Source organism: Heterodontus francisci, chromosome 8 (genome assembly GCF_036365525.1).
Source record: "Heterodontus francisci isolate sHetFra1 chromosome 8, sHetFra1.hap1, whole genome shotgun sequence".
In the NCBI taxonomy this organism is placed as follows: Eukaryota; Metazoa; Chordata; class Chondrichthyes; order Heterodontiformes; family Heterodontidae; genus Heterodontus; species Heterodontus francisci.
In genome coordinates, this window is record NC_090378.1 from 17,477,440 (window position 1) to 17,549,528 (window position 72,089).

At 44.2% G+C, this 72,089-nt stretch overlaps 1 protein-coding gene across 1 annotated transcript; it reads left to right on the plus strand.

Annotated features, from left to right (window-relative positions):
• Positions 1-1,318: 1,318 nt before the first annotated feature.
• On the plus strand, positions 1,319-60,455 carry LOC137373183 (calcium-activated chloride channel regulator 1-like). Its single transcript, XM_068038039.1, is given in 17 exon segments — positions 1,319-1,413; positions 1,415-1,472; positions 1,674-1,817; positions 12,601-12,751; positions 26,743-26,848; positions 33,135-33,300; positions 35,063-35,284; positions 35,936-36,160; positions 36,253-36,430; positions 42,638-42,744; positions 42,841-43,062; positions 45,524-45,785; positions 50,277-50,444; positions 54,349-54,576; positions 57,054-57,422; positions 57,676-57,759; positions 60,112-60,455. Coding segments are annotated over 17 exon segments (3,129 nt in total).
• The last annotated feature ends 11,634 nt before the right edge of the window (positions 60,456-72,089 follow it).

The following is a 72,089-nucleotide window of genomic DNA, read 5'->3' on the forward strand; positions in this document are numbered from 1 at the left end:
TTGGGTTTGGATTATAGTTGTAATTGTTTAGTTGTTACGGCCACTGCTCGAAATGGGCAAGGCAAGGGAATTGCGTTTACTTTTAAGTCAGTCAGAGGGCAGCTGGAGCTACACAAAAATTTAAGGTGCGACAGCACTTTGATTTGATCCATTGGTTGTGGGATCGCTTAGCTAGCTCTGTCTGTCGCATGCTGCTTCTGCTGTTTGGTATGCAATTAGCCCTGTGTTGTAGCTTCACCAGGTTCACCAGTACATTTTTAGGTATGCTTGGTGCTGCTCTTGGCATGCCCTCCTGCACTCTTTAATGAATCAGGACTTGGCTTGCTGGTAATGGTAGAATGAGGGATTATGCTAGGTCATGAAGTCCAGAGCCAATATTGAAGACTCCCAGGCCAACCCCTCCCAACTGTATACTGCTGTGCCACCACCTTCTGGTGAGTGTCTTCTACCAATGAGACAGGACATACCCAGAATGGTGATGTCTGGGACTTTGGATGTCAGGTATGTTTCTGTGAATATGACTACGTCAGGCTGTTGCTTTACTGCTCTATGGGACAGCTCTCCCCCAATTTTGACACAAGCCCCCAAGATGTTAGTAAGGAGGACTTTGCAGGGTTGACAGGACTGGGTGTTCTGTTGTCATTTCCAGTGCCTAGGTCGATGCCGGGTGGTACGCCTGGTTTTATTCGTTTTCAACTTTTGTGTAGCTGTACAACTGAATAGCTAGCTGGGCCATTTCAGAGGGCTGTTAACCCACATTGCTGTGGGTCTGGAGTCACGCGTAGGCCAGACCAGCAGAATTAGTGAACCAGATGGATTTTCACAGCAATCATCATTTCTGAGACCAGCTTTCAATTCATGATTTTTATGAATTCATTGAGTTCAAATTCTACCAGTTGCCATGATGTGTCCCCAGAGGCTCAGTCTCTAGCTTACTTGCTGGGAACATAACCACTACGCTAGCATCACACCTTAATTTTGATGGGACTGAAGTCACAAATCAAGTTGACCGCATTTGACTCAATCTGTTCCCAAAAGTAGGGTGTCTCATTGGATTAATTCCAGGAATGTTTTCTTGTAAGTTCTGGCAGTTTCAGTTCAGTTTCTGATCCAACTCATTGTCATGTTAAGACTGGTAAACTCTGAGCACTTGGAATAGGCTGGCACCTTCTGGTCCAATTTCACAACCTTTTCTGAGTCCAAGTACCACTCTCAGTTAATTTTAAAAAAATCAATTTTGGGATGTGGGCGTTGCTCGCAAATGTGTTATTTGACATGCAGACAACATTTTTGAACAGACCAAGGTCTGAATGCAATGATGCTGTTCCAAAACCCCTTTGGCTTCGTGTTCAGCTGTCTCCTCTCTGCTTGTATTATAAACTGTTCTGAAGTAAAATTGGAGAATAATGGATATAGTTATCGCTATTAATCCTGGAATCCAATATAACGACAAGCTTATTGAAAATATTCAGGTGAGATATTGACCTGCTGTCTGAAAAGATCTAATATCTGTTGCTTTGAGACATTGTATGTTCTTCAAGTTGCATTTTATTGTTTAGAATTCAGGATTTGGTGAGAGGAGGGAGAGTTAAAGGAATATGTTATATCCTCTTCCCCCTCACATCTGATTAATATAATGAGATATTGATATTAAACCTGTGTTTGCCTTACAGGAAATGGTGACTGAAGCCTCCTCCTACCTGTACCGAGCTACCAAACAGCAAGTTTATTTTTCAGATGTAAAAATCCTGCTGCCTGTTACATGGCCGGTTAGTTCCAGCTCAGTTCAGAGACCCACTACTCAATCCTATGAGAAGGTAAGAATTGAACGGTGAAGACTGACAATCTTCTCGAGTCTGCTCCTGTTCAGCCGCTGTAACTCCTCCCGAAAACCCCGTTCTCACATGGGTTCTTGTAGGTTCTTGCACCGAACTTATATCAAAGTTTCAGTGGTGGAACAGGAGCAGCTCGGAGGAAATTCCGAGTGGAATCTGACACTTTCAAAAGATTTTCTTTAATACCTACTTGACCTGAAGATAATTTATTACTTAACAGCTCTCCCACAGTGAGGCTGGGAATAGCCTATTTGACAACAAAAGAGGGAGTTATACTTTGCAATGAACAATTAAATTGTCAGTCACTGGTGTCAGAATAAGTTCAGGTTGTTTCTATTGGTGTTCTAGAATTTGTGCTGTTGCTTTGGGGATTGAATTCCACAGTGCTGTCTATTTTATCATGAAGACAGTACATTAGTTGTTCAGAATATTATAACTTTCTTTACCTCTGTGTTAGTTTTTTCTCTCTTACTGGTTTGTAAGCCTAACAGACATAGGCTCAACAGTGCTGGTGACTGGGTTGTGGGATCCTGGAGGACTTATTGGTTTTAGTAATATTGGGAAGTATCTCTGGGGTCTGGCAGTAATAGTGGGAGGAGGGAGTACACAGCTTGGAATCAGTGAGGGCAGGGAGTGGCTCCAAGATCTGGCAGTGCTAGGGGAAATGGCAGAAGACTGCACTGGTAGCTGAGGTAGCAGATATACGAACATACGAACTAGGAGCAGGAGAAGGCCCCTCGACTCTGCTCCGCCATTCAAAATGATCATGGCTTCTTGGCTGATATGATTGTAAACTTGACTCCACATTCCGGCCTACCCCCTTGCTTAACAAGAATCTATCTACCTCTGCCTTAAAAATATTTAAAGACTCTGCTTCCACTGCCTTTTGAGGCCGAGAGGTCCAAAGACTCACGACCCACTGAGAGAAAAAAATTCTCCTCATTTCTGTCTTAAATGGGCGACCCCTTATTTTTAAACAGTGACCCCCTCGTTCTAGATTCTCCCTCAAGGGGAAACATCCTTTCCACATCCACCCTGTCAAGACCCCTCAGGATCTTATATGTTTCAATCAAGTCACTTCTTACTCTTCTCAACTCCAGCGGACACAAGCCTAGCCTGTCCAACCTTTCCTTATAAGACAACCTGCCCATTCCAGGTATTAATCTAATAAACCCCCTCTGAACTGCTTCCAACACATTTACACCTTTCCTTAAATAAGGAGACCAGTACTGTACACAGTACTCCAGATGTGGTCTCATTAATGCCCTGTATATCTGTTTTAGTTTAGTTTAGAGATACAGCACTGAAACAGGCCCTTCGGCCCACCGAGTCTGTGCCGACCATCAACTACCCATTTATACTAATCCTACACTAATCCCATATTCCTACCACATCCCCACCTGTCCCTATATTTCCCTACCACCTACCTATACCAGGAGCAATTTATAATGGCCAATTAACCTATCAACCTGCAAGTCTTTGGCATGTGGGAGGAAACCGGAACACCCGGAGGAAACCCACGCAGACACAGGGAGAACTTGCAAACTCTGAAGCATATCTTCCCTACTTTTGTATTCAAATCCCCTCGCGAAAAGCAATAACATTCTATTAGCTTTCCTAATTACTTGCTGTACCTGCATACTAACCTTTTGCGATTCATGCACTAGGACACCCAGATCCCTCTGCATCTCAGAGATCTGCAATCTCTCACCATTTAGATAAAATGTTTCGTTTTTATTTTTCCTGCCAAAATAGGCAATTTCACATTTTCCCACATTATACTCCATTTGCCAGATCTTTGCCCACTCACTTAAGCTATTTATATCCCTTTGTAGCCTCCTTATGTTCACAAGTTACTTTCCTACATTTTAATGTCTGTCAAATTAGCATATAAAACATTGGGGAGGGAGGGGGTGTGAAAGGGCCTCCTGCCTTTCCTTTTTAATTAAAAAATTTAAAAGGTAATTTCCCTTTAAAGATTCAAATCTCTCATGAAGGGCCTGAGGTCCTTTAAAAATGGCGCCAGCCCCTGTGCGGTGGCACCGGACACCGTTGTCGGGGACGTGGAGGCCGCCTCCTCTACGTCATTGGGGGCAGCCGTTCCACCCCTTCCATTTAAATGAGCCCCCGTGTGTAATATCGCTGGGTCTCAGCGACGGCACTTCCATATCAGCGGTGCGCTGATAAAGTTCAACTCTATGATTCTGTGACCAAAAGTGCTAGGCTGATCCTGGACTGTTCCAGGTCACCATGCACTCCTGTACGAATCTCTCATAGCATACAAGGAACTTTAACACAGTCGTGGCTGACTGTGTATTTAGAGTTCCCTGATGATTGTTTCGAAAACCTTACCCACCACTGATGTTAAACCGACCAACCTGTAGTTACTAGGAATGTCTTTACAACCTTTCTTGAAGAACCTCCCAGAACCGTGACAGGGTTCCCCTTGTCCTCACTTTTCATCCCACCAGCCTCCATATCCAAAGGATCATCCTCCACCATTTTCGCCACCTCCAGCGTGATGCCACTACCAGTCGCATCTTCCCCTCCCTTCCCCTGTCAGCATTCCGAAGGGATCGTTCCCTCCGCGACACCCTGGTCCACTCCTCCATTACCCCCACCACCTCGTCCCCGTCCCAGGGCACCTTCCCTTGCAATCGCAGGAGGTGTAATACCTGCCCATTTACCTCCTCTCTCCTCATTATCCCAGGCCCCAAACACTCCTTTCAGGTGAAGCAGCGATTTACTTGTACTTCTTTCAATGTAGTATACTGTATTCGCTGCTCACAGTGTGGTCTCCTCTACATTGGGGAGACCAAGCGCAGACTGGGTGACCGCTTTGCGGAACATCTCCGCTCAGTCCGCAAGCAGGACCCTGAGCTTCCGGTTGCTTGCCATTTCAACACTCCCCCCTGCTCTCATGCTCACATCTCTGTCCTGGGATTGCTGCCGTGTTCCAATGAACATCAACGCAAGCTCGAGGAACAGCATCTCATCTACCGATTAAGCACACTACAGCCTGCCGGACTGAACATTGAGTTCAATAATTTCAGAGCATGACAGCCCCCCACTTTACTTTCATTTTTAGTCATTTTTAGTTATTTTTTCTTCCTTTTTTTTTGCATTCCTTTTTACATTTTTTACAATCTTTTTTTGCATTTATTTCATTTCATCTTAGTTTGTTCAGTTTGCTTACCCACTGTTTTTTTCAGGTTGTTTTTCTTCAGGTTTGCACTTGCTGATGTTCTATATTCAGTATATTCACACCTAATCTGTACTAATGCTTTGTCTTTCAAAACACCATTAACATATTGTTTGCCTTTGCTCCGTGACCTTTTGGTCAGCTATGTGGCCTGGTCCAATCTGCACCTTCTCCTTTGTTATCTCTTGCCCAACCCCCACCTCACTTGTTTATAATCTGTGACTTTTCTAATATTTGTCAGTTCCGAAGAAGGGTTACTGACCCGAAACGTTAACTCTGCTTCTCTTTCCACAGATGCTGCCAGACCTGCTGAGTGAATCCAGCATTTCTTGTTTTTGATTAAGTATTCTAACCTTGCCCTGAATCTAAGCATATATCACCTTCTATGTCCTGAACAGGCCCCATCCCACTTCATATTACCTGCTTCCTATTTATGTGCTGGTTGAAGATTTTTGGGTTACCTTTCATGTTGACAGCCATTCTATTCTCATATCCTGTTCTGTTGAAAGGTCACAGATTGAAAGGGTTAACTCTGTTTCTCTCTCCACAGATGCTGCCAGACCTGCTGAGTATTTCCAGCACTTTCTGTTTTTATTCTCATGTTCTCTCTAGTTTTCTCTAATCTTCTCTTTAATTTTTGGGTAATTTAAGGGGATAAATTAAGAGTAAGTCAGGGCAGGGCAGCTCGGCAATGTGGAGTGCTCCTCCTGTGAAATGTGGGAAGTCAGGGACACTTCCAGTGTCCAGGGCGAACATGTGTGCAGGATGTGTCTCCAGCTGCAGCTACTCGAAATCAGCGTTTCGGATCTGGAGTGGCGGCTGGAGACACTGTGGAGCATCTGCGAGGCTGAGATCATCGTGGATAGCACGTACAGGGAGGTGGTCACACTACAGGTAAAGACTGCTCAGGCAGAAAGGGAATGGGTGACCGCCAGGCAGAGGAGAAGAACTAGGCAGGTAGTGCAGGAGTCCCCTGGGCCCATCTCCCTCTCCAACAGATTTCCCGCTTTGGATATTTTTGGGGGAGATAGCTTCTCAGGGGAATACAGCAAGAGCCAAGTCGGTGGCACCACGGGTGCCTCAGCTGCACAGGAGGGGAAGAAAAGGAGTGGGAGAGCTATAGTGATAAGGGATTCTATCATAAGGGGTATAGATAGGCATTTCTGTGGCCGTAAATGTGACTCCAGGATATGTTGCCACCCTGGTGCTAGGGTCAAGGATGTCACAGAGCGGCTGCAGGACATTCTGAAGGGGGAGGGTGAACAGTCAGAGGTTGTGGTACACATTGGTACCAACGACATAGGCAGAAAGAGGAATGAGGTCCGGCAACAAGAATTTAGGGAGCTAGGTAGCAGATTAAAAAGCAGGGCCACAAAGGTTGTAATCTCTGGTTTACTCCCAGTGCCACGTGCTAGTGAGTATAGGAATAGGAGGATAGAGCAGATGAATGCGTGGCTGAGGTGATGGTGCAGGAGGGAGGGCTTTAGTTTCCTGGATCACTGGGTCTGTTTCTGGAGAAGGTGGGACCTGTACAAGTGGGACGGGTTGCACCTGAACCGGAACGGGATCAACATCCTTGCTGGGAAGTTTGCTAGTGCTGTTAGGGGAGGGGTTGAACTAATTTGACGGGGATGGGATATAGAGTGGAGGTACAGTAGGGGGTGATGCACAGTCAAATATAGAAGAGAAACTGAGTCAGTCTGGAAGGCAGAGCAAATATAGACCTGTTAAGGCACAAGTGAATAATACAAGACAGGAGTTTTACTAGTAAGGCAGATGAATTGAGGCTGTTGATTAACACATGGGAATATGATGTTATTGCTATCACAGAGACATGGTTGTGGGAGGGACAGGACTGGCAGCTCAATATTCCAGGGTATAGAATCTTCAGGCATGACAGGGGAGGGGGTAAAAGAGGAGGTGGCATTGCACTGTTGATCAAAGAGCCAATTAATGCAGTAAGGAGGGATGATATCTTACAAAGTTCCTCAAATGAGGCCATTTGGGTAGAACTTAAAAACAAAAAGGGGGCAATCACTTGGCTGGGAATGTACTATGGGCCTCCAAACAGTCAGGGTGATATAGAGGAGCAGATGTGTAGGCAAATCTTAGAGAGGTGTAAAAATAATCGGGTAATAGTAAGAGATTTCAACTTCCCCAATATCAACTGGGATAGGCTTAGTGCAAAAGGCTTAAAGGGGACAGAATTCTTAAAATGCATACAGGAGAGCTTTTTGAGTGAGCACATAGAAAGTCCGACAAGAGAAGGGGCAGTACTGGACCTAATCTTAGGGAATGAAGCCAGGCAAGTGATAGAAGTGTCAGTGGGGGAGCTTTTCGTGGATAGTGACCATAACTCTGTAAGATTTAAGGTCGTTGTGGAAAAGGACAAGATGGAACGGAAATAAAGGTACTGAATTGGGGGAAGGCAGATTTCAATATGATAAAACAGGATCTGGCCAAAGTGGACTAGGAGCAGCTACTTGTAGGAGAGTCTACATCAGACCAGTGGGAGTCATTCATAGAGGAAATAGTGAGAGTTCAGAGCCAATATGTTCCTGTTAAGGTGAAGGATAGGACCAACAAGTCCAGTGAACCATGGATGTCAAGGGATTTAGAGGATTGGAGAAAGAAAAAAAAGAGCCTCAGGCAGATTCAGAGTGCTGAATCTCCAGTTAGGTGGTAGAGGTCACGGGTTTGCAAGGTGCTGTCAAAGGAGCCTTGGTGCATTGCATCCTGCAGATGGTACACACTGCTGCCACTGTGCGTCGGTGGCGAAGAAAGTGAATGTTGAAGATGGTGGATGGGGTGCCAATCAAGCAGGCTGCTTTGTCCTGGATGGTGTCGAGCTTCTTGAGTGTTGTTGGAGCTGCACCCATCCAGGCAAGTGGAGAGTATTCCATCACACTCCTGACTTGTGCCTTGTAGATGGTGGACAGGCTTTGGGGAGTCAGGAGGTGAGTTACTTGCCTCAGGATTCCTAGCCTCTGACCTGCTCTTGTAGCCACGGTATTTATATGGCTACTCCAGTTCAGTTTCTGGTTAATGGTGGTCCCTACCATTGGGATGTTGACAGTGGGGGATTCAGCGATGATAATGCCATTGAATGTCAAGGGGAGATGGTTAGATTCTCTCTTGTTGGAGATGGTCATTGCCTGGCATTTGTGTGGCGCGAATGTTACTTGCCACTTATCAGCCCAAGCGTGGATATTGTCCAGGTCTTGCTGCATTTCTACACAGACTGCTTCAGTATCTGAGCAGTCGCGAATGGTGCTGAACATTGTGCAATCATTAGTGAACATCCCCACTTCTGACCTTATGATTGAAGGAAGGTCATTTATGAAGCAGCTGAAGATGGTTGAGCCCAGGACACTACCCTGAGGAACTCCTGCAGTGATGTCCTGGAGCTCAGATGATTTATCTCCAACAATCACAACCATCTTCCTTTGTGCTAGGTATGACTCCAACCAGCAGAGTGTTTTCCCCGATTTCCATTGACCTCAGTTTTGCTAGGGCTCCTTGATGCCATACTCGGTCAAATGCTGCCTTGATGTCAAGGGCAGTCACTCTCACCTCACCTCTTGAGTTCAGGCCTTTTGTCTATGTTTGATCCAAGGCTGTAATGAGGTCAGGAGCTGAGTGGCCCTGGCTGAACCCAAACTGAGTGTCACTGAGCAGGTTATTGCTAAGCAAGTGCTGCTTGATGGCACTGTTAATGACACCTTCCATCACTTTACCGATGATAGAGAGTAGGCTGATGGGGCGGTAATTGGCCGGGTTGGATTTGTCCTGCTTTTTGTGTACAGGACATACCTGGGCAATTTTCTACATTACAGGGTAGATGCCAGTGTTGTAGCTGTACTGGAACAGCTTGGCTAAATGCGCGGCAAGTTCTGGAGCACAGATCTTCAGTACTATTGCCGGAATATTGTCAGAGCCCATTGCTTTTGCAGTATCCAGTGCCTTCAGTCGTTTCTTGATATCACGCGGAGTGAAACAATTGGCTCAAGTCTGGCATCTGTGATGCTGGGGACTTCAGGAGGAGGCCGAGATGGATCATCAACTCGGCACTTCTGGCTGAAGATTGTGGAAAATGCTTCCGCCTTATATTTCGCACTGATGTGCTGGGCTCCCTCATCATTGAGGATGGGGATATTTGTGGAGCCACCTCCTCCAGTTAGTTGTTTAATTGTCCACCACGATTCACGGCTGGATGGGGCAAGACTGCAGAACTTCGATCTGATCCGTTGGTTATGGGATCGCTTAGCTCTGTGTATGACATGCGTCTTACGCAGTTTGGCACGCAGATAGTCCTGTGTTATAGCTTCACCAGGTTGACATCTCATTTTGAGGTATGCCCGGTGCTGCTCCTGGCATGCCCTCCTGCACGCTTCATTGAACCAGGGTTGGTCTCCTGGCTTGATAGTAATGGTAGAGTGGGGGATATGTTGGGCCATGAGGTTACAGATTGTGGTTGAGTACAATTCTGCTGCTGCTGATGGCCCACAGTGCCTCATTGATGCCCAGTTTTGCATTGCTAGATCTGTTCGAAACCTATCCCATTTAGCATGGTGATAGGGCCACACAACACGATGGACGGTATCCTCAATGTGAAGGCGGGACTTCGTCTCCACAAGGACTGTGCGGTGGTCACTCCTAACAATACAGTCATGGACAGAAGCATCTGCAGCAGGCAGATTGGTGAGGACAAGGTCAAGTATGATTTTCCCTTTTGTTGGTTCCACCAACACCTGCCGCAGACCCAGTCTAGCAGCCATGTCCTTTAGGCCTCGGCCAGCTCGGTCAGTAGTGGTGCTACCGAGCCACTCATGGTGATGGACATTGAAGTCCCCCACCCAGAGTACATTTTGAGCCCTTGCCACCCTCAGTGCTTCCTCCAAGTATGTTCAACATGGTGGAGTACTGAGTCATCAGCTGAGGGAGGGCGGTAGGTGGTAATCAGTAGGAGGTTACCTTGCCCATGTTTGACCTGATGCCATGAGACTTCATGGGGTCCGGAGTCGATGTTGAGGACTCCCAGGGCAATTCCCTCCCTACTGTTTACCACTGTTCCGCCACCTCTGGTGGGTCTGTCCTGCCGGTGGGACAGGACATACCCAGGGATAGTGATTGCAGTGTCTGGGACATTGTCTGTAAGGTATGATTCCGTGAGTATGGCTATGTCAGGCTGTTGCTTGACTAGTCTGTGGGACAGCTCTCCCAACTTTAGCACAAGCCCCCAGATGTTGGTAAGGACTTTGCAGGGTCGACAGGGCTGGGTTTTCCGTTGTCGTTTCCGGTGCCTAGGTCGATGCTGGGTGGTCTGTCCAGTTTCATTCCTTTTTATTAACTTCGTAGCAATTAGGTACAACTGAGTGGCTTGCTAGGCCATTTCAGAGGGCATGTAAGAGTTAACCACATTGCTGTGGGTCTGGCGTCACATGTAGGCCAGACCAGGTAAGGACAGCAGATTTCCTTCCCTAAAGGACATTAGTGAACCAGGTGGGTTTTTACAACAATCGCCAATGGTTTCATGGCCATTATTAGACTAGCTTTTTAATTCTAGATTTATTAATTAAATTCAAATTCCACTTTCTGCTGTGGTGGGATTCGAACCCATGCCCCCAGAGAAATACCCTGGGTCTCTGGGTTACTAGTCCAGTGATAATACCACTACGCCACCGCCTACCCAGACTCCAGACTTCATGACATCAGATCAAACATGGGCAAGGAAGCCTCCTGCTGATACCCACCCACTAGCCAGAAGCTTCCCTTCACCCCCTCCTTCAGCTCATGAACCAGTGCTCCTCCATGTTGAACAGCACTTGGAGGAAACACTGAGGGTGGCAAGTGTGCAGAATGTCCTCTGGATTGGAGACTTCGATGTCCATCACCAAGGGTGGCTCAGTAGCACCATTACTGACATCGCTGCTCGACTGGGTCTGGTGAGGGGAAAACCTACTTGACCTCATCCTCACCAATCTGCCTGTCACAGATACATCTGTCTATGACAGTATTGGTAGCAGTGACCACAGTCATTTTGGAGACAAAGTCCTGTCTTCACATTGCGGATACTCTCCATCATGTTGTGTGGCACTACCACTAGGCTAAATGTGATAGATTTTGAACAGATCTAACAATGCAAAACTGAGCATCCATGAGATGCTGTGGGGCAGCAGCAGAATTGTACTCAACCACAATCTGTAACCTCATGGCCCGGCATATCCCCCACTCTACCATTACCATCAAGGCAGGGACCAACCCTGGTTCAATAAAGACTGCAGGAGTGAGGTGCCAACCTGGTGAAGCTAAAACACAGGACTACTTTCATGCCAAACTGCGTAAACTGCATGCAATAGACAGAGCTAAATGAACTCACCGCCAACGGATCAGATTTAAACTCTGCAGTCCTGCCACATCCAGTCGTGAATGGTCGTAGAGAACAAAAAAGTAACAGGAGGAGGTGGCTCCACAAATATCCCATCCGCAATGATGGGGCAGCCCAGCACATCAGTGCACAAAATAAGGCTGAAGCATTTGCAACAATCTTCAGCCAGAAGTGTTGAGCGGATGATCCATCTTGGCCTCATCCTGAGGTCCCCAGCATCACAGATGCCAGACTTCAGCCAATTCAATTCACTCCACGTGATATCAAGAAATAAACAAAGGCACTGGATACTGCACAGGCTATGGGCCCTGACAACACTCTGGCAATAGTAGTGAAGACGTGTGCTCCAGAACTTGCCGCGCATTTAGCCAAGCTGTTCCAGTATAGCTATAACACTGGCATCTGCCTGGCAATGTGGAAAATTGTCCAGGTATGTCTGGTACAGAAAACGCAGGACAAGCCCAACCCGGCCAATTACCGGCCTGTGAGTCTACTCTTGATCATCAGTAAAGTGATGGAAGGTGTCATCGACAGTGCTATCAAGCGGCACTGCTTAGCAATAACCTGCTCAGTGACGCTCAGTTTAGGTTCTGCCAGGGCCACTCCGATCCTGACCTCATTACAGCCTTGGTCCAAACATGGACAAAAGAGCTGAACTCCAGAGGTGAGGTGAGAGTGACTGCCCTTGCCCCTGACATCAAGGCAGCATTTGACCAAGCATGGCATCAAGGAGCCCGAGCAAAATTGGAGTCAATGGGAATCAGGGTGAAAACTCTCCGCTGGTTGGAGTCATACCTAGCGCAAAGGAAGATAGTTATGGTTGTTGGAGGTCAATCCAGGATAACACTGCAGGAGTTCCTCAGCCTAGTGTCCTAGGCCCAACCATCTTCAGCTGCTTCAAGAATGGCCAGCAACGCCCACATCCCATGAATGAATAAAACACAAATCTGTGATTTCCCTGCATTTCTATAACTTATAATTTATAACCTATTACTTATTCTATAACTAACACAAATATAATTCGTTAGAATATTTACACTTGCACATGACTGGCCAAAGTATGGCAACAGATTGGGAGAATCCCCATTGCTGCTGTAGGCAGTGAACTCCTTTGTTGTGTATGTGTGTTTATTGCTGAGATTCTCACATGGAAACATCCAATTGTCTTTTCCTAGGCTGATGTGATCATTGCTGACCCATACCGTAGATATGGAGATGACCCGTACACTCTGCAGTATGGTGGATGTGGTGAGAAGGGGCGGTATATTCATTTCACCCCTAACTTTATACTAAACAACAGTCTGACCGCTGTTTATGGCTCAAAAGGTAAATTAATTTCAGCAAATTAACACCATTGTCGCATGTGCTTTAAGCACTGACTTATGCCTGCTTATTTAGTGAACATGATTCCAGTTGATAATCCTGAAGGTGATGAAAACATGCACAGACATGCAACAACAGGGAAGGTGCGATGAAGGCAAAATTGAAAGTAAGCAGCCTTAGTGAAAAAAGTAAAAGCAATGTTACAAACAAAACATTTCTCAGCTCTTCTCCTATCAGGTCAATAGAGCACTAAAGTTCTCAGCAAATCCTTTGACACACCAATTCTACTCCATACTCAGAAACCTTGCAACAGTACTGTCACTAACGTGGGAAAACAGAGTATTTTTTATGATACCACTGTTACAGCCCTTTTCACCTCGCGACAGTGTCATGCAAACAAGAAAGGTGATGATAGAAAAACTAAAGACTAAAACTGAAGAGATATAAAAATTGACTTTACCTTTTTAAAAAAATGCATAATGCTGCTAAAAATGGCCACCAAAGGTAAATGATCTGGCCTTTGGATCTTCAACCTGTCTGACAGGGACAAAGTAATACCATTTGAGCTGGGAGGGGTCAATTACACCCATCCTGAAACATTCCTGAATTTAATGCGTTCTTCTGAAACAAAGAAGTGGAAACATCATAACCGGATTATTCTGATTGACACTTTTGAACTGAAAGGTTTCTTCTGAAACAAAGAAGGTGTGAAGTAGCAACATCCGATTTCATTTTTGGCCACCACAGGGAGGGACAACCACATCTCCCACAGAGAGTATAGGTTTGAAACCATTTTTGACCTTAAAAGTAGCTCCCTGAAGACAGCAAGAGAGACACCCAGAACGAAGCATCCAGGAATTTTGTTTCCCGATAAGGGGCTGGGAGAAATCCAGCAAACCTGAATGGAAGCGTCCTGCTGTAGAATTCTACATCTTTACTTATGCAGCAGTGAATTAGAAGTGATCCGCTGTCTTCAACTGAATTTTAAACCAAAAGAGAAACCTTCAAACACCTGAGGCCTGCAACCGACGAGAACTTGACTTCCAAGAGACTTCAACAGGTTAACGTAACTCACCAAAACCTACCCCACTTACAACCACTTACTCCTTTTTCCTCTATATCTGTCTCTTCTTGTGTGTGTGTGCGTGTGTGTGTGTGAGTGCGAGTGAATGCATGATTAGAAATGATTGTGCCAATTTCAAGATAAGGAGTTTTGATCAATAAATAATTGATTTTATGCTTTAAACTAGAAGAAAACCTGTCGCTGTCTGTTTATTTGACAAATAAAACACAAAGGGGTTAAACCCTCATAACAAAAAAACACTTGCTGTGGTCAGGTGGGAGTTGATCAGTGGGAACCACCGAAACCCCTCACCACGTGGACCTAACAACTGACTGAAGGCAGCGTGTTTAACAAAAAAGTGTTTTAGCTCATGAGTGATTTAATTGTCTAGAACAGACAAATGACAGGTTTGCTCGTAAGTTTTCAAAGAAAGATCAATGTTTATTGTTCCACACCTGAATCTATGCAACTACACCCTCTTTCACACTCATACAGATGCACATGCACAAGATTACAATTATAAAAGTCTTCTTTGGCCTCTTTGTCTCGAGAGATAATGGGTAAATGGCTAGAGGTGGTCAGTGGTTTGTGAAGCAGCGCCTGGAGTGGCTATAAAGGCCAATTCTAGAGCGACAGACTCTTCCACAGGTGCTGCAGATAAAATTGGTTGTCGGGGCTGTTACACAGTTGGCTCTCTCCTTGCACTTCTGTCTTTTTTCCTGCCAACTGCTAAGTGTCTTCGCTTCACCACTGTTTAGCCCCGCCTTTATGGCTGTCTGCCAACTCTGGCGATCACTGGCAACTGACTCCCATGACTTGTGGTCAATGTCACAGGACTTCATGTCACGTTTGCAGACGTCTTTCAAGCGGATATATGGACGGCCGGTGGGTCTGATACCAGTGATGAGCTCGCTGTACAATGTGTCCTTGGGGATCCTGCCATCTTCCATGCGGCTCACATGGCCAAGCCATCTCAAGTGCCGCTGACTCAGTAGGGTATATATGCTGGGGATGTTGGTTGCCTCGAGGACTTCTGCATTGGAGATGCGGTCCTGCCACTTGATGCCAAGGATTCTCCGGAGGCAGAGAAGATGGAATGAATTGAGACGTCGCTCTTGGCTGACATAAGTTGTCCAGGCCTCGCTGACGTAGAGCAAGGTACTGAGGGCACAGGCTTGAAACACTCGGACTTTGTGTTTCGTGTCAGTGCGCCATGTTCCCACACCCTCTTGGCCAGTCTGGACATAGCAGTGGGCGCCTTTCCCATGCTCTTGTTGATTTCTGCATCTAGAGACAGGTTACTGGTGATAGTTGAGCCTAGGTAGGTGAACTCTTGAACCACTTCCAGAACATAGTCGCCGATATTGATGGATGGAGCATTTCTGATGTCTTGTCCCATGATGTTTGTTTTCTTGAGGCTGATGGTTAAGCCAAATTTGTTGCAGGCAGCTGCAATCCTGTAGATGAGTCTCTGCAGACACTCTTCTGTGAGGGATGTTAATGCAGCATTGTTAGCAAAGAGGAGTTCCCTGACGAGGACTTTCCGTACTTTGGTCTTCGCTCTAAGACGGGCAAGGCTGAACAACCTGCCATCTGATCTTGCATGGAGGAAAATTCCTTCTTCTGAAGACTTGAACGCATGTGAAAGCAGCAGGGAGAAGACGATCACAAACAGTGTTGGTGCGAGAACACAGCCCTGTTTCACACCACTCAGGATAGAAAAGGGGTCTGATGAGGCACCACTATGTTGAATTGTGCCTTTCATATTGTCATGGAATGAAGTGGTGATACTTAGTAGCTTTGGTGGGCATCCGATCTTTGCTAGTAGTCTGAAGAGACCACGTCTGCTGATGAGGTCAAAGGCTTTGGTGAGATCTATGAAAGCAACGTAGAGGGGCATCTGTTGTTCGTGGCATTTCTCCTGAATCTGGCAAAGGGAGAACAGCATGTCAATGGTGGATCTCTCTGCTCGAAAGCCGCACTGTGCCTCAGGGTAGACATGCTCAGCCAGCTTCTGGAGTCTGTTTCAAATGACTCGAGCGAAGACTTTCCCCACTATGCTGAGCAGGGAGATTCCACAGTAGTTGTTGCAGTCACCGCGGTTGCCCTTGTTCTTATAGAGGGTGAAGATATTGGCATCGCGCATGTCCTGTGGTACTGCTCCCTCTTCCCAGCACAGACAAAGCAGTTCATAAAGTGCTGAGAGTATATCAGGCTTGGCACTCTTGATTATTTCAGGGGAAATGCAGCCTGACACTGAAGTATGCAAAGGAGTGCTGCCTTTAATGACTGAATATATTAAATCGCTTGTGGATGCCCAGTTTGCCGAAATTTAGTCCCTGGGGTTGAATTCCTAAAGAACAACAGCATAGGTAGTCTTTAAGTTTTAGAATTAGAGATGTCCATATATACCACGTTTAATTTTAATCGAAGATGGCCGGCCTAACAAAGGGAATGCGCGCAGAGAGCTCAAACTCCTGCTGCTCGTTTAATGTTGGAGCCGCTACAGGGTCACGTCAGAGCCGGAGCTGCAGTGCCCGGACTGGGGTGACGATGAGCGCATGCCAAAGGCCCAGTGAGGCCTCGGCCCCCCCGCTGGTCTCGTACGGAAAATGTTTGATTGGATCCCGGGAGAAGAAGCTCCATATCGCGGTCGGCCATAGCACTGACCCCCCACCCCCTCGCACCACCTTCCCCCCCTCCCCCCTCGCACCAACTTCCCCCTCACACCCCCTTCCCCCTCCCCCCGCACCCCTTCCTCCCCATGCCCCTTCCCCCTTGCACCCCCTCCCTCCTCGCACCCTCTTCCCCCGCACCCTCTTCCCCTCGCACCCCCTCCCCCCTCGCACCCCCTCCCCCTCGCACCCTCTCTCCTCTTCCCCCTCACACACCCTTCCCCCTCCCCCTTTGCAGCCCCTTTCCCCCTCCCCCCTCGCACCCCCCACTCCCCCTGCCCCCCGCACCCCCTTCCACGACTCATGGCCCTCCTGCCTTGGGAGCTATGGCATTGGAAGGATGAATGAGAATGGACAGAAACTGCTGGTGTTGTGTACCTATCATAACCTCTGCATCACCAACTTGTTCTTTCATACTCAATCCTGTCACCCGGTTTCTTGGAGACACCCAAGATCATGTCGTTGGCACCAGCTGAACCTCATCATCACAAGGCGAGCCTCTTTAAACAGCGTTCAAATCACATGCAGTTTCCACTCTGCGGACTGCGACACCGACCACTCCCTGGAGTGCTGCAAAGTTAGACTCAAACCAAAGAAGCTGCATCCAAGCAGAAGGGCCGCCCGCGCATCAACATGAACAGAATTTCTTATCCACACCTGTAACATAAGTTTCTAAATTCACTTGAAAAAGCCCCTCAAAACACTCCTGCAGGGGATGATGACACCAAGTGGGCCCACATCAGAGACGCCATCTATGACTCAGCAATGACCACCTTTGGCAAACGTGTGAAGCAGAATGCAGACTGGTTTCAATCTCACTTTGAAGAGCTGGAACCTATCATAGCTGCTAAGCGTTGCACTGTTGAACTACAAGAAAGCCCCCAGCGAGTTAACATCTGTAGCACTGAAAGTAGCCAGAAGCGCTGCACAAAGAACAGCCAGGCGCTGTGCAAATGACTACTGGCAACACCTATGCAGTCGTATTCAGCTGGCCTCCGACACCGGAAATATCAGAAGAATGTATGATGACATTAAGAGAGCTTTTGGGCCAACCATCAAGAAGATCGCCCCCCTCAAATCTAAATCGGGGAAACGATCACTGACCAACGCAAGCAAATGGACCGCTGGGTGGAGCACTACCTAGAACTGTACTCCAGGGAAAATGTTGTCACTGATACCGCCCTCAATGCAGCCCAGTCTCTGCCAGTCATGGAAGAGCTGGGCGAACAGCCAACAAAATCAGAACTCAGTGATGCCATTGATTCTCTAGCCAGTGGAAAAGCCCCTGGAAAGGATGGCATTACCCCTGAAATAATTAAGAGTGCCAAGCCTGCTATACTTTCAGCACTCCATGAATTATAAAAGTAGCATGCGTTGATGTTTTATGATTTCAAGAGATCTCTGCTACATTTGCTTTTCCCCAGGGTATAGGACTTGAAATGATGCAGGCCTGTAATCCCTTTTGATCATCACTGAATCACTAATCACTGAAGAAAAGTTCTGGAGGTTTAGGAGGACAGATTTGCTCTATGTTTGCAGTAGCAAACTTTTCTTGTTATGCTCACACCACAAAATAACTTCATTCTACTGAGTGTATTTTACATATATGAGAGAAGCGTGCCATTTGTCATGCTGGGCCCTCACCTGCCAAGAATAAGGCACATTAATTTTCACCATATGGACATTAAATTTCAAATTGCTTCTGGGATGAAGATAAGCCATGTTACAAGGAGTGCCAGACACTTGATTGGAGGTAATATAAAAGCAAAATACTGCGGATGGTGGAAATCTGAAACAAAAACAAGAAATGCTGGAATCACTCAGCAGGTCTGGCAGCATCTGTGGAAAGAGAAGCAGAGTTAACGTTTCGGGTCAGTGACCCTTCTTCGGAACTGACAAATATTAGAAAAGTCACAGATAATGAGCAAGTGAGGTGGGGGTGGGGCAAGAGATAACAAAGGAGAAGGTGCAGATTGGACCAGGCAACATAGCTGACCAAAAGGTCACGGAGCAAAGGCAAACAATATGTTAATGGTGTGTTGAAAGACAAAGCATTAGTACAGATTAGGTGTGAATACACTGAATATTGAACAGCAGCAAGTGCAAACCTGAAAAAAAACCTGAAAAAAACTTGATTGGAGGTTATTTGCATACCAATAGGGACAAGAGAGATTACTTTCCTTATCCACTTATCCTAAAATGGACTTTGATCACCAGGTATTGTGTGTAAGAGAAGACATTCCAGGGTCTGCTAGGACAAGAGAATCCACAAACACAGAAGTGGTTACGCCCAGTTGGTCAGATGACCAACCTGCTGGGAGTTCTTTTTTGAATTGTACGGACAGTTTGAACTGAGACAGTCTGTTTGTTCCTGGACTGAGAAGACCTCTCCTGTCTGCTCCCATCTCTTTCTCACAAGCCTCTGGACTCACTGAAGACAGGTGAACCTCAAGAGAGAAAAGTCTCCTACATCGAACAAGGTTTAAGAAGTATATTGGGCCCCAACGAAAAGCAAGACCTACCTACAATCAAAGACTCTACAGCAAGCTCGAACAACAGTAACCAACACTATCTTCAGATATTGCTTGAAACTTTTCCACTTTATTTCTTCTGCTCTTTTCTGTCCCTATCTGCATGTGTGTTTATCGCGTATGAATGCTAGCGTGGGCGCGTCCTGTATCTGCAGGTGTTAACCACCAAATTAGAGTTTAAGTTTAATAAATTTCAACCTTTCTTCTTTAAACCTAAGAAAAGCTGTTTGGCTAGTTTCTTTGTCTTACAATTGGAAAGCAGCGAACAAGAATTCACCGAGGGGGAACTAAAAACATGGTGTGTTTAAAATTAAACCCTGTTACAGTAAGACCAGGTGAAGGCTGAGGGGGACCCCTAGACACCTTTCTCACCCGGTCATAACAGAAATTAGGGGCTTGTCTAGGATTTGACCCACAGACAAACGAGAGAAATTGGAAGTGGGAAGCCAGATTGTTCCCAATCAAAAAAGAGCAAGATTTCAATAGATTTTCTTGTGGTTGTGTATGCTTGAATACTAACATGTCTGCAACTGAAACTAGTGGCTCCCCAAGCCAGGGTGATTTATCTTGGGAAAAGTTATAAGCACTGTCAATGGAGGAGTTGAGGAAAATGGCTGAGCAGTGTGGGATCATTGTATGTGACAAGGCTCGGAAGTCTGAACTCCTAAGACAAGTGGCCAACCATTTTTCCTTGAATCTGAAGAAGCAGAAGCAGGGTTAGAAATTAACCCCAACAGGTTATTGCTAGCAAGGATACAATTGGAACAGAGGAAACTTGAATTAGAGGAGGGAGAAAGAGAGAGACAGGAGAGAGAGAGACAAAGAAAGAACCTTCCAGAAGGAATGTGAAGAAAAAGAGAGAGGAGAGAAAGAAAGAAAGACAGGAGAGAGAAAGAGAAAGAATCTTCCAGAAAGAATGTGACATGAGAGAGCTGAGATGACTTGAGTTAACTAGGGGGCGACAGAGTAACCCCAGTGAAAGCATGGCCAATATTGAGGAGCATAGGGCTGGGTACAAAATTGTTAAAACTATCTCAACTAATCCCAAAATTCAATGAGGAAGATGTGGAAGATGTGGAAGAATTTTTTGTGTCCTTTGAGAGATTGGCAAGGCAGCTAAAATGGCTATCTGAGACCTGGCCTCCTTTATTACAAAGCAAGCTAACCGGAAAAGCCCATGAGATTTATTCCCTGTTGCCAGATGAGAGTTCATCAAATTATGACCTGACAAAATATGCTATCCTCAGGGCATATGAATTAGTACCCGAAGCCTATCACCAAAAGTTTAGAACCCGCAAGAAGCAAGTGATCAACCTTACCTGGAGTTTGAAAGAAGCACGCAGCTAGCTTTTGACCAGTGGTTGAGGGCTCTTAAAGTATAGCTCAGCTATGAGAATCTCAGAGAAGTAATTCTGTTCGAGGAATTTAAAAACTCTGTCCCACTTTCCATAAAAACACATGTAGAGGAGCAGCGGGTTCAGAGAGCCCGGCAAGCAGCCATTCTGGCTGATGAATTTTTTTAAATCCATAAGCTGGTTTCCTACAGGAAAACCTTTCCTAGGCATCCCCACAAATCCGAAAAGGACAAAGGATGGGAAGGTGATAGGAGCCCAAGCAGTCCTGAGAGAGAAAGAAAAGCAAGAGACACAGGGGGCCCTCCTCTAGCCAAAAAGGAAGTTGCTGTGAGCAGGAGTGAGACCCAGAGACCTGAGTGGTTCCATTGTAATAAGGCAGGTCATCTAAAAGCTGACTGCTGCAAACTAAAGGGAAAATCTGTAGGGTTAATCAGGGCACACCCGCTCAGTGAAGATGGGAACCTGATGCAAAGCACAGCAGAACAAGCTGTGGCTTTAATTGCAGTGAGAGTGAGACCCATAATGCTTATGACTACAAATGCAGGAAAATTCAATAGGATTCCTGAAGGTTATCAGGGTTTTATATCTGAAGGGAAAGAACCTCATACCCCTCGCGTGGGGCAAGCAAGCCCACAGTAATCCTCAGGGACAAAGGGGCCACGAGATCCCTTTTCCCTGAAAAAGGCCTGACCTTTCCCCCAGAGAGTGCAATGAACATCAGGATGGTGGTGAATGGTATTGGAGGGCAGTGTATACCTGTACCTGTACACCAGGTGCACCTCGAGCGCGACCTAGTTTCAGGACCGGTGACTATAGGGATTGTCCCTAGTTTGCCTGTGGACGAGGTTGACCTGCTCCTAGGTAATAATCTGGCGGGGGGTAAAGGTGGTAGCCCCCCCCCCCCCCAGTATGAAGGAAAGATCGCAGGAGGTTAGAGAAACAGGGCAGTGGCGGGAGATGGACCTCTGCAGTTTCCCTGAATGTGTGGTGGATCAGGCCATGATCAAACCAGCTGCCCCAGAAGAGACTGAATTGGCACTGCAGGCAGATCACCATGAGGTCTGTTTCTCAGAGACTTTCTTTGGGAAGTTAGGAGACCCAGGGAATGAATTAAATGGATTTTCCCTAGCTGAGCCCCAGTATTGCAAGCGTTAGCACAGGCTGCCCAGTCTGAAAGTGAAGCAGAGGGAGTCCCTGATTGCTACTATTTAAAGAATGAGGAAATGGAGTTCTCCTCAATGAACTGAGAGTAAGCACAGTAGTTCACCAGTTAGTGGTGCTGCAGAGGTACCAGAGAGAAATATTAAGAAGGGCCCATGAGATTACAGTGGCTGTACATGCCAGTATATACATGCCAAAAGACCAAAACACGCATAAGACAGCAGTTTGACTGGCCAAAGCTCCACAAAGATGTGGTGGAGTACTACAGGTGTTGTCACATGCGCCAGGTTGAGGGGACACCCCAACCTGCAGTGAAACCTGTACCCCTAAGTCCTGTACCAGTGTTAGGAGGACCCTCCAGCAGAGGGCTGGTGAACTGTAAGGGACCCCTGCTGAGAACAAAATGGGACAGGAAGGCACAAGGCTGGCAAAAGGTTAGACAGGGAAGGGGAAAAAGTGACCAAGAGGTTAGGTTAAAGGATGTCCGGGAGGAATCCCAGATGAAAACCGCTACTCTCCGGTCAGCCAATCTCAAAAAACTTGAAAAGTTAGACCCCACATCCTCCTATGTAAATGCAGACGTTAGAAGCACCTCACGAGTTGCTAACAGCATGTACAGGAACCTGCAGAGACAAAGACAGACCTCTAGCAGGACAGAGAAAACATGAGGGTGATGCCTCAAATAGTCAAAGTGAGACAGTGGAGCGCAATAGAGTCTGCACAAATACCTGCAGGCTGCAGTGTCCCAGAAGACATAGGGGAGATTAGCAAAGAATCCACCCTCACAATCTGAAAAAAAGAGAACTGCCCCTCCCCTGAAGTCAAAACCTTTTGCATGACTCAGCAAAGCACTGAAAGAGAGTTCAGGATAGACCTGCCAACTACTGACTCCCCTGAGAGAAAAAATTCCAACTTGTGGTTAATTAAATCTAACCCTCCCCCTTTGCAAACCTCAACAGGAACAAAGACCCTAGGCAGTCATTGGAAATGGGCAAACTGAAGAAAAAGCTTCCCCCAAAAAATGACATGTTTACTGGGATGCCAAAAACGGATAGTTAAAGCAGCACAGCCGCCAAGAGAAGACAGGCTGTAATAAATTTTAGGATTTAAGAATTAATGTGAATGAATGAGAGAGAGGGATGCATGTTTTTTTCCTGTATCTTATATTTTCTCTCGACCCTTTTACTGAAATGCACTTTTCTCAAATCGCATTAATTCCGCTGAGTGTGGAGGTGTCATGCTGGGCCCCGACCTGCCAAGAATGAGGCACATTAATTTTGCCATATGGACATTAAATTTCAAATTGCTGCTGGGAAGAAGAGAAGGCCTGTTACAAGGACTGCCAGACTCTTGGCTGGAGGATATTTGCATACCAAAGAGACAAGAGAGATGGCTTCCCTTATCCGCTTACCCTAAAATGGGACTTTGATCACCAGATATTGTGTGTATGAGGAGACATTCCAGGGTCTGCTAGGACATGAGAATCCACACACAGACTTAACTGCTACAAAGTCAATAAAAAGGAATAAAACCGGACGGACCACCCGGCATCGACCGAGGCACCGGAAACGACAACGGCAAACCCAGCCCTGTCGACCCTGCAATATGTTCCTTACTAACATCTGGCGGCTTGTGCCAAAGTTGGGAGAGCTGTCCCACAGACTAGTCAAGCAACAGCCTGACAAAGTCATACTCACAGAATCATACCTTACAGACAATGTCCCAGACACTGCCATCACCATCCTCAGGTATGTCCTGTCCCACCGGCAGGACAGAGCCACCAGAGGTGGCCGGACAGTGATATACAGTAGGGAGGGAGTTGCCCTGGAATTCCTCAACATCGACTCCGGACCCCATGAAGTCTCATGGCATCAGGTCAAACATGGGCAAGGTACCTCCTACTGATTACCACCTACCGCCCTCCCTCAGCTGATGACTCAGTCCTCCACCATGTTGAACACCACTTGGAGGAAGCACTGAGGGTGGCAAGGGCGCAAAATGTACTCTGGGTGGGGGACTTCAATGTCCATCACCAAGAGTGGCTCGGTAGCACCACTACTGACCGAGCTGGCCGAGTCCTAAAGGACATAGCTGCCAGACTGGGTCTGCGGCAGGCGGTGGGGGAACCAACACGAGGGAAAAACATACTTGACCTCGTCCTCACCAATCTGCCTGCTGCAGATGCTTCTGTCCATGACTGTATTGTTAGGAGTGACCACCGCACAGTCCTTGTGGAGACAAGGTCCTGCCTTCACATTCAGCATAACGTCCATCATGTTTTGTGGCACTATCACAGTGCTAAATGGGATAGATTTCGAACAGATCTAGCAATGCAAAACTGGGCATCCATAAGGCGCTGTGGGCCATCAGCAGCAGCAGAATTGTACTCAACCACAATCTGTAACCTCATGGCCCGGCATATCCCCCACTCTAACATTACCATCAAGCCAGGAGACCAACCCTGGTTCAATGAAGAGTGCAGGAGGGCATGCCAGGAGCAGCACCAGGCAGACCTCAAAATGAGGTGTCAACCTGGTGAAGCTACAACACAGAACTATCTGTGTGCCAAACTGCGTAAGCAGCATGCAATAGACAGAGCTGAGCGATCCCATAACCAACGATCAGATCGAAGCTCTGCAGTCTTGCCACATCCAGCCGTGAATGGTGGTGGACAATGAAACAACTAACTGGAGGAGGTGGCTCCACAAATATCTCCATCCTCAATGATGGAGGAGCCCAGCACATCAGTGCGATAGATAAGGCGGAGGCATTTGCCACAATCTTCAGCCAGAAGTGCCGAGTTGATGATCCATCTCTGCCTCCTCCTGAAGTCCCCAGCATCACAGATGCCAGACTTCAGCCAATTTGATGCACTCCGCGTGATATCAAGAAACGACTGAAGGCACTGGATACTGCAAAGGTTATGGGCCCTGACAATTTTCCAGCAATAGTATTGAAGACCTGTGCTCCAGAACTTGCCGCACCCCTAGCCAAGCTGTTCCAGTACAGCTACAACACTGGCATCTACCCTGCAATGTGGAAAATTGCCCAGGTATGTCCTGTACACAAAAAGCAGGACAAGTCCAACCTGGCCAATTACCGCCCCATCAGTCTACTCTCTATCATCAGCAAAGTGATGGAAGATGTCATCAACAGTGCCATCAAGTGGCACTTCCTTAGCAATAACCTGCTCAGTGATGCTCAGTTTGGGTTCCGCCAGGGCCACCCAGCACCTGACCTCATTACAGCCTTGGTTCAAACATGGACAAAAGAGCTGAACTCAAGAGGTGAGGTGAGAGTGACTGCCCTTGACATCAAGGCAGCATTTGACCAAGTATGGCATCAAGGAACCCTAGCAAAACCGAGGTCAATAGGAATCAGGGGGAAAACCCTCCACTGGCTGGAGTCATACCTAGCACAAAGGAAGATGGTTGTGGTTGTTGGAGGTCAATCATCTGAGCTCCAGGACATCACTGCAGGAGTTCCTCAGGGTAGTGTCCTGGGCCCAACCATCTTCAGCTGCTTCATCAATGATTTTCCTTCAATTATAAGGTCAGAAGTGGGGATGTTTGCTGATGATTGCACAATGTTCAGCACCATTCGCAGCTCCTCAGATACTGAAGCAGTCTGTGTAGAAATGCAGCAAGACCTGCACAATATCCACGCTTGGGCTGATAAGTGGCAAGTAACATTCGCATCACACAAGTGCCAGGAAATGACCATCTCCAACAAGAGAGAATCTAACCATCTCCCCTTGACATTCAATGGCATTACCATCGCTGAATACCCCACTATCAACATCCTAGGGACTACCATTGACCAGAAACTGAACTGGAGTAGCCATATAAATACCGTGGCTACAAGAGCAGGTCAGAGGCTACGAATCCTGAGGCGAGTAACTCACCTCCTGACTCCCCAAAGCCTGTCCACCATCTACAAGGCACAAGTCAGGAGTGTGATGGAACACTCTCCACTTGCCTGGATGGGTGCAGCTCCAACAACACTCAAGAAGCTCGACACCATCCAGGACAAAGCAGCCCGCTTGATTGTCACCCCATCTACAAACATTCACTCCCTCCACCACCGACACACAATGGCAGCAGTGTGTACCATCTATAAGATGCACTGCAGCAATGCACCAAGGCTCCTTAGACAGCACCTTCCAAACCCGTGACCTCTACCAACTAGAAGGACAAGGGCAGCAAATACATGGGAACACCATCACCTGCAAGTTCCCCTTCAAGTCACACACCATCCTGACTTGGAACTATATCGCCGTTCCTTCACTGTCGCTGGGTCAAAATCCTGGAACTCCCTTCCTAACAGCATTCTGGGTATACCTACCCCAAATGGACTGCAGCAGTTCAAGAAGGCAGCTCACCACCACCTTCTCAAGGGCAATTAGGGATGGGCAATAAATGCTGGCCTGGCCAGCGTCGCCCACATCCCATGAATGAATTTTAAAAAAATGGTTACACCAGTTGGTGACTTGACTAACCTGCTGGCCAACTTGGGGAGTTTTTTTTGAATTGTAGAGACAGTTTGAACCGAGAAAGACTGTTTGCTCCTGGACTGAGAAGACCTCTCCTGTCTGCTTCCATCTCTTTCTCACAAGCCTCTGGACCCATTGAAGACATGTGAACCTCAAGAGAGAAAAGTCTTCTACATCGAACAAGGTTTAAGAAGTATACTGGGCCCCAACGAAAAGCAAGTCCTACCTACAATCAAGGACTCTACAGCGAGCTCGAAGAACAGTAACCAACACTATCTTCAGATATTGCCTGAAACTTTTCCACTTTATTTTTTATGCTCCTTTCTGTCTCTACCTGCATGTGTGTTTATCGCGTATGCCTGCTAGCGTGGGTGCATCATGTATCCGTAGGTGTTAACCGAATTAGAGTTTAAGTTTAATAAATTTCAACCTTTCTTCTTTAAATCTAAGAAAACCTGTTTGGCTTGTTTCTTTCCCTTGCAATTGGAAATCAGTGAACATGGATTCACTGAGGGGGAGCTAAAAATACGGTTTGTTTAAAATTAAACCCTGTTACAGTAGGACCAGGTGAAGGCTGAGAGGGAACCCCTAGACCCCTTTCTCACCTGGTCATAACAAATTATTTAAATTTTCACAAGTATCAATACCATTTAGATCTCACTGAAGATGAAGGCATTGGTTTCATTACTTTAAACAAAAATACATCTGTTTTTACAGGTAGAGTATTTGTTCATGAATGGGCCCATCTTCAGTGGGGAGTATTTGATGAATATAATGATCTGATGCCTTTTTATTTTTCTAATGGACTCCATGAAGCAACAAGGTAGGACAGTTCTAATTGTATGATTTTATTCACTGAAAAATGTCTTTTGGGATTTCTAGATAAAGCTATGATACCTAAGCAATGTCTCTCCATGCGGGTACTCGCATGGGCCTTAGTTATGCCTGTCTTTTTGTGGGATATGTCGAACATTCCTTGTTCCAGTCCTACTCAGGCCCCCTCCCCCAACTCTTTTTCTGGTACATTGATGACTGTATCGGTGCCGTTTCCTGCTCCCGCCCCGAACTGGAAAAATTAATCAACTTTGCTTCTAATTTTCACCCTTCTCTCACCTTTACATGGTCCATCTCCGACACTTCCCTTCCTTGACTTCTCTGTCTCCATCTCTGGGGTTAGGCTGTCTACCAATATTCATTATCAGCTCAGCAAGTCCCACAGCTACCTCAACTATACTTCTTCACACCCTGCCTCCTGTAAGGACTCCATTCCATTCTCCCAGTTTCTCCATCTCCGACGTATCTGTTCTGATGATGCTACCTTCCATGACAGCGCTTCTGATATGTCTTCCTTTTTCCTCAACCGAGGATTCTCCCCAACTGTGGTTGACAGGGCCCTCAACCGCGTCCAGCCCATTTCCCACACCTCTACTCTCCCCCATTCCCCTCCCTCCTAGAACCGGGTCAGGGTTCCCCTTGTCCTCACTTTCCACTCCATCAGTCTCCATATCCTAAGGATCAGTCACCACCATTTCCGCCACCTCCAGCGTGATGCCACTACCAAACGCATCTTCCCCTGTCAGCAACCGACGGGATTGTTCCCTCTGTGACACCCTGGTCCACTCCTCCATTACCCTCACCACCTTGTCCCCTTCCCACGGCACCTTCCCCTGCAAGCGCAGGAGGTGTAATACCTGCCCATTTACCTCCTCTCTCCTCACTATCCAAGGCCCCAAATACTCCTTTCAGCTCAAGCAGTGATTTACTTGTACCTCTTTCAATGTAGTATACTGTATTTGTTGCTCACAATGTGGTCTCCTCTACATTGGGGAGACCAAACGGAGACTGGGTGACTGTTTTGCGGAACACCTCTGCTCAGTCCGCAAGCAGGACCTCGAGCTTCCAGTTGCTGGCCATTTCAACACGCACCTCCTGTTCTCATGCTCACATCTCTGTCCTGGGATTGCTGCAGTGTTCCAGGGAATATCAATGCAAGCTCGAGGAACAGCATCTCATTTACTGCCAGACTGAACATTTAGTTCAATAATTTCAGAGCATGATGGGCCCCCCATTTTACTTTCATCTTTAGTTATTTTTTCTTTCTTCTTTTATTTTTTGTGTTTATCTTATTTTAGTTTGTTCAGTTTGTTTCTACTGTGCTTACCCACTGTTTTCTTCATGTTTGTGCTTGTGGCTGTTCAGTTTTCAGTCCAATAACACCCTATCTGTACTAATGCTTTGTCTTTCAGCACACCATTAACATCTTGTTTGCCTTTGCTCCATGACCTTCTGGTCAGCTATTCTGTGACCTTTTCCTATCAATACCTTTTAGTTTGTTATCTCTTGCCCTACCTCCACTTTATTTGCTTAAAATCCTTTACATTTCTTATATCTGCCAGTTCTGAAGAAGGATCACTGACCTGAAATGTTAACTCTGCTTCTCTCTCCACAGATGCTGCCAGACCTGCTGAGTTTTTCAAGCACTTTCTGTTTTTATGTCTCTCCATTCTTGTGCTCTGCTGCATTAGATGTGCTGATACAGTTAAGGCAGCAAATTGCTCAGGTAGCCTGGTGGGGTGCATTGCCATGGATGGGAAGGACTTGTTTTGCTGTCTACAATTGTCAATGAAGCTGGTGAAACTCTTCCGAGCTGCAAAGCCTCCTAACCACTATCAATAATACAATGTGGGATTCTCAGCTGTGGAATACAGAATGACTCATGACCATTTTCCCCAGGCCCTTCCTCTGGACAGATCAAGTGCCCATCTGAATCAGATGGGAGCCTCATTATTGTATGTAATTCAGGGTACTACAATATACATAACATAACCTAGAGGGACAAATGTGTGGAGCGACAACTCCGCCTGAAGGATTTTCCACTGCTTCAGATCTTTTCTAAATAAACAGGTCAAATCATGGTGTTGGGAAAAATTATTGGAAAAGGTTCTGAGGGACAGTATAAATCATCATTCAGAAAGGCACATATTAGTCAAGGACATGGATTTGTCAAAGGAATGCCATGTGTGACTAACTTGATCTAATTTTTTGAGGAGGTAACATGGAGGGTTGATGACGGTAGTGCATTTAATGTAGTCTACTTGGATTTTAGCAAGGGTTTTGACAAGGTCCTGCATGGCAGACTGCCCAGAAAAGTAAAAGACCATTGGATCCAAGGGCAGGTTGGATCAAAAGTTGGCCCAGTTTTAGGAAACAAAGGGTAATGGTCAATGGGATTTTTGTGCCTGGAAGGATGTTTACAGTGGGGTTCTGCAGCACTTAGTACTAGATCCCTTACTTTTCATGAAATATATCAATGATTTAGACTTGAATGTGGGGAGCATAATTAAGAAGTTTCCTGGTGATACAAAAATTGGCTGTGTGGCTGCTATTGAAGAAGAAAGCTGTAGACTGCAGGAAGATATCAATGGACTAGTCAGAGGGGTAGAAAAATGACAAATTGAATTCAATCCAGAGAAGTGTGAGGCAATGCATTAGGGGAGGGCAAACCAGGCAAGGCATTACACAATAAATGGTACAAAGCCGAGAAATGAGAAGGAACAGAGGGGCCTTGCAGTGCATGTCTATCCAAGAAATGTAGGTAAGGTGGTTAAGAAGGCATATGGAGTACTTGCCTTTATTAGCAGAGGCATAGAATATAGGAGTAGGGAGATTATGCTAGAACTGTATAACTAGTCAGGCCACATCTAAAGTTCTGTATACAGTTCTGATCTTTGCATTACAGGAAGGATGTGATGGCACGAGAGATGCGACAGAGGAGATTTACAAGATTGTTGCCAGAAATGGAGAATTTTATCTATGAGGAAAGATTGGATAGGCTGGGGTTGTTTTCTATGTAACAAAGGGGATGAGGGGACATTTAACTGAATTGTACAGCATTATGAAGGGCCGAGGTAGAATGACTAGGAAGGACCTATTTCCTTAAGCAGAGAGATCATTAACCAAGGGGCATGGATATAAAGTAATTAGCAGAAGGTTTAGAGGGAAGTGAGAAGAAATAATTGATGCAGAGGTGGTGGGGATCTGGAGCTCACTGTCTGAAATGGTGGTAGAGGTAGAAACCCTCATAATATTTTATAAATACTTGGATGTGCACTTGAAGTGTTGTAATGAACAGGGCTATGGACCAGGAACTGGAAAGTGGGATTAGGCTGTACAGCTCTTTTATAGCCACCAAGGACATGATAGGCTGAATGGCCTCCTACTGTGCAGTAAATTTTCCATGTTTCTATGTTTCTATCTTCATAAGATCATAAGAACTAGGAGCAGGAGTAGGCCGTCCGGCCTCTCGAGCCTGCTCCGCCATTCAATAAGATCATGGCTGAACTTTTCGTGGACTCAGATCCACTTACCCGCGCTCTCACCGTATCCCCTAATTCCTTATTGTTCAAAAAGATATCTACCTTAGCTATAAAAACGTTTACTGAAGAAGCGTCAACTACTTCACTGGGCAAGGAATTCCATAGATTAACAACCCTCTGGGTGAAGAAGTTCCTTCTTAATTCAGTCCTAAATCTGCTCCCTCTAATCTTGAGGCTATGCCCTCTTGTCCTAGCTTCACCTGCCAGTGGAAACATCCTCTCTACTTGTATCTTATCTATTCCCTTCATAATTTTATATGTTTCTATAAGATCCCCCCTCATTCTTCTGAATTCCAATGAATATAATCCCAATCTACTCAGTCTCTCCTCATAAGCCAATCCCCTCAACTCCGGAATCAACCTCCTCTGCACCCTCTCCAGGGCCAGCACATCCTTTCTCAAGTAAGGAGACCAAAACTGCACACAGTACTCCAGGTGCGGCCTCACCAGTACCTTATACAGCTGCAACATAACCTCTCTGCTTTTAAACTCAATCCCTTTAGCAATGAAGGACAAAATTCCATTTACCTTCCAAATTACTTGCTGTACCTGCAGACCAACCTTCTGCGATTCATGCACAAGGACACCCAGGTCCCTCTGCATAGCAGCATGCCGCAAGTTTTTACCATTCAAGTAATAATCCTTTTTACTGTTACTCCTACCGAAATGAATGACTTCACATTTATTAACATTGTATTCCATCTGCCAGACCTTTGCCCACTCACTCAATGTATCTATGTTCCTCTGCAAAGTTTCACAGTCATCTGCACACTTTGCTCTGCCACTCATCTTAGTGTCATCTGCAAAATTTGACACCCTACACGTGGTCCCCAACTCCAAATCATCTATATAAATTGTAAATAATTGCGGTCCCAACACCGATCCCTGAGGCACACCACTAGTGACTGATTGCCAACCAGAATAGCACTCATTTATCCCCACTCTCTGCTTCCTGTTAGTCAACCAATCCTCTATCCATGCTAATACTTTACCCCTAACGCCATGCATCCTTATCTTATGCAGCAGCCTTTTGTGCGGCACCTTGTCGAAGGCCTTTTGGAAATCTAGGTACACCACATCCACTGGGTCCCCATTGTCCACCTTGCTCGTAATGTCATCATAGAATTCCAAAAGATTTGTCAAGCATGACCTGCCCTTCATGAACCCATGTTGCGTCTGCCCAATGGGACAATTTCGATCGAGATGCCCTGCTATTTCTTACTTGATAATAGACTCAAGCATCTTCCCCACGACAGAGGTTAAGCTAACCGGTCTATAATTCCCCATCTTTTGTCTACCTCCCTTTTTAAACAGTGGCGTCACATCTGCTGTTTTCCAATCTGCTGGGACTACCCCAGAGTCCAGCGAATTTTGGAAAATTACTGCCAGTGCACCTGCCATCTCTTTTAGTACCCTGGGATGCATTCCATCAGGGCCAGGAGACTTATCAATCCTTAGCTCCATTAGCTTGCCCAACACTACCTCTTCCGTAATAATGATTGTTTCCAGGTCCTCACCTACGTTCGTCTCTTTGTCAATTACTGGCATGTTATTAATGTCCTCCACTGTGAAGACCGATACAAAATACCTGTTCAATGCCTCGGCCATTTCATCATATCCCATAACTAAATTCCCCTTCTCATCCTCTAAAGGACCAACGTTTACTTTAGCCACTCTTTTTTGTTTTATATATTTATAGAAACATTTGCTATCTGTCTTTATATTCTGTGCTAGTTTTTTCTCATGTTCTATCTTACTTTTCTTTATAGCTCTTTTTGTGGCTTTCTGTTGACCTTTAAAGTTTTCCCAATCTTCTAGTTTCATGCTGTTTTTGGCCACTTTGTATGCCTTCTCTTTCAATTTGATAGCCTCCCTTATTTCCTTAGACACCCATGGCAGATTACCCCTTTTCTTCCAGTCCTTCCTTTTCACTGGAATATACTTTTGCTGAGCACTTTGAAAAATTGCTTTGAAAGTCCTCCACTGCTCGTCAACTGTCCCACCATAAAATCTTTGTTTCCAGTCTACTTTAGCCAAGTCCTCCCTCATTCTATTGTAGTCCCCCTTGTTCAAGCGCAGGACCCTGGTATTGGATTTTATCTTCACACTCTCCATCTGTATTCTAAATTCAACCATACTGTGATCACTCCTTCCAAGAGGATCCCTAACTATGAGGTCATTAATTATTCCTGTATCATTACACAGGACTAGATCTAGGATAGCTTGCTCCCTCGTCGGTTCCATTACATACTGTTCAAGAAAACTATCACGGATACACTCAAAGAACTCCTCCTCAAGGCTAGCCTGACTGAGCTGGTTCGACCAATCTACATGTAGATTAAAATCCCCCATGATAATTGCCGTACCATTTTTACAGGCATTAGTTATTTCTTTGTTTATTGCCCGCCCCAATGTGATGTTATTATTTGGTGGCCTATAGACTACGCCTATCAATGACTTTTTCTTCTTAGAGTTTCTAATTTCCACCCAAATGGATTCAACCTCATTCTCCATAGAACCTGTATCATCTCTCAGCACCGCCCTGATGTCGTCCTTGAATATCAGAGCTACACCACCTCCCTTACCTTCCTGTCTGTCCTTCCGAATAGTCTGGTATCCCTGGATATTTAACTCCCAGTCGTGACCAACCTGTAACCATGTCTCCGTAATGATTTCTCATTACAGAAATGTTACTCGCAATCAAAGAATTATTCCTATTATTTTGGCTTTCAGATGTTCAAAAGGAATAACAGGAAACATTGCTAATTGCACTGACAGCTCCTGTTCACTGTGCGCCATTGATCCCAACACAGGGTTGCCGAAAGATGATTGTAAGTTCTTTCCAGACAGAAGACAGACTTCAACCGCTTCAATAATGTACATACAGGGACTATCAAATGTAAGTCAAACCAGTTGTGTTCCAGCCATTCTTACTCAACTTATCATATGAGCCCCAGGACATTGTTATAGGACAGGCTCCTAGGCCCAATTATTTTCAGCTGCTTCATCAATAACTTTCCTTTCATTATAAGGACAGAGTGAGTATGTTTACTGATGATTGCATAGTCTTCAATTAGATTCATTATTATTCAGGTAATGAAGTAATCAGTGGCAGCATGCAACAAGTCCTGGACAACATACAGGGTTGGGCTGAAATGTGGCAAATAACTTTGGTGCTATACAAGTGCCAGGCAATCATCTCCATTAAGAGAGAGTCTAACGAGCTTGTCTTGGCATTCAACGTCATTACCATTGCCGAATTCCACACTATAAACACCCTGACGATTGCCATTGACCAGAAATTAACTGGACCAGCCACATAAATGCTGTGGCTATTACAGACAGTCAGAGACTGTGTAGTCTCCGATGAATGGCTCACCTCCTGATTTCTCAAAGCCTCTCCATCACCTTCAAGGCACAGGTCAGAAGCGAGATGGAAAACTCTCCGTGTGCCTGGATGAATGTAACTGTAACAACACACAAGAAGCTCAACACCATCCAGGACATTTGATCGGCAGCCTAAACACTACCTTAAACATTCACTCTCTCCATCACCAGCCCACTATAGCTGCAATGTAAACTATCTACAGGATGCACTGCAGCAACTCACCAAGGCTTTTTCAACAACACCTCCGTCACATCCACCACCTAGGAAGGGGAAGCTGGTGCATGGGAACACCCTCCAAATCCCATAACATCTTGACTTGGAAATATGTCACTGTTCCTTCATCAGCTCTGGGACAAATACTGGACCTCCTGCCTAACTGCATTGTGATTCACAACATGGACTGCGGCTGTTCAAGAAGGCAGCTCACCACCACTTTCTCAAGGGCATTTCGGGATGGGCAATAAATGCTGGCCTTGCCAGTGACACCCGCATCCTAAGAGTGACTATGAATATATATGAAACAATACATATATTTTCTTTAAATGGTGTCTTTGTATTGGTGATGTTGCTCTGGGACAGCTTCACTTTACTGGAGAACCGCAATCTCTGAGCATCACTGTCCCCTGTTCACTGCAGATTAGGAGTGACTGGTCTCCATTAGAAGGCCAGGAGAAAATCCCTGCAATTTCCATGCCTCCAGCTTCTTCTTTCAGGACGTGTGGAGTCGGGCCCTGGACAGTGTTAACAGAGTTTGCCACTTTTACATTATCAGATACCATTGGTTGGGGGAGGACAGTGTGCACCTGTTGTTGTGAGCAAGTTATTAACTATAACCAGGGATTTCATGAAAAGCATTTGTTTTGCTTGTTTACAAATACATATTCGAATGTTATCAACACATTATGGGGTCGGTTTTCAACTTTGCGCCCAGGTGTACACCAGGCAGTGAGGAATCCTTCCTGTTCAAGAACCCACCTGATCTCTATTGAAATCAATGGGATGTCAATTCAGTGGGTTCTACAAAGGGGCAGGTGATGGCTCTGACACATTAACCCCCAGGTGTAAAATGACCCCCGTAATGTGTCAGTTTGGTTCAATGGCAGCACTCGTAATTCTAACTCAGGAGGTCATAAATTGAAGCCTCACTAAAATTTAATACATTGTAGATTGTTATGTTTTACAAGACTTTGCTTCGCATTTTTAAGGTGAGTGTTTTTTCCCAGTTCTAGTCACAGCCCCTTTAACCCGATGCATCTTTTGTTTTAATATCCAGGTGTTTGAATTCTGTAATGATCGGACTCACAATCCTGAAGCACCAAACATGCAAAACAAAATGTGCAATCACAGGAGCACTTGGGATGTGATCAGCAAGTCAGGAGATTTCAGAGACAATTCCCCACCCCATATTGGTTCAGTGCTGCCGACATTTACACTTCTACAGGCCAAAGACCGTGTGCTCTGCTTAGTCCTTGATGTTTCTGGAAGCATGGGCTCGGTAAATCCTTTTGTAAAGTTTATTTCACAGAAAGTGTTCATTTGGACTCCAGTCTGTGCTGTTGCGTGGCTTCACACAGCAAACTAGAGGAGGTCAGAAGCTGGTTATTCTGTGGTGAGTGGTCACCTCCTGATTCCCAAATCCTCTCTGCATCGTACAAGGCACAAATCAGGAATGTTCTCCACTTTCCTGGATGAGTGCAGCTGAAACAACACTGAAGAAGAAGCTCGACACCATCCAGAGCAAAGCAGTCTGCTTGATCAACAATAACTTTAAATTATTATTTTCAAGGTTTATTTTTTAAATACTGTCGAGACATGCAGCATTGCATTGTGGCACAGTGGTGCAGTGGTTAGCAACGCAGCCTCACAGCTCCAGCCATCTGGGCTCAGTTCTGGGTACTGCCTGTGCGGAATTTGCAAGTTCTCCCTGTGACCACGTGGGTTTCTGCCGGGTGCTCCGGTTTCCTCCCACAGCCAAAGACTTGCAGGTTAATAGGTAAATTGGCCATTGTAAATTGCCCCTAGTGTGGGAATGTGGGATTATTGTACGATTAGAATAAATGGGTGGTTGTTGGTCGGCACAGACTCAGTCGACCAAAGGGCCTGTTTCAGTGCTGTATCTCTAAATTGTCTTCTTTTTATTCAATAGGAGAATCGTATTAACAGACTCCGACAAGCTGCTGAGATATTCTTACTGCAGATCATTGAACCAAAATCACATGTTGGAATTGTCACTTTTAGCAGTGGTGCAAATATTGAAGCAAATTTGAAAGCAATTGTTGATGATGAGGTGAGGAATGAACTCGCACAACAGCTACCTACATCAGCTAATGGAGGAACAAATATCTGTGCAGGAGTTCAGTCTGGCTTTCAGGTAAGATCTGAAAAGCACAAGGACATTTTCATAATTCATTATTTTGAGTTGTTACATTTTTCCCAAGTTAATGATAACTAATTGATTTGCAGGTACTTCGTGGTGATGACAGTGCTACAAGTGGTGATGAAATTGTCTTGCTGACTGATGGAGAGGACAGTGGAATAAGCAATTGCTTCACAGAGGTGGAAGAAAGTGGTGCTGTTATCCACACTATAGCATTTGGACCAAGTGCAGCTGCAGAATTGGAACAGCTGTCAAAAATGACAGGTAATTAGCACTGACGGCTAATTATGCCTTGGGAAACCAACTTGAGAACACTTTATGTCTTTGTTTAAAGTTCTTCCTCCTTTTGTTGTGGTGGAAGCAGTAACCAGTTTCACAACTAAAATTGCAGCAATGATATTTCAGATGCATGCATTTTGTTATGACTGACCACTCCAGTCAAAGCCCCTAATCAAAATATGCGATTCTGATTGTGGTGAGACAACCGCACTGTTAATTCAATCCCGTCCCTCCACAGATTGCCTACCATATCATTTTTGTTCTTTCCAAATTAAAGAAAGACCCAGCCAAATTGTACCATCTATTAACCCCGAATGAGGCTAACCGAAACAGGTGTCTTTAAATCAACAAATTAACTGTTTAATTAAAAAAACTAAACTCTTAAACATTATGAAGATATAAACAACATTTAAAATAGAAATAATTAGAGTCCTTGCAAATTTACAGTCCAATGTCACTTGAAGTCCTCATAGCCGTCCGATGGGGACAAAAGGTTCTCCCGCAGTAGAACAGTTCATAGTCTAATTCCAGCAGTAAGTGATGCTTTCCTTCTCCAGCGAATTTCAACAATTAACGACTTGAAAACACTTTTTAAATGAATCAATCTGACTTTAGAGTTTTTGAGGGATAAAAGATTGTCATAGTCTAACTTCCTTTCCTTCAGTTTAAATTATCAGAGATCTCTGTTTTGGCTTGACTTTTCTAGAATTTTGAGAGATAATAATAATTAAACATTCAGAATTCTCTTCTTTCACTTTAAATGGCTGAGAGCTCTTCTTTCAGGTGCTAACACCAGCTGTCTATCTGTGTTTTGTTAGAATAGGCTGTCGTCAGCTAAAATTGAATTGTAACAAATGTATCGCTTGATACTCAGTCCAAGTGGCAGTATCCAAGGTAACGAGAATGCACCCTTTGAATTGCAGTCTCCAAATGGCTGTATCCAATGGTAAACAAAATGCATTTTCTCCAACTACTGAGGCTTGCTGGTTCTTAAAGCAGTACTGATCCTTTTCTGTCTTAAAGACATGCCACATACCTCCCTGAGAGAAAAAAAAGACAGGATCATGACACCTCTGCCCCTGATGGAATGAAATGCCATTCCTGAAATGTGTTTCATTACAATGGGTAAAAAATACAATTTGAAAAAAAATGCTAACTTTTTTTTTGCATTTATAGGCATGCACTTTTCAAAAATGTTAAGACTGCAGCAACACGTTCCACCAGAACATTTCGGCTTTACATTTTCAAATGGTTGTCCCCTTTTAAATTTCCAAGCATAGTCTTCCAATTGTTTCGTGCTTTCCTTCCAAGAGTCCCTATTGTCTATCACCTCAGCCAGGTGAACTGCGCAGCTAGGAGCAGTGACCAATACTGGGTTTACTATTCCCTGAGAAATCTCTTGAGCATCCCTTAACCTATGTGGCATCACTTGACACTGGAAAACCCTGTCCGGTGTAACAGAAGTTGATTTTTCTTACCCTGGGGTGTCCAAGAAATTTGACAGTATCCCTCTGACACATCTCTCTCTTTAAGACACATTGTGTTGCCCACTCTGTCCATACAGTCCTTGAAATGAGAATTTGGGTAGGAGTCTGCCTTCTTTACCACAGTGACTTTTCTAGAGTCTATACAAGTTTAAGCCGATCCACCAGGTTAATACATCAAAACCATCTGTGAATTCCAGCTGTCCTGACTGGGTTCATCTAAGCTGCCTTTCAGCATGCATTGTACCACTGATTCCACTTGGGCCTGTCTGTCTGGACCTAAGCAACAAGGATGTTGTTTTAAAGGAATGGTTCCCCCTATACCCACAGCATGTGTGGCTAAGGTTGTACATCCTGGCTTAACCCTACAAACTTTTTGAAACATTGTGAAAACCCTTGTTAGGACTTCACGTTATTTTGCCTCTAAGTGTAAAAGCCTATTGTTTAATTTTCCTAGCCATTCTGCATTCGCTGATGGATAGATGGAGGTTCAATCAGAGAGTTCCTTAGGCCTACTTCTTCTGCCTCATCCTCACTATCCTTTTCCTTTTCCACAGTCCCGATTACCTGACATACCTGTACTGGCTTATCCTCCGCCCTGCGGAAATATGGTTTGAGCATATTAATGTGACACAACCGGTTCTTCTTCCGGCGGTCAGGGGTGTCAATACCCGCTCTTTTGATCACTCTATATGGGCCACTGAACCATGCTTTTACTGATTCTCCCTGTGATGGTAACAACACTAATATTTCATCCTCTGGTTTTATGGTAGGTTGTGGTTTTCCCACCATTTGACATGTGTGGCATGCCCTGCAAAATTGTCTAATATCCTCTGTAATACCTGGCCAGTAATAATGCTTGCTTATGTGTGATTTGGTCTTCCAAATTTCCCTATGTCCTGCAAAAGGAATGTTGTGTGCTAACCTTAATAATCCTGGTCGATATTTAGGTGGTACCGCTATCTGTTCAACAGCTGTCCAGTCTTTGTCAGCAGGCCTATGAAGTGGTCTCCAGTTCCTCCTCCAAAACCCCATTTGCCATATAATAGCCTTCCGGAACTCCTTTCACCTCAGCTTCTGACAGAGCCATCTGTGCTATTCAGTATATGTCTGGATCAGCTTGCTGTGCTACAATGATGGATGATATGTTAAACATCTCATTTGGATTATCTAAATCCCCAAATAAGGTTTCAGATACTTGGCTAGCTATTTGTGGTGCCCCTTTGACCTCCGACAATGGATCCTGTTTAGCCATTGCTCGGATAACTACACATGCAGGAAATATTCCTGGAACTTGTTCCTGTAATTGCTCTGTCTCCTTAATTTCACATGGAGAAACTGATACTTTTGATCCAGACAGATCATTTCCTAGGAGTAGATCAATTCCCTTTACTGGTAAACTGTGGACAACACCTACAATTGCTATCCCAGATATTAAGTCACTCTCTAGGCATACTTTATGCAAAGGTACAGGTATATACTCCCCGCCAATTCCATTTCCTAAAACTTTAGAATTCAAGGTGCTCTCTGGTGGAAACCTCATATCTTTCCCCAGCAAGAGTGTTTGGGTTGCTCCTGTATCCCTGAGCATGATGATAGGTTTTCCTGCCTCACTTACAGGATACGGAGTTACTTACCCCTTTGATAAAAAAAAATCATTATAACTCTCAGGTATTTTATTCTTAACCTCTACACTTCTTTTAGATTTATTATCTGGATTCACATTCACAGCTGTCGTTAAAGCTATAGCCTGGTCTGCTATACTCTCAGTCAGAAGTCTCTGCACTAACTTTGCAGACCCTAACAAGTCCTATGGGTTTACCTCGCAATTTCCAGCACTCTGAATGAAGATGACCCATTTTGTTGCAATGATAACACTTTGGCTTGCGAACCTCACATCTACCCTCAGCACCTTCCTTTCTGACCTGAAGAGATGATCCTGGGGCATTCCCAGCAGTTACTTCTTGTCCCCAGCCTTCCTTTCACTCTCTCACTTTCTATCCTTCTTGGGTTTATGGGGGTGATGGACAAAATAGGTTGGCTTATTCACAAGCTCAAAATCATCAGCAATCTCTGCTGCTTGCCTAGCTTTCAAAACTATCTATATGAGTTCTCACTACTGAAGGAATGGAGTTTTTAAAAGCTTCTAAGTGAATCAATTCTCGAAGGTTCTCATATGTGGTTTCTATCTTTAATGCTCGTATCCAACGGTCTAAATTCATTTTCTTCACCCTCTCAAATTCTAAATTTGTCTGCTCAGTCAATCTTCGTAAATTCCTAAACTTCTGACGGTAAGCTTCAGGGACTAACTCATATGCAGCGAGGATAGCCTTTTTGCCATCTCATAATCTGCAGAAGCCTTTTCAAAAAGCATGGCATAAGCTTCATGAGCTCTTCCTACCAGCCTACCCTGAATAAGCAATGTCCAGCTTTCTTTCGGCCAATTCATCTGTTTGGCTATTTTTTCAAGAGATATGAAAAATGCCTCTACATCCCTTTCCTCGGACTTAGGAAGAGCCTGTATAAATTTAAATAACTTCTCGCTGATCTAAATTCAGATTCTTCCTTACCCGAATTTTCCTTGGATTTAAGAGTATCCCTTCATCTTAGTTCCATCTCTTTTTGCCTAAATTCCCTCTCTTCTCTTTCACTCTCTCTCTGAAGTTCAAGTTTTCTTAATTCTTTTTCTGCCTCAAGTTTTTTAATTTCTAACTGTATCCTGCCAATACCACTGCATCACTCTCGGACCTACTACATTCATGTATCTCGTATTCTTTTTCTTGTTCCTCGCATTGCCCATCATCTTTATCATCATCATCATCATCTTCTTTTACTAATTCCAGATGTTTGGCTATTATACCAATTATCTCTGCTTTTTTGGCACCTGATTTCAATTCCAACTCAAATTTCACTGCCAATTCTTTTAATTTGTTCTTAGTTAAAGTTATCTAGTCACTCAGGGAAACATTCTGCTTTCCCAAAAACTCTGCTACAACCACTAATACCATAACAATGGTATAGACTGTATCTTATTATACAAAAGACCTGGTTCTTTTAATTTCTCTGTAATTGGTGTTAGATTTAGATCCCAACAATCGAGTTTCCAATTGCTATGATCCCAGACGCAAGCCACCGAATTAAATATGATTCAACTGCGAGCGAGCCTCCAATTAAAATATGATTCAAATCCAGAAACCCAATTAATATATGATTCAAATCTCGAGCGATCCCACTTAATATGTTATTCAACTCCTGGACGAGCCCCTAATTAATATGTTATGGCCGACCGCTCCAGTCAAAGCCCCCAATCAAAATATACGATTCTGATTGTGGTGGGAGAAACGCACTGTTAATTCAATCCCGTCCCTCCACAGATTGCCTGCCATATCATTTTTGTTCTTTCCAAATTAAAGAAAGACCCAGCCAAATTGTACCATCTATTAACCCCTGAATGCAGCTAACCAAACCAGGTGTCTTTAAATCAACAAATTAACTGTTTAATTAAAAAACTAAATTCTTAAACACTATAAAGATATAAACAACATTTTAAATAGAAAAAAATTAGAGTCCTTGCAAATTTACAGTTCAATGTTGCTTCAAGTCCTCATAGGCATCCAATGGGGAAAAAAGGTTCTCCCACAGTAGTCCGTAGTCTAATTCCAGCAGTAAGTGATGCTTTCCTTCTTCAGCGAATTTCAACAATTAACGACTTACAAACACTTTTTAAATGAATCAATCTGACTTTAGAGTTTTTGAGGGATAAAAGATTGTCACAGGCTATGTTCCTTTCCTTCAGTTTAAATTATCAGAGATCTCAGTTTTGGCTTGACCTTTTTAAAATTTTGAGAGATAATAATAACTAAATAGTCTAAATTCTCTTCCTTCAGTTTAAATGTCTGAGAGCTCTTCTTTCAGGTGCTAACACCAGCTGTCTGTCTGTGTTCTGTTAGAATAAACTGTCTTCAACTAAAAAGCCAGTTCAAAATTGAATTGTAACAAATGTATTGCTTGATACTCAGTCCAGGTGGCTGTATCCAAGGTAAGGAGAACTCACCCTTTGAATTTCAGTCTCCAAATGGTTGTATTGAACGGCAACCAAAATGCATTTTCTCCAACTCCTGAAGCTTGCTGGTTCTTAAAGCAGTACTGATCCTTTGCTATCTTAAAGACATACCACATATTTCCCGGAGGGAAGAAAAAAGACAGGATCATGACAATTTCGATTATTGGACGGACTCCAATGAGAAGCTGGTGGGGCCTTTTTCCAATTTTGGTCCTGATGCGGCACCGTTTTAGCTATAAAAACAGCTAACAAGAAGGAAACTGGACCCAGTGTATTATTTAATTTATCAGAAGCATGTCAAACAAGATAGAATAATGCTTTAATAAAAAATATTATACATGTCCATATTACTGGCCTGTCACATGTGAGTCCTCAAGCTTCCTGTGAGTGTGAAAGGGCCAGGAACATAGTGGGTAACACTGCCATTTTAACCCACCCACCCCCCCCCCCCTACCCATCTTATCCTCACACATAGGGTCAAAATCAGGGCTAATGTGTTTAATAGTTTATTCCCAATTGTTTTTCATTGGGCAGTTTTTGTCACATTGCAGAAATCCATGATGCCCATTTCTTAATCTAGTACTTAATTGGCATTGGCCATGGGTTTTTCTGTGTTTATAATATTTTTTCATCTTCATTCTTTAGGGGGTTTACAGTTTGCAGCCACTGATAACGTGGATGCGAGTGGAATAATTGATGCCTTCACTGGATTAGTATCAGGAAATGGGGACATTAGTCAACAGTCAATTCAGGTTTGATTACCCTTCAGAGAAATTACTTTCCAATTATTCTTGTGCCAACCACAGGCTTCGCAGTAAAGTAGAATAATTCTATTTGTTTGGTCCCAGCTTGAAAGTTCTGGAACGAGGATTTATGATGGCAGTTGGCTGAATGGTACAGTTTCTATCGATAAGACTATTGGGAACGACACATTTTTTGTAGTTACATGGGAGACACAGACACCAGATGTGTTTGTAAAAGAGCCCAGTGGAAAGATGTACAACAATGCTGACTTTTATATAGATGAAACTGTACATACAGTCCGTCTTAAGATTAAAGGCACCGCACAGGTATGGATCAAAATACCTCCTTCAATTCTTTATGTTTTGCAGTCTATTACCTATCAATTGCACCTTTTTACTGGAAGTATTATCTAAGTGCCATCCATCCTCTATTTAGACAAGACCCCATTCTATACAACAGTCTTTCATATGCTGTCTGTCATTGACCAGTTGAGTATACTGTTACAACCACGTGGTGAGGGGTGTAGTTGGTTCCCACTGTTCAACTCCCACCTGACCGCAGCAAGCATTCTTTGTTATTAGGGTTTAATCCCTTTGTGTTTTATTTGTCAAATAACTAGACAGTGACAAGTTTTCTTGTAGGTTTAAAACAGAAGATTAATTATAAGTTGAGCAACATACCTTAACCCGAAATTGTCGCAACCTCATCCACTCACACATTCACACTCACACAAAATCACACACACACACAAGAAGAGACAGAGAGGAAAAGGGGTAAATGGTTTTAAGTGGGGTAGGTTTCAGGGGTCATGGTAAACCTGTTGAATTCTCTCTGAAGTCAAGTTCTTGTTGGTTGCTGGCCTAAGGTGTTTGTCAGTTTCTCTCTTGATTGAAAGTTCAGTTGAAGATAGCGGATCACTTCTACTTCACTGCTGTATAAGTAAAGATGTAGTATTTTACAGCAGTGTGCCTTACTTATGGCTTGCTGGATTTTCTCAGCCCTTAGCCGGATAAGCTGTTTGGTGATGCTTCTTGCTGTGTATCTCTCTCTTCGAGGGCTGCCTTTTTTAAGGTAAAATGTTTGTCACTTCATCTTCTGGTAGCAGACACTTTGGTCTCTCCCCCATGGTGATTACACAATGGCCCATGATGCGAATGATCCAGCTTTGATGTTTTCACTTCAGACCTTCTTTGTTTCAGTAGAACCCATTCAATTCAGGAATGTTTCAGGATGGTTTAGGATTAGAGCAATTGTCACCTCTTAGCTTTGAAGGTATTCTTTGTTCTAAACAGACATTGTGGCAATATTCAAATGCACATACGGTCATCTTTTGCAACATTGTCCATTATCTGAAAAAGGCAAAGTCAATTTTTGTAAAATTTTTCAGTTTTAGTCTGTAATTTTTCAAGGTCGCACTTCTTGTAAGTGTGACAACACTGTCCAAATGGAATGAATCAAATTGTTTTATTTTCCTGGCTATTCCCACAATGTGAAATTTATCACTTCTGCATGGTACAGCTTCCAATGTATTGGTGAGAAATCTGGTTACTAGGAAACATTTATTCAATCTGAATGACAGCCTTGGGATTTAACCCATGGAAAGCATCACAGTTGAACAGTCTGAGTTCACCTGACTTTCAAACACACACATTTCTCGTAATGGTGCCTCAATAGTATATGAACAAGAGTCGGACAGTCAGCCCCTTGAACCTGTTCTGTCATTCAATTAGATCATGGCTGATCTTTATCTTAGCTCCATTAGCTCATATCAACTCCGTAGGCACAAATCAGCAATCGAATTTGGGACTTTCCTGGACTGTATTAAACAATCACAGGAAACACTACAGCAACTCACCAAGGCCACAATGACACCTCCTCCAAAACCGAACAGCAACAGGAACCTCTTCAGCTGCATGTCCCCTGTTGAATTGGACAGATACCATCGTTCCTTCATGGTGAAAGATTACTTTTACCTCAGCTTACAGCACTTAGAGTTCGGACCGGTGGTGGCACAGACATCTCGGGACAAAGATTTCAAGGACACTGTTTCTTCACTTTCTACATACATATGTATTAACATCAAAGTGTGATCAGTTCAGCGGTGACTAGTAGGTTCTTCTTTCTGTGTGACCAATCAAGTCACCATCTCACTGCAGCAGCCCTGAGTGAGCTCAGATTGCTATTAATATCCCAAAACATGGCAGGTCCCCACAATACGTACATGTCTCAAATCACATTGATAATTGTCAATAATTCTCTTTTGGCCGAATGTTTTCCGACTCTGATATGATTGGGATATCTGTGTCCAATCATAACCTTGTGGTTTTTTTAGTCTGATACCATTGCCCTAGTTCTTACCAGCTTGACTTCGCAGCTTGCCAGAGACAATGTTGTTTTCTTACTCAAATAACCATATTTAGATGAACAGGCGTCACCTGAAATCGCAGCAATTCCATTTTACACAAATTGCCCAGCAACACAGACCTCAGCCTCTCAAGGTACCTTAAATTCAGTCAAGTTACAGCATCGATTTGTCAAATCCAAGATATCTTTACCTTTTAACAATAGCAACTGGGTCAAAATCCTGGACTCCTATCCCTAGCAGCACTGTGGAATACTGTGGACTGCAGTGGTTCAAAATGTTGCTCAACTCCACCGTCTCAAGGGCATCTAGAGATGGAGAATAAATTCCCACTGATACGCCAAAAAAGAATTTTTAAAAGCCCATTGAAACATTGAGGGAGCTCCCATCTGTCTTACAATTAACACTGAATATTTGTTTCCCAGACAGGACATTGGAAGTACAGTATCCTGAATACTGGAACCGAACAGGTTATTACCATCACGGTAACATCCCGAGCAGCAGATGAGAAAGTTCCCCCACTCACAGTCAATGTGCAGATCAGCGAAAAGGATTCATCTGGTGGAAGGATAATCTATGCTGAAGTCAGTCAGGGATTTTTACCAGTTTTGTTTGCGAATGTGACAGCTATTATTGAACGTCCCACTGGCCCTCCAGTTGAAGAGAACCTTGCTGATGGTGGCCTAGGTAGGATACATAACATGACCCTGAAATAGAAAGTATACTTACATTGTAAAAGTATCAGAAATATGGATATATCCAATTTTAGCTGCCTTTCCATAAAAAGTATTCCAGAGAAATTAAGAAAGCATATATGAGATGGGTTGGCTTTGGCAGGTCTTTGCATTTTTTATTACTGATCCAATAAAATTAGAGATAAAAACAAGAAATACTGGAAATACTCAGCAGGTCTGGCAGCATCTGTGGAGAGAGAAGCAGAGTTAACGTTTCAGGTCAATGACCTTTCTTCAGAACTGGCAAATATTAGAAATGTCAAAGGTTATAAGCAAGTAAAGCAGGGATGGGGCAAGATATAACAAAGGAGAAGGTATAGATAGGACAAGGTCACAGAATAGCTGACCAGAAGGTCATGGAGCAAATGCAAACAAGATGTTAATGGCGTGTTGAAAGACAAAGCATTGGTACAGATAAGGTGTTAACGGACTGCAAATTGAACAGCAGAAAGTACAAACATGAAAAAAACAGTGGGTAAGCAAACTGAACAAACTAAGATGTAATAAAATAAACACATACAAAAAAAAATGGAGATTAGGTACAAGAAGTTTATATTCATGATTCACTTCTCCAAATCATTGAAATTGAGACGACAGAAGTGGAACTCCTACGAAGTTTCTTATAGTGAGATATAGGATATGATGCAGTTTTGAAAGAGATCTGGTGAAATAAGTGATAATTCAGTATTTTTATTGTTTCAAAATCCAATCAGGATAAATATTCATTTTATGGACAATCTTACTAAATCAAAAAATAGATTTCATTGCAGTGTGGGCACTTTCAAAGTGTGACAACTGAAGAGCAGAATATTTAATATATTAGAAATGGATTTTCTCTGGTACATAGTTTTCCAAATGTTTAGGACTCATGGTTTTTTCAGGACAGGCTCATTATATCCATTTGATACACAATGGGACTGCCAACAGATTCCTGATGGAAATTAGGCAGGATTCTGCCTAAACATTTGCAACATCCATCAGGGTTCAGAACCAGCAATCCCCAGCCATGAGGCAAAATTTTCTGAGATGGTCTTGTGGCAGTGGAGCCTCCCCGTAACTCTAACAAAGCATCAACTTAAGGAATGAGGTAGGGTCGAAGGATGGAGACTCCCTATATTAGAAATTCCTGGGCCCCAGCTTGGAGTCAGGACCTGATGCAAAGGTACATCTGCTCTCACTAGGCATATAGAGTCATGGAGATATACAACACAGAAACAGGCCTTTCAGCCCATCGTGTCCGTGCTGGCCATCAAGAATCTATCTATTCTAATCCCATTTTCCAGCACTTGGTCCGTAGCCTTGTATGCTATGGTGTTTCAAGTGCTCCTGTAAATACTTCTTAAATGATGTGAGTGTTCCTGTCTCTACCACCCCTTCAGGCAGTGCGTTCCAGATTCCAACCACCCTCTGGGTGAAAACATTTTTCTTCAAATCCCCTCTAAACCTCCTGCCCCTTACCTTAAATCTATGCCCCTGGTTAAGGATACCTCCACTAATAGAAAATACTTCTTCCTATCTATCCTATCTATGCCCCTCATAATTTTATATACCTCAATAAGGTCCCTCCTCAGCCTTCTCTGCTCTAAGAAAAGCAACCCTAGCCTATCCAGTCTCTCTTCATAGCTGAAATGCTCCAGCCCAGGCAACATCCTGGTGAATCTCCTCTGCACCCTCTCCAGTGTAATCACATCCCTTCTACAGTGTGGTGACCAGAACTGTACACAGTATTCCAGCTGTGGCCTAACTAGTGTTTTATACAGCTCCATCATAACCTCACTGCTCTTAAATTCTATGCCGCGGCGAAAAAAGGCACGTATCCCATATGCTTTCCTAACTACCTTATCTACTTGTGCTGCTGACTTCAGTGATCTGTGGACAACTACACCAAGGTCCCTCTGACCCTCTGTACTTCCTAGGGTCCTACCATTCATTGTATATTCCCTTGCCTTGTTAGTCTCTGCAAAATGCATAACCTCACACTTTTCAGGATTAAATTACATTTGCCACTTCTCTGCCCATCTTACCAGCCCATCTATATCGTCCTATAATCTAAGGCTTTCCTCCTCACTATTTATAACACCACCAATTTTTGTGTCATCTGTGAACTTACTGATCATACCTCCTATATTCACATCTAAATCATTAATATACACGACCTGCGGTAAACCACTGGTCACAGGCTTCCAATCGCAAAAACAACCCTCAACCATCACCCTCTGCCTCCTGCCACAAAGCCAATTTTGGATCCAATTTGCCAAATTGTCCTGGATCCCATGGGCTGTTACCTTCTGAACCAATCTCCCATGCGGGACCTTATCAAAAGCCTTACTGAAGTCCATGTAGACTACATCAACTACTTTACCTTCATTTACACATCTAGTCACCTCCTTGAAAAAGTCAGTCAAATTTGTTAGACATGATCTCCCCCTGACAAAGGCATGTTGACTATCCTTGATTAATCCCTGCCTCTCCAAGTGGCGATTATTCCTGTCCCTCAGAATCTTTTCCAATAGTTTCCCTACCACTGATGTTAGACTCACTGGCCTGTAATTACCTGGTTTATCCCTGCTACCTTTCTTGAATAATGGTACCACATTCACTGTCCTCCAGTTCTCTGGCACCTCTCCTGTGGCCAGAGAGGATTTGAAAATTTGTGTCAGAGCCCCTGCTATCTCCTCCTTTGCCTAACATAACAGCCTGGGATACATTTCATCTGGGCATTTATCCATTTTTAAGCCTGCTAATACCGCTAATACCTCCTCCCTTTCAATTCTACCCTTCCTCCTAACTGGTCAAAGTGGACCCACCCACGGGTCAAGGACTGCCTCGAAGATTGGTGGTGGGGAAGGGGTACTAAACTTTTTTTTATAATAGTGTGATTTGCTCTATTTATATTTTAAAGGTTATTGTTATAGTTACTGGAGTCAATGTTAGTCAAAAGCAGTATGAAGAATTTAATTGGTTTGTAATTTGGTTGATTTTATGGTGTTTGTCCATTGCTGGTAGGGAGCTTTCCAATCAATTCAGGGAACAGAAATGGTTTTTGATTGCCTTTAGTAAATGGGATATTTAAGTTAACAGGCAATGATGATTTGAGTTGATCATGATCTATTTGCCTTAAATACTCATGAGACCTCTGAGGTGAATCACTTAGATGTGACAAATGTGAGTTTAAAAAAATTCTTTCATGGATGTGGGTGTCACTGGCAAGACCGGCATTTGTTCTCCATCCCTAATGGCCTTTGACAACTGAGTGGCTGATAGGCCATTTCAGGGGGCCTGGAGTCACATATAGGCCAGACCAGGTCAGGGACAGCAGATTTCCTTCCTGAAAGGACATTGATGAACCAGATGGGTTTTCGCAACAATCAATGATAGTTTCATGGCACCATGACCGACACTCGCTTTCAATTTCAGATTTCTAAATTAATTTATTGAATTTGAATTCCACCAGCTGCCATGGTGGGATTTGAACCTGCTTCCCCTGGGCATTAGTCTGGGCCTCTGGATTACTAGCCCAGTGGCATTACCTCTATGCCAACCTGGTATGGAAGAACTAAACAAAAAGTTTGTGGCGCTACTGAAGTTTAGCACCCTCCTGGGAATGGGCACTACACAGCCAGTTGCTTCCAGGGTGGCCCGTGCGTTGTACCATCTTGAGAATGGCATTCGCGCAGGAGTCCCCTGTGTGTGTCAGAAGCTGCTGAAGGCATGATATCATGATATCACATGGCCCAACTGGCTACTGTAAAGTCTATTTTCCAAAATTAGACCCACTATGGAACATGGCATCTCTCCTGCTGTCCATCTCCACCACTAAGGACCTCTGTGCTGCATCCATGACACTGGAGCCTTCTCTCTGCCCTGGTGTTCCAATCTCTTTGTTTAGAATTGCAGAATAGTATTCAGCAGCAGCTTCCCATAATTCAGAGGGACAGACTGCCTTTCAGAACAGAAGGCTGGTTGTAGCATGTATTCTCAGCCAGTGCCACTCAGTACCCTGCTGAATACAGAGACAACCCAGCAGTGTGACAGACACTCGGCCCTATGCTGTAAGCATGTCGATGAGGTAGCAACACAAAATTTACGTGTTGCCTACCTCCACCGGACTTGGCACAAGCAGGTCACGAATCATGACCACTATAACTGAAAAGTGTTACAAACTAATTTTCATCCCAATAACCTTTATTTACATCTGTAAGTCATGCAAAAATGTGTTCCAAATCAATACATTACATTTATAGCAACTGATATAACAATGAAAGCATATTAAGATTTAGAATTAAATCTTCCCTTTACATTTTATTTTGCATTTGTAATCAATAAATACTTGTGTGGTGAGAGTAGGAACATTTTGTCGGATTTAATAAGTGCTAACCTTGGTACAGTATTAATATTCCATGCTCCTCTCAGTCTACAGCTTTTTACCCTTTCTAACCTTTAGATGCTGATGCTGTCAGAAATGATGGTATTTACACAAAGTATTTTCACAAGTATTCTGGAAATGGAAGATACAACTTTAAAGTGCGTGTCCAGGGAAAGGAAGGGACTACAAAGAAGGCAATCCGGACAGGAGGACAAAGCTTTTACATACCAGGATACACGGAAAATGGTAATAAATATTTGGCAATGGCAATGGCAAAGAAGAACATGCAGAGATGCCATCGCAGTAGTGTATGATTTTATACCAGGGTATAAGCTCTCTATATGTATCGAGTGTTATCTGTCTGGGTTCTTACCTGCAACTGCAAAGATCATTTACACAATGCTTAAACTTTTGCATAATAAAGTACAGGGACATATCAGTGCTTACAGCCCCTATCAAGTGGTAAGCTAATTAGTGGTATTAGAAAGGGCTGGGGGGTGGGGGGGAGGATCTCTCTGATGTGTGTTCCTTTCTGATAGGAATCTGCGTCCATTCAACCTCTCCAATGCCAACTAACATCACAAGCTTCTTAAACATATTCTCTTCATACAAAAGTGCACTTTTTGAGGTTTCTTCCATTGGGTTTTATGCAGCTGTTAGCTACTACCATTTTCTGTGTATGTCATTGAAAACTTGTCTTGTCCAATCGTTATTTGCAAAATAAACATATTCCCATAACTACACTGTAGCAAATTCCTTCTCAACACTGCCCCTTCCTGTGATATAAGATTATCTGCTGCAGCTGTATGTCTTTCTGAAGTGTGTTTTAACTTAACAACTCGAAGTCAATATTATAAAATTCAATATAGAGGAATTTATGGCAAAGAAGGTGCCCATTCAGCCCATTGAGACCATGGCAGATCTCCACAAAGCTATTGAGTGAGCCCCACTCCTCCACTTGATCCCTGTACCCCAGCAAGTTTATTTCTGTCAAGTGCCCATCCAATTTCCTTTTGAAGTCAGTGATTGTCTCTGCTTCCACTACCCTTGTAGTTAGTGAGTTCCAGGTCATTACCACCCACTGCGTAAAAAAGGTTTTCTTCACATTCACCTGTAACTCTTGCCCAAAACCTTCAAGCTGTGTCCCCTAGTCCCTGTACCATTAGTTCATGGCATCAGTTTTAACTTATCAACTTATCTAAACTTGTCATAATCTTGTACACACAGTATTTTCAACCTAACCTCGTGACTAAAATCCCCCATCCCTGGAACCATCCTGGTAAATCTCATCTGCACCCTCTCAAGTACCCTCACATCCTTCCTAAAATGTGGTGACCAGAACTGGCGCAATACTCCAGTTGGAGCCTAACCAGTGCTTTATAAAGGTTCAGCACAATGTCTCTGCTTTTGTACTCAATGCCTCTATTCATGAAGCCCGAGATCCTATATGCTTTACCAACCACTCTATCAATATGTCCTGCCACTTTCAAAAATCGATGCACATGTATCCCTAAGTCCCTCTGTTGCAGCACAGTCTTAAGAACTGTGCCATTCGTATATATTGCCTCACCCTATTCCTTCTACAAAAATGCATCACCTCATATTTGTCAGTATTAAATTCCATCTGGCATCTGTCTGTCCATTCTGCTAGCCTATCGGTGCCCTGTTGCAGGTGCTTCATATCATCCTCACTGTTTGCCACACCTCCAAGTTTGGCATTATTGGCAAATTTTGAGATTCTACTTTATATTCCAAGATCCAATTCATTTATATGTAGCAAAAAAACAGTGGTCCTAGAACTGACCCTTGGGGAACACCACTGCCTACAATCCTGCAGACTGAAAAACAACCATTTACCACGACTCACTGTTTTCTGCCCTGAGCTAATTTTTTATCCAGTTGAACGCTGATCCTCCTATTCCATGAGCCTCAATTTTGTTAACCAGCCTTTTATGTGGTACCTTATCAAACTCTTTCAAAAAATCCATATAAATAACATCTGTCACATTCTCTTCATCAACCTTCTCTGTCACTTTATCAAAAAATTCAATTAGATTAGTCAGGTATGATCTGCCTTTTGCAAATCTGTGTTGGTTATCCTTAATAAACTCAAACCTCTCCAAGTGTTTGTTGATTTTTTTCCCTGATTATTGTTTCTAAAACCTTACCCACCACTGATGTTAAACTAACTGGCCAGCAGTTACTGGGACTGTCCTTACACCCTTCTTGAATAAGGGTGTCACATTTGCCACTCTCCAATCTTTTGGCACTTCACCCCGTATCCAGGGAAGATTGGAAGATTATGGCAAACCCTTCAACTCTCTCCATCCCCACTTCCTTTAGCAATCTGGATGCAAACCTTCCGGACCAGATGACTTACCTACCCTAAGCATAGCCAGCCTTTTTAGTACCTCCCCCTCTCAATTTTTGCATAGGAACACCACCACCTGCAAGTTCCCCTCCAAGCCACACACCATCCTGACTTGGTACTATATTGCCGTTCCTTCTCTGTCAAAATCCTGGAACTCCCTTCCTAACAGCACTGTAGGTGTACATACCCCACAGGGACTGCAGTGGTTCAAGAAGGCAGCTCACCACCACCTTCTCAAGGGCAATTAGGGATGGGCAATAAATGCTGGCCCAACCAAAGATGCCCACATCCCAGGAACGAATAAAAAATAATGTTTTACCCTATCCATTGCCTCTACTTACTTCGTTTCTATCAATATCTTGTCAGATTCCACTTAGTTAGTGACGACTCATACAGTAATATATAAGATACTACTGATATAATGCCAACTATCTTATTCTATTTTATAATCTATACGTGATTATCCTTAGATAGAGTCATCATTGTAAGATCTTGATGTATTTCAGCTAATTTTGAACCATAGTGGACAGCAGTATCTTAGAATTCATAGCAACAAATATGTGTTGTTAGGTTCTTTAAAGTTAATAATCAATATCAGTATGTCTTACAATCCCATCTAATCATTTACTGTACTATAAAAATAATTTGTTCCATAAAAGCATCCTGCATTTGCTGCATGGAACTATCTGGGAGGTTGACGTGTTCTGTTCCTTTAATAAGGAATTTGACTCACACGAGGGACAAAACAGCAGAATATTAATCATTATTAAATTTCAGAATAAAGCTAGAGAGTGAAGAGTCTGAATGAAACTTCTAGGTAAAATACTCTGAACAAAACAAAACATAGAAAGGACAAATCAACCAGGAGAGAGAGAAAGAAGAATCAGAATAAGAAGAAAATAAAACAAAGAGAAGAAATTCAGGATAAAGCAAGAGGGAAAAATAAATGCAGATAATGCTGGAAACTTTCCGCAGGTCAGGCAGCATCCGTGGAAAGAGAAACATAGGGTTAATATTTTAGACCTTTCATCAGACATGCTCTTTGACAGGTAGATGCTAGAGGGAATATTTCCTCTGGCCAGGGAATCTAAAACTAGGAGTCATAGACTAAGGTAAGGTATTGGCCATTTAGGACTGAAAAGAGAAGAAACTTCTTCACTCCAAGGATTGTGAATCTTTCGATTTCTCTACCCCAGAAATCTATGGATGCTCAGTCATTGAGTCTAATCAAGCCAAAGATCAATAGACTTCTGAATAATAATAAAATCAAGTGATTTGAGGATGGTGAGGGATGGTTGAGTTGAGGTAGAAGATCAGCCATGATCTTAGTGAATGATGGAGCAGGCTTGAAGGGGCAAACACCTGCTCCTATTTTTTACATTCTTACATTGGCCTGCTGAGTGTTTCCAACATTTTCTTTTTTAATTTCAGATATCCAGCATCTGCAGTATTTAGCTTCTTGTTTTATAAAATGCAGAAAGTCAGGATGAAACAGAGAGAAAAAGTCAGAATAAAACAAATCTATGGGCCGATAGGCCTTCTATCTGCTGTTTCCCAATGACAAGTGGATCCCAGGGTGAGTCAGTGGTGTGATTGTACCTCTCTCTGGGAGGAACTGATGAGCTCCTAATGCCCCCACACTGTTTAACCAAGATCAGAAACTTGCCATGTGGGAAATTGCAGGCAAGTCCTGTAGATCAAGACTGTTTGTTAAAGGGTTGTGCTAGTCAAGTATATGTAGTCTGGGTCAAAGAGATTCATGTCTTTCTTTTCATATAGGCAATATTCACACAAATCCACCAAGACCTCCAATCATTGATGAAGATGTTGAGGTTCAGTTAGGAGACTTCAGCAGGGTCAAATCAGGAGGAGCAATTTCAGTTCCGGCAGGAACTCCCATTGTTGACTTTCCACCATGTAAAATCAGAGACCGTCAAGCAACGATAGTCAAAAATAAAGTTGAGCTGGAATGGACAGCACCAGGAGATGATTATGATCAGGGAGCAGGTAATTGTTGCCGAATTCAAGTTATTTATAAAGAATTTTTCTCTCTAGGAGTGAAATGAAACAGTGAAACATAGAAAATAGGAGCAGGAGCAGGCCATTCGGTGCTTCGAGCCAGCTCTGCCATTCATTATGATCATGGCTGATCATCCAACTCAGTAGCCTGTTCCCGCTTTCATCCCATATCCTTTGAACCCTTTATACCCAAGAGCTATATCTAGCTCCTTCTTGAAAACATACAATGTTCTGGTTTCAACTGCTTTCTGTGGTAGTGAATTCCACAGGCTCACCAATCTGTGGGTGAAGAAATTTCTCCTCATCTCAGTCCTGAAAGGTTTACCCCATATCCTTAGACTATGACACCTGGTTCTGGACTCCCCCACCAACGGGAACATCCTTCCTGCATCTACCCTGTCAAATTCAGTTAGAACTTTATGGGTTTCTATGAGATCCCCCCTCACTCTTCTGAACTCCAGCGAATATGATCCTAACCGACTCAATACACCTGTTGCACCTGCATGCTTACCTTCGGCGACTGGTGTACGAGAACACCCAGGTCTCACTGCATATTTCCCTCTCTCAGTTTATAGCCATTCAGATAATAATCTGCCTTCCTGTTTTTGCTACCAAAATGGATAACCTCACATTTATCCACATTATACTGCATCTGCCATGCATTTGCCCACTCACTCAACTTGTCCAAATCACCCTGAAGCCTCTCTGCACCCTCCTCACAAAGCATCCTCCCACCCAGTTTTGTGTCATCTGCAAATTTGGAGATATTACATTTAGTTCCCTCATCTAAATCATTAATTTAATTGTGAATAGCTGGGGTCCTAGCACCGATCCCTGCGGTACCCCACTAGTCACTGCCTGCCATTTGGAAAAAGACCCATTTTATCCCTACTCTTTGTTTCCTGTTCGCCAACCAATATTTTACCGAACGCAATACAATACCCCCAATCCCATGTGCTCCAATTTTACATGCTAATCTCTTATGTGGGACTTTGTCAAAAGCCTTTTGAAAGTCCAAATAAACCACATCCACTGGCTCCCCCTTATCAACTCTACTACTTACATCCTTGAAGAATTCTAGTAGATTTGTCAAGCATGATTTCCAATTCGTAAATCCATGCTGACTCTGCCCGATTCTACCACTGTTCTCTAAGTGCTCTGCTATGAAATCTTTGATAATGGACTCTAGAATTTTCCCCACTACCGACGTCGGGCTGACTGGTCTGTAATTCCCTGCTTTCTCTCTACCTCCCTTTTTAAATAGTGGGGTTACATTAGCTACCCTCCAATCTGTAGGAACTGTTCCAGACTCTATAGAATCTTGGAAGATCACCACCAAAGCATCCATTATTTCTAGGGCCACTTCCTTAAGTACTCTGGGATGCATACCATCAAGCCCTGGGGACATATCGGCCTTCAATCCCATCAATTTCCCCAACAGCATTTCTCTACTAATACTGATTTCTTTCAGTTCCTCTCTCTCACTAAGCCCTGTGTTCCCCAACATTTCTGGTATGATATTTGTGTCCTCCTTTGTGAAGTCAGAACCAAAGTATGCATTTAGTTGGTCAGTCATTTCTTTATTCCCCATAATAAATTCCCCTGTTTCTGACTGCAAGGGACCTACATTTGTCTTCACCTACCTATAGAAACTTTTACAGTCAGTTTTTATCTTCCCCGCAAGCTTGCTCTTGTACTCTATTTTCCCCTTCCTTAATCAATCCCTTGGTCCTCCTTTGCAGAATTCTAATGAACAGACAGTTGATGAATGTTGATGACCAGCAGATACATTACACACACAGAAGAGAAACGCCAACCCACAGGAAGAGAGTGACCAAGGAATATTGCAGTAGGAATAGGTTTAGTGGCTTTCACAGAATCCTAGGGAGTGAAATTGGTCGACACCAGCAGTCCGAAATGGGCTTGGAGCAAATCGGCAGCCCATTTTTCAGCAGTTTTGATTTTCCATTGACTTGGAAAATATTGTCAAGATTTTTAATTTCAAACCAAATAAAGGCAACAGTCAGATGATGTAATGAGTTTCCAAGACGTGTTTGAACTATTGTTCTGTAAGCTTCACTGGAAAGAAGATCAAGCGCGGTGAAACATTGGCTATGAGCCGGCTACGATTCACTATGAGCTTGTTTCACGCTGCTGGCGTAGACCCATTTCACTCAAATAGAATCTTATAACACAGAAGGAGGACAACCCTGCCTGTGCTGGCTCTTTGAAAGAGCTATTCAATTAGTCTTTCTCTGCTACACTTTCCCCATAGCCCAGCAAAATTTTCCTTACCAAGTCTATATCCAATTCCTTTACGTAAGTTACTATTGAATCTGTTTCTACCACCCTTTCAGACAGTGCATTCCACATCATTACAACTCATTGAGCAGAAAATGTTTTCTGTATCTTCCCCCAAGTTCTTTTGCCAATTATCTTAGCTTTTTCACTTCTCCTTTTCTTAGCATCACGCTATGAGATGAGAATGAGCGACAACCTCCTACAGCTACGAGACAATTTCTCAACAACTGCACTGGTTAACTTGACCAACTTGAATCCACAACCCTATGGCTCCAGGGAAACAATTTCAATTGTTCCTGAAAATACAGAACTGAAAAATGGGACAACTATCTACTTTGCTCTCTGTGCGTATGATACAATCAATCAGTCATCTGAAATGTCTAATGTAGCCAAGGCTTCTGTCTTTTTGCCTTTGAATGAAAACTCAAAGGGCAACAATATATCGGACGTTGTTTGGAGTGTAATAGTTGTCACAATTATTGTGTGTTTGATCATTGGGATTATTAATTACATTGTAGAGAATAAATGCAAAGGTAGAACTTATACATATGCATAAAGTCCTTGCAGTAGGAATGAACAGGCAGCATGCGGTTAATGGGACTAATCAAACAATCAGATTACACTTTATACGCTTTATAAAGACTTGGTGATGAGGGTTGGGGGATGAAAAACCAAGGGTTTTCTCCAGAATTTATTCAATTTTTCCGGGCTGTCTGCATCTCTTTCGCCAAAGTTACACTGGACAATCAGAATTTCACTAACTATTTGCTTATCCTCTTGCGGGAGGTGGGAAAACTGCATGGGTTTTAACTCTTCAGGATACCGAAGCTGTGGCCCTCACTAACGTACATCTAATTTCTCTGGATTTGGGTAATGTTGTGTGTCCTTAGAGGGAGGGAATCTGTATAATTGACTAATTTTGATGTTCTGTTACTCTGAATTAATAAACAATATTTTCTGTAATGAGAGTGTTGTTTTCTTTGAGAAATACCATCTTCCAATAGTTCATCAAGGAGGTCCCTGGGACTCTATTTGAGGTAGGACCCTCACTTGGAATGTTTAATGAAAAGCATTTTATACAATTGAAGTCCTATATTTGCCATCATCAACAACAATAATTTACATTTAAGGTTTTTTTCATTCATTCATGGGAGGTGGGCATCGCTGGCCAGGCCAGCATTTATTGCCCATCCCTAATTGCCCTTGAGAAGATGGTGGTGAGCTGCCTTCTTGAACCGCTGCAGTCCATGTGGGGTAGGTACACCCACAGTGCTGTTAGGAAGGGAGTTCCAGGATTTTGACCCAGCAACAGTGAAGGAACGGCGATATAGTTCCAAGTCAGGATGGTGTGTGACTTGGAGGGGAACTTGCAGGTGATGGTGTTTCCATGCATCTGCTGCCCTTGTCCTTCCAGTTGGTAGAGGTTGTGGGTTTGGAAGGTGCTGTCTAAGGAGCCTTGGTGCATTGCTGCAGTGCATCTTGTAGATGGTACACACTGCTGCCACTGTGCGTCGGTGGTGGAGGGAGTGAATATTTGCAGATGGGGTGCCAATCAAGCGGGCTGCATTGACCTGGATGGTGTCGAGCTTCTTGAGTGTTGTTGGAGCTGCACCCATCCAGGCAAGTGGAGCATATTCCATCACACTTCTGACTTGTGCCTTGTAGATGGTGGACAGGCTTTGGGGAGTCAGGAGGTGAGTTACTCGCCGCAGGATTCCTAGCCTCTGACCTGCTCTTGTAGCCACGGTATTTATATGGCTATTCCAGTTCAGTTTCTGGTCAATGATAACCCCTAGGATGTTGATAGTGGGGGATTCAATGATGGTAATGCCATTGAATGTCAAGGGGAGATGGTTAGATTCTCTCTTGTTGGAGATGGTCATTGCCTATGTGGCACTTTTAATGTAACAAAATATATCAACGAGGTTCACAAATGGAAATAAACAAGCCTAAGCCATGGATGGAGGGATGAGATGACTGAAATCCTGGTACTGAAAATGGTTTTTGAGCCGGGTTTTAAAGGAGGGTCAGCAAAGTGGAGCACAAAAGCGATTCGAAGTGGCAAATCCAGAAAGTGTGGCCAAGGCTCTGCCAGCAATAGTTGAGTGAAATGATGAGACCAAAAATACGATGGAAGATATAAAACTGGAAAATATATAAAAGGAAGGGGGAGCAGCAGTGGGAGAGGGGGAGGGTGTGGGGGATGGGGTGGGGGGGGGGGGGTTGATGTTAGTGGAGGAAACAAGGAGCCAATGTAGAGCAGTGAGAATGGGGGTGATGTGTGAACAAAACTTAGAACTGAATAAAGGTGGAGTCATTGTGGATGTGCGCGAGTTTGTGGAGGATAGGAGACCATTGGAATAAATATGGCCTGAGATTACAAAGACATGAATATGAGTGTCAGTGTGGAGGGGCACAGGTAGAGGAAGAGACATAGTTGCTCAGCTGGAATAAGACAGTCTTGGTGATAGTTCGTCTTCAGGGTTTGTAGCTCAGCTCAGGGTTGAACAAAATTCCAAGGTGTTCCATGGTCTGGTTCAACCTGAACAAGTATATACTTGGAGGAGGATGCAAACCGTAGCAATGGATCTCTGATCATGGTGTGGCTGAAAATGATGGATTTGCCCTTAATTATGTTAATTTGATGGAGGTTGTAATTCCTCCATTACTAGATGATGGTTCAATGGCTGACAGTTTTGGTGTGGGCTAGAGAGGTGGTGGTTGAGTGTCTTCAACTGATCCCGCAGCATAGATGTTTCCACTAAACAGCAATAGGAGATGGGAGAATAAGGTAGAATCTTACTATGTGCTACAAGATGCAGTTTGATATAAAGTTCCTTTTTTCCAACTATTCAGATATCCAAGCACTTCCTTGGCCTGTACCCGTCTCTTCGTTTTTTTTAGAGATACAGCACTGAAACAGGCCCTTCGGCCCACCATGTCTGTACTGACCAACAACCACCCATTTATACCAACCCCACAGTAATCCCATATTCCCTACCACCTACCTACACTAGGGGAAATTTACAATGGCCAATTTACCTATCAGCTGCAAGTCTTTGGCCGTGGGACGAAACCAGAGCACCCAGTGATAACCCACACGGTCACAGGGAGAACTTACAAACTCCACACAGGCAGTACCCAGAATCAAACCCGGGTCCCTGGAGCTGTGAGGTTGCAGTGCTAACCACTGTTCCATTGTGCCACCCCTATTACTTACAGTTACTTCCCACTTGTACTTTTCTAGAGGCTGGTATGGCTCACCTGAGGGAGCACAACTCTCCAGAAATACTACAGATCCCATGGAGGCTGAGGAAGCGACTACTCCCAATATAGGGAGATCCCACCTGCTTCATGCTAGAGGTCCTGTAAGGGAAAGGCAGAGGCTCTGTGCCTTACCAGGAAAAGTAACAAATCCCAGCTTAGATCAAGGCCCAGCTTCTTTCCAAGCCATAATGCCAGATTCCCACTGGTGCTCCAGTGGGACTCTGCCAGAACGGCCGTGGAAATTCAATTCCATTTTGTTGCATTTCCTGCCCATTTGGTCACAGATTCACGAAGCTTAAGGCATCCTGGCTGATCTACCATACTTCCAGCTCCTACAACATTCACATGCATGCATATTCCAACCATACCGTGACCCTCCCTCTATCATAAACATGCCAACAAAACACTTGTAGACAATTGGCAATCCAAACAAGTAAGATATGGATAGGAACCTGGAGCTGGAATATGACCACAATGTACAAACCACTTGCTGTAGACCTGCTCCACTTCATTCTCTCAGCCCAGGACTCACAACCCTTCTCAATCTACAAAGGCTGAGACGGAGTGAGGATCTCCACCTGTAATTAGGCTTCTCAATGTATCAAGCTGCCTCACTGGTACTCATGTCCAGCTAACAGCTCACCTCATCCCTGCATCCCCTCTACGCAGCTCCAACCATTTGCCAGGAAAAGGAAACATTACTATCAAACTTGACCACATACTGAAACAAACCCAACGAAACACAGACAGTGGATTTCTGTTTTTGAGGAAAACAGGTGGACTCATGGAATTCAATCTCCAAAAATCTCAGAATTTCATGTAAGTTAAATTTTAAAAATTGGTGTGTTCAATCTCTGTGAAACAATGGCTCTTCCAATAAAGACTTACATGTCATAATTCTTCACTTCAGGGCGGATATTCTTGTGGATTGGGACTGTCACCTGTTCCTCTGGATCTGCCCCATTTCCTTGGAACATGTGTCACTTGTGATTCACTGTGGGATACAATTAGAAATCACTGAACTGACAAGAATGTGTAATTTTACAATATTACTCTCACTGTAAAATCCCTTGAAAAAGTTAGCGCTTGTTGCTTGAGGTGTAACTGCATTTGTAATGGTGTACAAAGTTCATAATTGCTGCTGAAAAACACTTCTGGCCCGAAGAAACCAATTTCATATTTATGGAATGTCAAATTTCTCCATGATTATAAGAAGTTCCCCGTATGTTTAAAATATTTTTTTTCTTAAGTTTGTTGATGATATTTCAGCCTCTATCGTAATCCCATATGTATGTTCCATTTATTTAACTCTCTGTAAAATGTAGTTAAAAGTGAAGGACAATCAATATATTTTACTTGCTTGTTTGCTTTCTATGAGAATACGTCAATGCGATTGCCTGCTTACCCTGTTTGGTGACATCACTGCTGCTGGGTGTCTCGAGATCCTCTTGACTTAGAAACAAAGAAACATAGAAAAATAGGAGCAGGCGTAGGCCATTCGGCCCTTCGAGCCTGCTGTGCCATTCAATATGATCATGGCTGATCATCCAAACTCAGTAACCTGTTCCCGCTGAGCTCCAGGGACCCGGGTTCAATTCTGGGTACTGTCTGTGCGGAGTTTGCAAGTTCTCCCTGTGACCACGTGGGTTTTCGCCGGGTGCTCCGGTTTTCTCCCACAGCCAAAGCCTTGCGGGTTGATAGGAGAGGAGCAATATGATAATGAGCAGATCATTTTTTTTTACTGATGTCAGTTATTGGCCAGATAACCAGGGAGAACTCCCCCATTCTTCTCCAAAATAATATTTTCGATAGTGCGAGCCAGGGGGCAGCTGGGAAGGTAAGTTTCAGTATAAAGTACTTACCTCACGATTCGGCAGCTTCTTTTTGATCAGCGATAGTGCGAGCCAGGGGGCAGCTGGGAAGGTAAGTTTCAGTATAAAGTACTTACCTCACGATTCGGCAGCTTCTTTTTGATCAGCGATAGTGCGAGCCGGGGGCAGCTGGGAAGGTAAGTTTCAGTATAAAGTACTGACCTCACGATTCGGCAGCTTCTTTTTGATCAGCGATAGTGCGAGCCAGGGGGCAGCTGGGAAGGTAAGTTTCAGTATAAAGTACTTACCTCGCGATTCGGCAGCTTCTTTTTGATCAGCGATAGTGCGAGCCAGGGGGCAGCTGGGAAGGTAAGTTTCAGTATAAAGTACTTACCTCGCGATTCGGCAGCTTCTTTTTGATCAGTGATAGTGCGAGCCAGGGGGCAGCTGGGAAGGTAAGTTTCAGTATAAAGTACTTACCTCGCGATTCGGCAGCTTCTTTTTGATCAGCGATAGTGCGAGCCAGGGGGCAGCTGGGAAGGTAAGTTTCAGTATAAAGTACTTACCTCACGATTCGGCAGACACGGGGACTGCTGGGTAAGTAAACTTATATATTCGGGCAGTGGCTAAACCTGAAACACTACACGTGTAGTGTCTCCCACCCATCCTCCTCCTCTAACCAAAGAAAAGGACTCTTGTGTGGAGGGTTTGGTAAGGTAAGGTTTTCATTTATTTATTTATTTATTTTTTAATCTCTGTTGTCCGTTAAGAGCAGAGGGGATGGAAGCTAGGGCAGTTGCATGCTCCTCTTGCAGGATGTGGGAGGTAAGGGTCACCACTTGTGTCCCTGCTGACTTCACCTGTGAGAAGTGCACCCAACTCCAGCTGCTCACAGACCGCGTTAGGGAGCTGGAGCTGGATGAACTTCGGATCATGCGGGAGGCTGAGGGGGTGATAGAGAGCAGTTATAGGGAAGTACTGACACCTAAGTCACAGGATAAAGGTAGCTGGGTGACCGTCAGGGGAGGGAAAGGGAATAGGCGCACAGTGCAGGGATCCCCTGTGGCCGTTCCCCTCAATAATAAGTATACCGTTTTGGATACGGTTGGGGGGGGGACGACCTACCAGGGGAAAGCCACAGCGGCCAGGTCTCTAGCACTGAGCCCAGCTCTGCGGCTCAGAAGGAAAGGGGGGAGAATAGGAGAGCGATAGTGATAGGAGATTCAATGATTAGAGGAACAGACAGGAGATTCCGTGGTCGCGAACGAGACTCCCCGATGGTATGTTGCCTCCCGGGTGCCAGGGTCAGGGATGTCTCGGATCGAGTCTACAGGATTCTTAAGGGGGAGGGGGAGCAGCCAGAAGTCGTGGTACACATCGGTAGCAATGACATAGCTAGGAAAAGGGATGAGGACCTGAATAGCGAATATAGGGAGTTAGGTTGGAAGCTAAAAGGCAGGACGAGCAGAGTAGTAATCTCAGGATTGATACCGGTTCCACATGCTAGTGAGGCTAGAAACAGAGAGCGAGTGCAGCTGAACACGTGGCTACAGAGCTGGTGTAGGAGGGAGGGCTTCAGTTATGTGGATCATTGGGATACCTTCTGGGGAAGGTGGGACTTGTACAAGAAGGACGGGTTGCATCTGAACTGGAGGGGCACCAATATCCTGGGCGGGAGGTTTGCTAGAGCTCGTCGGGAGGGTTTAAACTCATTTGGCAGGGGGATGGGAACTGGAGCAACGGATCAGTGGATGGGGTAGCTGTTAAACAGGCAGATACCGAGTGCAGAGAGTCTGTGAGGAAGGTTAGACAGTTGACATGGCAAAGTTGCAGCCGGTATGATGGGTTGAAGTGTGTCTATTTTAACGCAAGAAGTGTCAGGAATAAGGGTGATGAACTTAGAGCATGGATCAGTACTTGGAGCAACGATGTTGTGGCCATTACGGAGACTTGGATATCACAGGGGCAGGAATGGATGTTGGATGTTCCGGGGTTTAGATGTTTCAAAAGGAATAGGGAGGGAGGTAAAAGAGGTGGGGGAGTGGCATTGTTAATCAGGGATAGTATCACAGCTGCAGAAAGGGAGGTCGTCGAGGAGGGTTTGTCTACTGAGTCATTATGGGTGGAAGTCAGAAACAGGAAAAGAGCAGTCACTTTATTGGGAGTTTTCTATAGACCCCCCAATAGCAACAGAGACACGGAGGAACAGATTGGGAGGCAGATTTTGGAAAGGTGCAGAAGTAACAGGGTTGTTGTCATGGGTGACTTCAACTTCCCTAATATTGATTGGAACCTCCTTAGTGCAAATAGTTTGGATGGAGCAGTTTTTGTCAGGTGTGTCCAGGAAGGTTTCCTGACTCAATATGTAGATAGGCCGACTAGAGGGGAGGCTATGTTGGATTTGGTGCTTGACAACGAACCAGGCCAGGTGGCAGATCTCTCGGTGGGTGAAATTGTGAGACTAGCTAAGAGGAAAAAGGAAGCATACATAAGGTCTAGGAGGCTGAAGAAAGACGAAGCTTTGAAAGAATATCGGGAATGTAGGACCAATCTGAAATGAGGAATTAAGAGGGCTAAAAGTGGTCATGAAATATCTTTAGCAAACAGGGTTAAGGAAAATCCCAAAGCCTTTTATTCATATATAAGGAGCAAGAGGGTAACTAGAGAAAGGATTGGCCCACTCAAGGACAAAGGAGGAAAGTTATGTGTGGAGTCAGAGAAAATGGGTGAGATTCTAAACGAGTACTTTGCATCGGTATTCGCCGAGGAGAGGGACATGACGGATGTTGAGGTTAGGGACAGATGTTTGATTACTCTAGGTCAAGCCGGCATAAGGAGGGAGGAAGTGTTGGGTATTCTAAAAGGCATTAAGGTGGACAAGTCCCCAGGTTCGGATGGGATCTATCCCAGGTTACTGAGGGAAGCGAGAGAGGAAATAGCTGGGGCCTTAACAGATATCTTTGCAGCATCATTAAACACGGGTGAGGCCCCTAAGGACTGGAGAATTGCTAATGTTGTCCCCTTGTTTAAGAAGGGTAGCAGGGAAAATCCAGGTAATTATAGACCGGTGAGCCTGACGTCAGTGGCAGGGAAGCTGCTGGAGAAGATACTGAGGGATAGGATCTATTCCCATTTGGAAGAAAATGGGCTTATCAGTGAGCGACAACATGGTTTTGTGCAGGGAAGGTCATGTCTTACCAACTTAATAGAATTCTTTGAGGAAGTGACAAAGTTGATTGATGAGGGAAGGGCTGTAGATGTCATATACATGGACTTCAGTAAGGCGTTTGATAAGGTTCCCCATGGTAGGCTGATGGAGAAAGTGAAGTCGCATGGGGTCCAGGGTGTACTAGCTAGATGGATAAAGAACTGGCTGGGCAACAGGAGACAGAGAGTAGCAGTGGAAGGGAGTTTCGCAAAATGGAGACGTGTGACCAGTGGTGTTCCACAGGGATCCGTGCTGGGACCACTGTTATTTGTGACATACATAAATGATTTGGAGGAAAGTATAGGTGGTCTGATTAGCAAGTTTGCAGACGACACTAAGATTGGTGGAGTAGCAGATAGTGAAGGGGACTGTCAGAGAATACAGCAGAATATAGATAGACTGGAGAGCTGGGCAGAGAAATGGCAGATGGAGTTCAATCAGGGCAAATGCGAGGTGATGCATTTTGGAAGATCCAATTTAAGAGTGAAGTATACAGTAAATGGAAAAGTCCTGGGGAAAATTGATGTACAGAGAGATTTGGGTGTTCAGGTCCATTGTTCCCTGAAGGTGGCAACGCAGGTCAATAGAGTGGTCAAGAAGGCATACGGCATGCTTTCCTTCATCGGACGGGGTATTGAGTACAAGAGTTGGCAGGTCATGTTACAGTTGTATAGGACTTTGGTTCGGCCACATTTGGAATACTGCGTGCAGTTCTGGTCGCCACATTAGCTAAAGGATGTAGATGCTTTGGAGAGGGTGCAGAGGAGGTTCACCAGGATGTTGCCTGGTATGGAGGGCGCTAGCTATGAAGAGAGGTTGAGCAGATTAGGATTATTTTCATTAGAAAGACGGAGGTTGAGGGGGGACCTGATTGAGGTGTACAAAATCATGAGAGGTATAGACAGGGTGGATAGCAAGAAGCTTTTTCCCAGAATGGGGGATTCAATTACTAGGGGTCACGAGTTCAAAGTGAGAGGGGAAAAGTTTAGGGGGGATATGCGTGGAAAATTCTTTACGCAGAGGGTGGTGGGTGCCTGGAACGCGTTGCCAGCGGAGGTGGTAGATGCGGGCACGATAGCGTCTTTTAAGATGTATCTAGACAGATACATGAATGGGCAGGAAGCAAAGAGATACAGACCCTTAGAAAATAGGCGACATGGTTAGATAGAGGATCTGGATCGGCACAGGCTTGGAGGGCCGAAGGGCCTGTTCCTGTGCTGTAATTTTCTTTGTTCTTTGTTCTAGCATTTCGGTGATAGTGATCACAACTCCCTGACCTTTACTATAGTCATCGAGAGGGACAGGAGCAGACGGGATGGGAAAATATTTAATTGGGGGAGGGGGATTACAATGCTATTAAGCAGGAACCTGGGAGCATAAATTGGGAACAGATGTTCTCAGGGAAATGCACGACAGAAATGTTGAGGTTGTTTAGGGAGTACTTGCTGCAACTGCTGGATAGGTTTGTCCCGATGAGGCAGGGAAGGGATGGTAGGGTGAAGGAACCTTGGATGACAAGAGATGTGGAACAGCTAGTCAAGAGGAAGAAGGAAGCTTACTTAAGGTTGAGGAAGCAAGGATCAGACAGGGCTCTCGAGGGTTACAAGGTAGCCAGGAAGGAACTGAAGAATGGACTTCGGAGAGCTAGAAGGGGACATGAAAAAGTCTTGGCGGGTAGGATTAAGGAAAATCCCAAGGCGTTCTACACTTATGTGAGGAACAAGAGGATGGCCAGAGTGAGGGTAGGGCCAATCAGGGATAGTGGAGGGAACTTGTGCCTGGAGTCGGAGGAGGTAGGGGAGCTCCTAAATGAATACTTTGCTTCAGTATTCACTAGTGAGAGGGACCTGGTCGTTTGTGAGGACAGCGTGAAACAGGCTGATATGCTCGAACAGGTTGATGTTAACAGGGAGGATGTGCTGGAAATTTTGAAAGACATGAGGACAGATAAGTCCCCGGGGCCAGACAGGATATACCCAAGGATATTAAGGGAAGCGAGGGAAGAGATTGCCGCGCCTTTGGCGATGATCTTTGCGTCCTCACTGTCCACTGGAGTAGTACCAGATGATTGGAGGGTGGCAAATGTTATTCCCTTGTTCAAGAAAGGGAATAGGGATAACCCTGGGAATTATAGACCAGTCAGTCTTGCGTCGGTAGTGGGCAAATTATTGGAGAGGATTCTGAGAGACAGGATTTATGATTATTTGGAAAAGCATCATTTGATTAGAGACAGCCAGCATGGCTTTGTGAGGGGCAGGTCATGCCTCACAAGCCTTAATGAATTCTTTGAAGATGTGACAAAACACATTGATGAAGGAAGAGCAGTGGATGTGGTGTATATGGATTTTAGCAAGGCGTTTGATAAGGTTCCCCATGGTAGGCTCATTCAGAAAGTAAGGAGGCATGGGATACAGGGAAAGTTGGTTGTCTGGATACAGAATTGGCTGGCCCATAGAAGACAGAGGGTGGTAGTAGATGGAAAGTATTCAGCCTGGAGCTCGGTGACCAGTGATGTTCCACAGGGATCTGTTCTGGGACCTCTGCTTTTTGTGATTTTTATAAATGACTTGGATGAGGAAGTGGAAGGCTGGGTTAGCAAGTTTGCCGATGACACAAAGGTTGCTGGAGTTGTGGATAGTGTGGAAGGCTGTTGTAAGTTGCAACGGGACATTGACAGGATGCAGAGCTGGGCTGAGAAGTAGCAAATGGAGTTCAACCTGGAAAAGTGTGAAGTGATTCATTTTGGAAGGTAGAATTTGAATGCGGAATACAGGCTTAAAGACAGGATTCTTGGTAGTGTGGAGGAACAGAGGGATCTTGGGGTCCATGTCCATTGATCGCTCAAAGTTGCCACCCAAGTTGATAGGGTTGTTAAGAAGGCGTATGGTGTGTTGGCTTTCATTAACGGGGATTGAGTTTAAGAGCCGCGAGGTTATGCTGCAGCTCTATAAAGCCCTGGTTAGACCACACTTGGAATATTGTGTTCAGTTCTGGTCACCTCATTATAGGAAGGATGTGGAAGCTTTAGAGAGGGTGCAGAGGAGATTTACGAGGATGCTGCCTGGACTGGAGGGCATGTCTTACGAAGAAAGGTTGAGGGTGCTAGGGCTTTTCTCATTGGAACGAAGAAGGATGAGAGGTGACTTGATAGAGGGGTACAAGATGATGAGAGGCATAGATAGAGTGGATAGCCAGAGATTTTTTCCCAGGGTGGAAAGGGCTATCACCAGGGGGCATAATTGTAAGGTGATTAGTGGAAGGTTTCTGGGAGATGTCAGAGGTAGGTTCTTTACACAGAGAGGAGCATCTATGTCCGAGTGGTGGGTGCGTGGAATGCATTGCCAGCGGTGGTAGTAGAAGCAGATACATTAGGGACATTTAAGCGACTCTTGGATAGGTACATGGATGATAGTAGAATGAAGGGTATGTAGGTAGTTTGATCTTAGAGTAGGTTAAAGGTTCGGCACAACATCGTGGGCCGAAGGGCCTGTACTGTGCTGTACTGTTCTATGTTCTATGTTCTTTGAACACCTCTCCTGAAGCCATCCTGTTGGATGGCCAGCACTTAGTACCTTTTAATCTCTTTCCTCTGCTACTTGCCTGGTCCAGACAGATCCATTTAATGCTGATGTGATTTCCCTGACCAAGAACAATGAACTCCACCAAAGTGAGGTAGCCCAGGCTCCAGAATCGATATACACGACAAAGGTTTCTCTCCTGTCTCGACAGGAGTGAATGCTGTGCTCTGGGGCTGGTTAGTTGTAACAATGGCCTCCCCAATTACTTAACATGATGTTAGTTATCCTGTGTCACAGTTATGATAATCTCCTAAATTCCAGTCCTTTAACAGTATCAGTTCTATTGTGATGTTGGAATGTTTGAAATTGACCCATCGGAATGCAGCCTGCCTCTGTGTGCATTGTGTTGAGGTTTGTCTCTCATTCACAGTACTATTATCCATGGGGGTTGGGGTTCCTTCCCCATACCCCACAAAGTCCAGTTTTAAAATCCAGTTGGGGGGGAGGGGAGGAATTCTGATCCTACACTTCCTTGTTACTTCTTCAAAAAATTCGATCAAGTTGGTCAAACAAGATCTTCCCTTAACAAATCCATGCTGTCTATCCTTGAATAACCTGCGCCTTTCTAAGTGACAGTTTATCCTGTCTCTCAGAATGGATTCCAATAATTTGCCCACTACTGAGGTTAGACTGACTGGCCTGTAATTATTCGGTCTATCCCTCGTTCCCTTTTTAAACAAAGGTACAACATTAGCAGTTCTTCAATCCTCTGGCACTACACCTGTATCCAGTGAGGACTGGAAAATGATGGTCAGACCTTCTGCTATTTCCTCTCTTGCTCCTTTTAACAGCCAAGGGTACATTTCATCTGGCCCTGGTGATTTATCAAATATCAAGGATGCTAATCCCATTAATACTTCCCCTCTCCCTATGTTTATCACATCCAATACTTTACACTCCTCTTCCTTAACTGCAATATCTGCATTGTCCCCCTCATTTGTGAAGACAGACGCAAAGTATTCAGTAAGAACCATACCAACATCTTTCACCCCTACACATAGGTTAGCTTTTTGGTCTGTAGAGGCAGATGACCCTGAACACATTTTTGTCCTCTCTCTCAGACACAGAAAACAGTCACATGTGACAGTGACCGTTGGCTACTCGGACATAGATGCTCCCAGAGATAGAGGAGCATCTGTCATTGTAATGGGAGACAAAAGTTCAACAAACTTCAGGATTGCCCCATTTTCTGCAAACCAGGGAATACGAAAATTTTCCCTTACAATGATGACAAACCATTGAAAATTCTTGGGACTTTTGAAATGCCAGTGTCAATCAAAGACACAAGAACAAAAGCTGTACTCTTTAGCATAGCTGGAGGATGTGACAAGCTTATCAGTTTTCACACAGCAACAGATGTGCACATGATTGCAGTCACATACACAATTCCTACACATAAGAACAAAAACACGCGCGAATTGTACACTGATCACTTCACTGGTATCAGCAAGCTGAAAGGTGTTGCATGCAAGATGCATGTAGACCCTAATGTGCTCCTAATTGCACGTCAATGGCAACAAATAACCATTTCATGTCAGGAAACAGAAAAGGAACTTCAACGCCTACTGTCCTTGGCATTATTGAGAAAGTTGGGAATCAGCCCACCCCCTGGGTCTCACACATACAAGTCATCAAGAAACCCAAGAGCGAGAACCAGATTAGAATCTGCATTGACATGCAATCACCAAACCAAACCATGCATCGAGAAAGACACTTGACACCCACAAGAGCTCTATTACAGACAAAAAAAGAAAAACACGTAGGCTGAATACGTGCTCATTCTTGAAGAAACAACAGATGTGATATGCTGTGTTCCAAAACTGGCATACAGTCTGGCCTCCGAGTACATGTAGATAGGTCACTGGGATCTTTGAGAAATGTTCTTTTCAGGCGACATTGAGAATTAGTTTAGCTGGCTGTTCTTCAAAGACAGGAGTCGAAATGAGTTGACACAGTGGACTTCTCAGGGTCTTTTAGAGAGGTGCTGGAATGAACATATGAACATACGAACATATGGATTAGGAGCAGGAGTAGGCCACTTGGCCCCTCAAGCCTGCTCCACCATTGAACAAGATCATGGCTGATCTGATTGTAAACTCAACTCCAGATTCCTGCCTACCCAACAACCTTTCAACCCCTTGCTTATCAAGAATCTATCCACCTCTGCCTTAAAAATATTCAAAGACTTTGCTTCACCGCCTTTTGAAGAAGAGTTCCAAAGACTCATGACCCTCTGAGAGAAAAAAATTCTCCTCATCTCTGTCTTAATTGGGTGACCCCTTATTTTGGAACAGTGACCCCTAGTTCTAGATTCTCCCACAAGAGGAAACATCCTTTCCACGTTAATCCTGTCAAGAGCCGTCAGGATCTTATATGTTTCAATCAAGTTGAATCTTACTCTCCTAATCTCCAGCGAATACAAGCCTTGCCTGTTCAACCTTTTTTCATAAGGCAACTCACCCATTCCAGGTATTAGTCAAGTAAACCTTCTAAAGATGAGCTGGGTTGTGGTCTTCTCTCCTTCCTTGGGAATTCTTTTCTTTCCTTCCTTGGAAGTTCTCTTCTCTCCTGGAAGTTCTCTCCATTTTTGTACAGTTCAAACCTAACTCAAAACTATTCAAAAGTGAAACCAACAACAGGAGGTCAATCTTTTGACCTCCATCAATCTTGATCTATTACGCCTTTGTAATCAACTTCCCCAGTGTCCAAAGTTCTCTTGTTTATTGAGCTGTAAGTCAAGCTGTTTCCAAGAAAGGCTTGTTGTTACTGGAAAGTTAGTGGTTTCCTGGAGAGTCTTGTTTTCCTCACAAGAGCTCACGGTGCCCCTTTTAAAAAAACATTTCCAGGCATTGTTTTTCCAAAATCAAGTGGCCTTCACATGACCCCCTTTGAAAACCCCAAAGTTTAACATTTCTTTACTCTTTCCAAAAATAAATCCTCAATATCCGTAATATTACACAGATAGAATTTTCAGCACAGAAACAGGCAAACCAGTCCCTGCCAGCATTTATGCTCCAGTCTAGCCTCATTCCATAACTTTATCAGCATAACCATATGCATCCTTCTCCCTCATATGCTTATCTAACTTCCTCTTAAATGCATCTGTACTATTCACCTCAACAAATCCCTGTGGTGGTGAGTTCCACAGTCTCACCATTCTCTGGATAAAGAAATTTCTTCTGAATTCTTATTTTATTTTTTAATTTTAGAGGTACAGCACTGAAACAGGCCCTTCAGCCCACCGAGTCTGTGCCGACCAAGAACCACCCATTTATACTAACCCTACAGTAATCCCATATTCCCTACCACCTATCTAAACTAGGGGCAATTTACAAT